Raw genomic sequence first — 72089 nt, forward strand, 5'->3', positions numbered from 1 at the left:
TAATTAATCTGTGTCTTTCCACAAACTACAGCCATTCATAAATCACGCACAGCTGTTTTCTGTTTATGCGGTAACACCATTCTGTTCATTAATTAGCAAGAGTAAACACAGTCAAGTCTCTGCTGTGTCGCCGCAAGGGCCAGTGACACTGAGTGCATCTGCATTTAGAGATGCTGCTCATAGGGTCATCAAGAATTTCTTTCTGTACTACAGAGGGACTCGTAGCTACGATCTTCAGTTTGGATGGACTGAGCAGACGTTTAATACCTTTGTTTTCTCAGCAAAAGAAGAATTAAAGTGGTCATATAGGCCAAGCTAAATCAATGTCAATGAGCATGAGCAGACAGTAACTAAAAGAAACCCCAACCCACGGCGTTCACATCTCCACCCTCAGACAGCTACATCTTTAGGAATTTAAATGAATTCATGTAGTTTATCTAAGAAAAGAAACTACTGGCAAACAATGAACTTAACTAAATGGGCATGATTGGTTAATAAAAACAACAATTTAGTAAAAAAAAATAGAGAGAGAAACCTACCTATGTGTGTAACTTTATCCCCAAAGCTTCAATTTATTGTCTGAGTGTAGTGAGATGGGGAGAATACAGTTCAGTTTCGGTTGTGTGCCTGCACTACGACCAGCATAAACTGACACTGACACTACTGTGAATCTCTGACTCATCCATGGGTTGTTGTTTTTTTTGTTTGTTTCCACGATTGCATGTTTCATTCGACTCAAGGGAACCAGTGGTCAGTTTGACCTCTGTCCCCTTCAGCTTGTTTTCTCCTCAGGTGCACATTTTATTTACCAACTCCGAGGATCTCTTCACCTCCAACCATGTTATTGTTACACAACCCAGAGTTGTATTCAAGACACTAAATGAAATAATGTAACCTCTGGCGTTTCATATATAAAGATTATTGTCCACCGGGATTCTGCACAAAATAATGTTTGGTATCAGTAATGAGAGATTTTATAACGGAGCATTTAATTGGAAACCGGGTCATGGATGTGGTCATCCAATAATACAGTGGTTATGTTAATATATACAAAAGGGAAAGTCTACCAAGGGCAACTGTATTCAAAACAAGCAGCAGGGCTCATTTTCACAGACATATTCTCCCATATGAGTCAGGGATGTCGGTGTAAGACAAGTTCACCGTGTTCAAAAGTGTGCCTTATTACTGGAGCTGCTTTAGTTTCATTCTGTGGAATGAGTCTTTTGCAACACAGAAAATTGAATACTGGATTTCTTATTATTTCTTTGCATAACATACCTGCCAACCAAATAATCACAGACAGAAAAATAGACAGTAATCTAAACTCCAGGTAGTGTATGGATCTATAAAGTGTAGGCAAATAAAATACAAATAAATGTTTTTTGCACAAGAAATCAAACTAAACTTCAACACTAACAGTCACCGGATTTTTGGCAGAAGGAAAGTAATTTTTTCTCTTCCAAACATGGTTAGTTTACAATGAGTAATCCGGTTTCAAATTAGCTCTACTGCCTTTCACCCATTCTCAAATATTTTCAGTTTTCCAAGTTTTTCAACACCATCTGTTACAAAGTTTAAAAACTAGAGATGTGAGAGAACGCTGCCAAAAATTAGCTGTGTGCCATTTAAAGAACATGTCCAAGTCACCATTTACAAGGTCTTAAACTTGGAAAACTTAACTATCATACTAGCGACAACCGCTCGACTTGCTTGCTGTTAGCTTCTCTTCTGCTAATATTGCAGTGTTCCTCTTTGATTTCCCCTGGGGACTGAATTGCAGGGAACCTGACAGAGTTGGTGTGTAATATGTGGCCTACTGTGCACAGGAAGCTTAGATTCTGCCTCCATTTATCCCTTTACTAAAATATGTTGGAGTCATGCTAATGTGTATTATTTAAAGACATTCAATTAAATAACACACACACACACACACACACACACACACATACACACACACACACACACACACATATACACACACAAATGTGCGTATAAAAATGTCTAATCAACCAAAGATTTTGTGACCCCCCTGCAGTACATCTGCGGAGCCCCTAGGGGTCGCTGTCTCCCTGTTGAAGACCTATGTTTTAAACTAATATGACCAACTTGGTGACAGCCTGTTGTAAACATCCAGATGTTACAAAGCGACATTAGCATTCAATTCGAATCCCGTTTGTGTTGAACTGATGAAAATCCACCAACACCACAGAAAAAAATATCCGTCTCTTTAATTGCTGCATAATTGCTCAAATTTTGCTCATCAGCAACTCACTGTCTGCTGCCTGGTGAAGAGAATGGAATATACGGTGGGCTAATCCTGTCAGTTAAATTGAGGATGGACTGAACCAGCGCCAGGCGACACAACAACATCACTTCTGCTCTTCTGGTTCAATGGGAAACAAATGTGTGCAGCAGGTTTTTAACATCTTTCTGTGCACGTTGAGGCTGTTCGAGCAGCATATAAATGCCAGCCACGTGCAAAAGACTGATATCTGTTGTCCACACACCTTTTAGCAACAGACAGCTACAGTGACTGCTTTAAACCACAGAGCTACTTCTCCCTCACAAACATCCTGAATCAGCCTCCACTATTCAGAGAACTGTGACTGTGATGCGCATGCTTCCCCGCTGGAAGAGTGAACGAGAGATAAAATCATCACTTTCTTTTATTTTATAACCAGTCAGCGCTAATGTTAATCCACACCACTCGGACCACATCTCTTGATGGTCGTAAATGGCTGGCACTCATTCAAGACACATTTCTCCCTGTCAACAGCCACATACTCTCATTTGCTCCTTTGTGTCCATGAAGTTTAAAGCCAGGTCCCAGGTACTTGTGTCGTGCTCTTGCTTTGCATCCTGATGCCTATTGTGAATATAAATAGATAAACCTAAATGTTGCCATGGGGACGGAATATAGATATACATATTGTAAGTTGCAAGCACACACATTATGAAGTTACATAATCATTATAATGATTGATTATAGTAGTTTCATGACCTGGTTCAGAGGATAGAAAACATGAACTCTTTTACCTTTGTGATTTATCTTAAGCAGAAGTTGCAGGAAAGAATCGGAAAACAAATTTATTTGTGTGCACCCTGTGCAGTCCGCTGAGAGATACATACATATTAGAGAGGGCACATTCTGTTCCCGCATGCTTTCTGTTCTAAACGTCTCTCCGTCATCTCTCCCACTTTGTTTCCATTACACCGACGAACTCTAAATATAAATGTTCCTTCTTAAGAGGACGACAAACGCCGGGGGGCGGGGTGAGTAATAAAAGAGACGGGAAAGAAAGCATAATGTTCCATTCAAAATCATCCAGCTCTCCCTAACGAAGCTCCGCTGAATGCGTTCAGGCACATACCACGAGCCCGCTATTCTCTGGGAACGATTTTGTCTTTGTCTCCCGATACTTATAGATATTACATAATGCTGACTAATCGGCTGGTGTATTTTATAGAAACATGGCACCAGCCTGACACCTTCCTTAGTTTAAGAATCGGCTGCTTGCCAGATCCTGAGGAGCAAATATCTCAACAGAACGAACGTCCAAAACATTTACACGACCCATTGCATAACAGCTCAACATTAAATAAGTCTCTAATCACGATGCAAGCTCACACCTGAGCAGTGTGCACATGAATGACATTGCTCCGTATGCCCATTATTGACAACAGCGAGTCTATAATTCTGTCCGCGGATGCTACACATGCGGCTCCGCTTTGCGAAACAAATTATGCGTCCAACCACTCCCAGCCACACAAATTAACTATCTTTGGAAGAGCACATGGAGTCTCAGTCATAAGCAAAGGGAAAATATGTTCTTTTTTTGCATTAGTAATCAACTTATGTTGTATTTCAAAGAATTGCTCAAAGCGGGCCTGCTATTACCTGAGTCCACTGAGGTAAACACACGGCAAAATGAGATGTGTTTTATTTTTATAATTCGTCTCTCTTCTAGGCTTAATAGCAAACCAGCATTACAGATACTTAATTGGCCAATGGTGCAGATGCATTTCTCTGGACCAATCATACTTTATACGCCGAGGTATTTAAGGATTAGGAAGGATTTTAGCTGTTTTAAAATACTTGGACTCTGTATGTATATAGCCATTCCTGCGATGTCCTCTCCCTTCATTATCTGCAAGCTGGAACACAAACAACAGTCCACATTTTTCCATAGTTTGAACAGATGTGCATATATACAGTATATGGAGTAAAAATGACTCAATCCAAACAAATAAAATGGAAATATTAAGCTTGTGTATTAGTCACCAGAAAGTTTTAGCTGCTGTTATGGTTCCACAGAGGGTTCTCACCAGCGCACATAATGTTCCACCTAATAAGTGTAATAATATGATACACAATTAAATGGACTAATTAGACCAGCTACCTCAGCAATGTAATATAACACTGCCAGTGCAAATGTGGAAGATTGAAGGATGAACACTGTGGAGAAACTCCATTCAAGCTGCATTTATGAGCTCTCTGAAGTCTCTCGATATGTTGTTTGTTTTTTTTTTAAATAATAAAGTCTCTTATTGACTGTTAGTACATCATAAATGATTCAAGGGGTTACTCAAGGCGCTTTGAGTCTTTGCACACTGCAGTCTTAAGCTCCTAAACGCAAGGACTGCAGCTGTAAATGTCGGCTGAAACATGTCCACCATCCAACCTCCCCATCTTCTCTGTTTAATCTATAAACCCGATCCAACCGTGAGACTGTATCAGCAACCAACCAAGCCATCGTAACAAATATATACTTTAAAGAATAATCTACCATGTATCATTCGTAAATGAGAGTGCAATAAACCATGTTCTCCCTGCGGCCTGAGTGTCGCTCACTGACTGTGTCATCTATCAGAGTGTTTTTGAAAAGCAGCCGGAAAGACCCTGAAGTTATTGATCGGTCTGGGCTCCCTCAGTTAATGGTGCAACGATCCTTGTAATTTCATTCATGATGGATGGGCAATCTTTCGTATCTTTGTCAGTGCATGTATTGAAAGAAATGCTGCCCATGTGACCGCACCCCTGCATACTAATAGAGCAACATTAATTTGGGTATATGGTGCCATCGCCTGCTTGTCGTCTGCTCTCTTATCAGCAGTCTGCTCGCTCTTAAAATGACAAAGTAGACAATAAAGCCACTAAAGAAATGTCAGCAGGCCTTAATGCAGATTCACAGAGAATGATGGTGTTGTTTGACTGGGAGAGAAGATGTGAGAGAATAGTGTGGAGATAAGGATAAAGACAAAACCTTATGTACATAAGAAGAGGAAACGGCTTTCACAAACTCTTCTATTTTTTTTTTTTGTTGTTGTTCTTCCTGTACTGCTGCTGATTTACCAGGCAGTGACGGTGTGAAGAACCCCATTGGTCATGACTGATTAACTGAAAAGCTTTTGGTGAGCTGGAGTCCAAAGGCTGATGAGGAACGGAAACGCTGCTGATTGTGATCGTTTACAGAAATCGTCGCTGACTCTGTTCTTGAAGAAAACTCACAGACAAAAAAGACTGACTGCTTTGGTGTTAAACGATCCACTACAACCTTCTGCCGATTTAATGCCCAACCTTAACCCTTTAAACCCTTAACCCGCATCGCTGGTGATACGTTAAACCATGCAGTATTTAAATTACCGTAACTCACAGTGATTTGCGCTATTGACAGTATTCAAAGTGTGGCTGAACACTGGGAAGTTGTGCTGAAGTCTGGAGTATAACTTACTTCATTTTTACCAACAAATTCCTCCAAACAACTCTCTCTTCCCGGTTCACCCCAGTCTTCCATCGCTCCCCAACCTGCAGCCAACAGCAGCGGAGCGTCATAATTACCGTAATGGCAGCTTTTTTTTCCCAGACAGTGCCACATCCCAGTGTTCAGCCATGCTTTAAATTTTGCGTTATAGTAATTCAAATACCGCAATTTTTTTTATGTGCAGACAGATGTTTAGGTCTTGAAGGGTTAATTATTTGCTACATATTTTACTAGGGAAAATCATTTTTCCTGTTATATTGCTTGTTTATGAAGACAGTTGTTGAGTGTAGTGTAAAATGAAGCAAAGACACTATGTTCAATATGATACTGAACTATTATCACAGTTATCACAGTTCAACTTTAATTCACGCAGACTAGTTTGTTGTCTTGTGAGAATGATTCAAACATAATGGTCCGATCATGTGTGGTGTTATTGTGCATTCAAATTCAAACTGGCTGTAAGTTAATTAATAAATCACAATTAGTCCTCAGTTAGGTTTTTTATTACGACACACATCGGTGTTAACTATAGCAACCAGACATTTAAAAAACAAAGCTTATCTGCTCTTAAAAAGTTATAAAACTGCTCAGTCTCAATTCAGTGCTGGAAAGGTGTGGGATGAGATGGTTTCAGATGCCGTCTGACAATCACACAATAGCTTTTCTTGAGTCGCACTGAACCCTCTTGTTATTTGAGGTACCTTGGACTAATAGATGTAAGTGCTGAGCTCTTACTACATTTAGTTTTAAAGGCAGTGAATCACTTCTGCGCGAGTGCTGACAGAAGCACAATAGACCGTACGAGGTAAAGTAGACAGTTCTGACTCTTACACTCCAAAGTAGCTATTTTAATCCTCGTCGTACGTTGATTACGAAGCTGTTACCACCTCCCATCCATCAAGCTGATGGTTCCTGCGTTCTTCCTGGAACTAGAACAAAATTTCTTGTTCTACTTTGTATGCGTAAATAACAAGCTGCAGAAAGTCATGCAGAAATATGCCCCCCCATGATATTGTCTCAGTGCAAGTGTTGTGCAGACATTATTCTCCTATTCAAATGGGGTTGTGTTTAATCTTTTACAGATAGGATCAGAGTTTGCTGACATTTTCGGAAATGGCGGAGGTAGAAGTTAATTTCCTTTTACAGGTGCTGGCCAGTAAATTAGAATATCATCAAAAAGTTGAATTATTTCAGTAATTCCATTCAAAAGGTGAAATTTGTACATTATATTCATGCAATGCACACAGACCGATGTATTTCCAATGTTTATTTCTTTTAATTTTGATATTTATAAGTGACAACTAATGAAAACTCCAAATTTGGCATCTCAAAAAATTAGAATATTGAAAAGGCCAATGAAAAAAATGTTTTTTTTTAGAAATGTTGGCCAACTGAAAAGAATGAACATGAAAAGCATGCGCATGTATAGCACTCAATACTTAGTCGGGGCTCCTTTTGCCTCAATCACTGCATTAATGCGGCGTGGCATGGACTCGATCAGTCTGTGGCACTGCTCAGGTGTTATGAGAGCCCAGGTTGCTCTGATAGTCGTCTTCAGCTCCTCTGCATTGTTGGGTCTAGCGCATTGCATCTTCCGCTTCACAATACCCCATAGATTTTCTATGGGGTTAAGGTCAGGCGAGTTTGCTGGCCAATCAAGGACAGGGATACCATGGTCCTTGAACCAGGTACTGGTGGTTTTGGCACTGTGTGCAGGTGCCAAGTCCTGTTGAAAAGTGAAATCTGCATCTCCATAAAGTTGGTCAGCAGCAGGAAGCATGAAGTGCTCTAAAACTTCCTGGTAGACAGCTGCATTGACCTTGGACCTCAGGAAACAGAGTGGGCCAACACCGGCAGATGACATGGCACCCAACACCATCACTGACGGTGGAAACTTTACACTGGACCTCATGCAACGTGGATTCTGTGCTTCTCCGCTCTTCCTCCAGACGTTGGGTCCTTGATTTCCAAAGGAAATGCAAAATTTGCTTTCATCAGAAAACATAACTTTGGACCACTCAGCAGCAGTCCAGTCCTTGGCCCAGGCGAGACGCTTCTTACGCTGTTTCTTGTTCAAGAGTGGCTTGACACACGGAATGCGACAGCTGAATCCCATGTCTTTCATGCGTCTCTTCGTGGTGGTTCTTGAAGCGCTGACTCCAGCTGCAGTCCACTCTTTGTGGATCTCCCCCACATTTTTGAATGGGTTTGTCGTCACAATTCTCTGCAGGGTGCGGTTATCCCTAGAGCTTGTACACTTTTTTCTACCACATTTTTTCCGTCCCTTCGCCTGTCTGTTAATGTGCTTGGACACAGAGCTCTGCGAAACAGCCAGCTTCTTTAGCAATCAACTTTTGTGTCTTGCCCTCCTTGTACAAGGTGTCAATGGTTGTCTTTTGGACAACTGTTAAGTCAGAAGTCTTCCCCATGATTGTGGAGCCTTCAGAACAAGACTGAGGAACCTTTTAAAGGCCTTTGCAGGTGTTTTGAGTTAATCAGCTGATTAGTGTGGCACCAGGTGTCTTCTATATTGAGCCTTTTCAGAATATTCTAATTTTCTGAGATACTGAATTTGGTGTTTTCATTAGCTGTCAGTTGTAATAATAAAAATGAAAATGAATAAACACTTGAAATATATCACTATGTGTGGAAGGAAAGTATACAGTATACAAGTTTCACCTTTTGAATGGAATTACTGAAATAATTCAACTTTTTGATGATATTCTAATTTACTGGCAGGCACCTGTATGTAGCCGTACTAGGTTTTCTTGGCATAATAGCATTGTCCTTTTATGAAGCTTTTGCATTTCCCACGTTTAGTTAGCTGGTCGTTAGCTTGTTAAATCGTTAACCTTGGTGGTATCTAGTCGTTTTACGGCTATTCCCATTTGAAGGCATCGCACTACTGGTACAAATGGTAAACACAAGAGGTGAACTATTTTATTTATTTCAGTTGGTATAAAAAACTCATACTGATAACAAATTCTTCTTTTTAGTAATGATAATATCGACGAATAAATAAATGAGTCCAATACCAGGGAGGTAGCTCACAAGGTGGTATCATATTTTTTCTGCGCGTGGGGGAATCAGGACGAAAGATTAAAAAAAGAAAATGTTTGCAGAACTAGATTTGATGTTCAGATGCATTTTAAAATATAGGAGGGAAGTTAATTTCAACTGATTAAGTCAAATGGAAAACTAACATGTGGAGATTCAAGTAGAGCTCCCCCTGGTGGCTGGCTGCAGTATAGGTCATAAGCTCCACCCCCTCAATGTTAGCGGATGGGATCTGGGCCAAACTAAAACACTAAAATACACTTCAAATTATTTTTTTTCAAAGATAGTTTATGTGATTCTACATTAACTATAGTTAATATAGTGCTGATGCATTTCCAGTTTTTGGGATAAGTTCCATTTTAATTAGTTATTTGACGCACTAGAAACTGGATGTGACATAATTGCATACAGTGTCCAATGATTCCTTGTAAGTGTTGGAGGTTAAGCAGAGCATAGCATTAATTAAACAAAAACCCAAGTGAGCCTGACATACATGGCACAACACATGTTTGCTGTGCAAATTACATCACACTCTCACTCAGGATATTCTTCAAGCTCTGCATCTCAGTGTCTGAAACACAGATAAAATGATATAAACATTCCTTCACACTTTGTCTTAAGTTAATCACAGTTTAAATAATACTTATTTACAATTAAGTATAATCTCAGTTGTCTTGGGTCACTGTGGGAATCTTCCCAGCAGACTCAAATGAAGTAGAAGCTTTCTGAGAGACAACAGAAACTGAAAAGATTGATAAAGAGGAAAAATAAAAAAGTCAATCTGTATAAAATATACATTGTAACATGTATTGTAACATAGCAGTTATAAGGCTGGTTCAACTCATTTTCTTTGTATTAGTTTGGCATTACAGCTGTTGACATTTCAGCATATGTAGTGTAAAGATGTTTCCGGTCCTGGAAAACATATTTTAACAAATTAACAGATCCAATTTTTTGGCCTTGACTGACATCATAGACAAATAGAAAGGATATTGACATACATTGCCCTGTTCAGTGGTCTATGTTTCAAATGTGAAAAAAAGTCACATCAGGGTATACGTTAGCTTTAAACAACATGGACACAGTTACTTGTTATTACTTATTTTAGTAAAGTCAGTTATTTGTGCGAGACATGAACTACCTGTAGCCGTTGCGCGTTTCCGCGTCTCTCCACTTCTACTTCTTTTAACCAGTCGACGACCATCTGCGTCTCTCTCCACCCACCGGAGCGTAGCCTTACCACATTCAGCAGGTGTAGTGGATGCTGATTTTTCCTTTGCTTCTTTTTCCTTGAATAAAAAAAAAAGCGAGCATTGTATGAGAACACTGAAATCCAGAACACTTACAAATTGCCGCATTTTAGTTTTTATCACAAATACTTAAGACTCACTCTTAATTCGGCCAGAAACAAGTCTGCGAGGAAAATAGCATCATCCACCTTCCCACTGTCTTGCTGATCAGCCATTTTAGGCAGACACAGACAAATACACAGATAAACAAACAGATGGTGATATTCACAGGAGCTGTTGGACAGAAGAAGATAAAAACATGGTCAGTTCTCTTGCAGCAACACTTACTGGACTTCACAAAGAGAAAATACTGAATTCTTACAAGCATGCTTGCAAAAAAAACTGGATATTGTGGACATCACAGATCTACAGGGTTGCAATGAATTCATCAAAATGAATTAAATATGCCGTTTAGACATAAGCTTGTGGCTGCACATCTAACTTGTAGGAATATGTAATGTAATGTACAGTAATATGTTTAATCCATTTAAAATACGCATTAGTATGTTTAATACGTAAGTTGAATTCAGATGGCTCGTTCACCTCTCGTAACGTAAGTTTTCCCCTTACTTTACTAATTTTAAGTTGAAAAACACCTTTATGTGACATTAGTAGTAAAGTTAATTGCTAAAATAGCTAGCATTTGCTAACCCAATTACGTTAGTCTACTCCTCCAGTTTAATCTCAAGTTAATAACCTTCGGGTGTCAACCGACTCTCATCAAATCCAATTAACACGATAAGACACACAGGAGGCAAAAAACATCTCCAACAAAAGGTACACATAAATGAAAATCAGCAACATATCATCAACTTACCGGTGGGTCGGGATCTGGAAAAAAATGTCTGACTTCTTCCTCTGCCTCTTATCAGTTGTTGGCAATGACTTAAAGACTGCCACCTGCTGGTACAGCACGTTCACGTCGCGTTCATGTCGGCGTGTCCTCCACACGTTTGTGCGAAACAAAAACGTAACACTGACACGCAGTCAGCCACTTCAAAGGTCAGGACTGCACAAACACACACAAGGTTAACCCCTCTTCTTTTACTCTGCTTTATAGATCGAGAAAATCAACACAAAAGAAGAGAGAAAAAAAAAGCCAGCTTCTCATTTTTCAGTGCAGTTGAGGAAAGATCTCACGATAGCCTTCGCGTTCCATGAACGGATATGAAGGCAGAAACCAAGAAGTGTTGATATAAAACACCAGACTCCCAAGGAGGATTAAAAATCTGCTACCGTGGAGAGATACTGTTTGACTACGGCGGAAAGGACTATTACTCAGTGTATGAACACCCAACCATGACTGGAATAGTGTCAACTCTGAAAACAACAAGAGAGAGAAATTTAAACTCTGGCTTCTGTCTCCTCTCCACACAGCTGGCCATGTGTGAAATTGGTGGGAATGGTAGATCAGATCGCTTTCAGAAAATTGCAGATATTGTAAGACACAAGTGGACCGTATACTCTCAGGTAGCTTACAACCCCACTTACAACTCCCTTTTACACCTTTCTCATGTTTTTTTTAGATGTATTCAAACAAATGAAAAGCACTTCTGGTTGGATATACTGGCCATAAGTGGGGCCTCCTACTAACCAATCTGGGTTGGTAACACAGCCTGAATACTATTTATCACTTGTTGTTTGTCTCTTTTTTGAGCTCTCCTCTGCATCACTATTTTCTCTCAAGTGTCTAACAAGCCACTGAGGCTTTCAGGTTCTCTGTAGTGAGTATGTCACCATCACCGCCACGACCGCTGTTTGTGTTAACCATCAACAGACTTTGCTACGGCATCTAAATGACTAAAATCGTCCAATCTGTACAATGATGGAGGGTGAAGAAGCTGAGGCGTGTGTTTGCAATTTCCTGCATTGCTAACTTGTCTATCAACATAACTGGCCAGTAGCAACTTCTTCATCTCGTGTTGAACTTTGGAACGACGAGAAGTTTCATGGACTATCACCTCAATGAAGTTACAAACCACCTCCAGCTGGTTAGCATGCTAACTTCAGTAGATATCTCTGCATATCTCAGCTATCTGTCTGAGTCTATTGATTTCTGAATGTTTTTTTGTTTTTTTTTTGTACAATATCACATTTTGCTCCTTTAAAGCAACTTTTCTGCAGCTGAAACCATATCCGTTGGCATTTCACTGCTCACAAACCAATAACCACTGTGCTCTCACCTGTAATAATCCCCTCCAGTGCCCCTCTCTGCTTTCATTCTTTTCTCGTCCCATTCTCTCATTCCATTTCTTTCTCCCCGTCTTCCAGTGATGTATCACAAAGTTCAGCTTCTCAGTCCCCAGAATGTCAAATAGTATCCAAGCTCTCGTCACAATAAGACACAGAGCCTCCGTTGCAAAATCAGTAGCTAAGTTAAAGTCAGTATATTCAGTCTAGTATTGACTTTTACCAAACATACACTGATCTGGCATAAGATTATGATCATCTGCCTAATTGTGTAGGTCAAATACTGATATTTGAATTTAACATAATACAGATTAAATTATGTCCCATCTAGTACATATACCGGGCTACAATGAGTAGCCCAACTGAATAGTCTGCACAGTTGCATTCAACTATATCAGCAAATGCCGGATGCACTTGCGTACAGATCGAAGGTCTGGGTTAAACATAGCTACCGATTTTGTCTCGAAGGCTCTGAGCGTTTGTGGTGGAACAGGCTTCGATACCATTTGACATTCTGAGGCTTAACTATCTGGGTTTCAGGATCAGGCACTCGGTTCACAAGAAGCAAAGTGGTTATTGGTTTAATGAGAGGAAAAAGTCAACAGCCTGGATATAAAGATTCGTCTACAGAACAAATAACTTGAGTTGGTTTAAAGGACAGAATCAACAAAAGTATCAGATTCACTATCAGCATATTGCATTGCAGAGATATGTCTATGGAAATTAGCATGGTAACAACCTGGTAGCTGCCAATAACCTCATGGAGGGGACAGTGAGTCAGTGAGACAGTTTACAGGCACTTAAGCTGTCCAGTTAAAGTCGGATTAAGGCAATAATTTGCTTTTTTTCACGTGCATACAAAGATACTGAGTGTAACATTTAATATTAATCTACTCCAATAGTTAGTTTCCAACTGTTACTTTTACTCAGTGATTATTACATACAGTATATGTAACATTAGTTTGTTATCCTCTTTGATGATAAACCACAGAATCCACAAGGAAGGTGTGTATTAAAGTTTTTCAATATTCAACAAAACTGTCAAAAAATGTGATATTTGTCCATGAATAAAGTGAGTGAACCCTCGATCTCAGAAGCTAATATTGCCCAAGAAATAACCTGTCCACCTGTCTGACACTAGTGTGTCAAATTTCTGACCTCTACTCCGTTTAAAATCTCATCTCATCCCAATCTCAAAATCTCACAAGATGTTCTTCATGCACTCATTTCACACCCACTTAAATTCCCCAGTTCCTGATTCAACTATGATTCAACTATGAATCATTGTCGACAGACTGCCTTGGACAACTTTCTCGTACTTACCGATCCTGCAATCAAATGTTGTGGTTGTTGGAGGCTTCTCTTAGCATCAGACTGTCTGCTATTGGGTTGAATCCACTGGGACAGATTGTCCTGGACAAAGTTGTGGCAGTTGTTTGGGAATTTTACAGTGAAATTATAGACTAATACAGTAGGAATTCTAGTGGTGTTAAGACACATTTCAACAGCTGAGAGAGTCTTTGCTTCAGAGGTTTAAGTGGAACGGCTTCGACTTGCCACTACCTTATCACGTGATTCTAATTTCATGGATGTGATGTGTGTGATAATTGTGTACTCACTTTTTTATTTATTTATTTTAATCTATTCAACATACAACAATTCGAGACGATTTTTTTATTTTTTACTTGTTATGTGTTTTGAGCCTCTTCCATTCAGTCCTGGACACCAAGTGCTATTCATGCTCCAGCAATTTATTCCTACAATAACGCAGTTAATCAAGGGGAAACACTAGAGAAGGTGCATTGTGTTCCTCTGCCTTTCGGTGCAGGTAATTATTGTGGGATAGTTGTTGAACACTGTTCAAAAAAAAAGAAAAAAAAAACACCCACCTGATATTACAAGAGGCTCCACTTCACCTGTGATTGTCTGGTCTCATTATCACTACAGCAGATAACGGCTACGCTAACACGCATGCTTTTGTTTGTCTGTGTAAACAGAATACTTAAAACAAGATGGTTTGAGTTACCAATGGAAAACATCCAATATAATTAAATATTATATTTAACCTCGGCATAATTCATTTTGCCATGACTGGAATGAGTGTTGCATATTCAGTTTTGTAATGCGGCAAACATAAACTGACTTTCCAAAACTGACTTTTTATGTAACCACCGTTAAAAATAGCTGCATTCAGGTGAGCCAGCGTTGGGTTCTTGCTGTTGGAAGAATTGTCAGTCATCCATGCCCTGTCAATCTTTTCCTCGGGGCATTCCAGCATCCTCTGGGGCTTCAGACAAAGACAACGCACTGATAGATCGCTCCGCATACACTTAGACACAGAGTGCACAGGACTCATAATCTTTCTTTTTGATGATGTACTTTCATAATGTGAGTGTGACGCCGATAAAATGTGAACTGGTGACGGGTTAATGTGCATCGTTAGAGCAGGCGGGCCTCCTCTTGACATGGGCTTAGAGTTGAGGTAAAGAGGCGTCTCTGGAGCTTCATTTGATGTTACTGACGTGTTAATATTCAACAGGCTTTGCAGCTTATCTAAAAGAAATCACAGGGCTCTTCACAGCGGCTCTCTATATACACTGGGTGTACAGGGAGAACTGAAAGTCAGCCTTTTTTTCTTTTTTTTTTGGCTCTTATATAACGTAGCTCCTCTGGAGTTGTGCAAAATATCTAGATTTTCAGACTTGGATCTTTATGAATTAAACGGCAATTAAACATGAACATGTCCAACCCATCTCGGATGTTCAGTATGCTCTGCTGACCTAAATCACACATCACACATTTCCTGTTTGAAAGTGTGCCTTGAGTTGTGCAGAAATAATTACAGCACATCGAACAATGACTCTGGTACCTGTGACACCAAGCATCAAAAGTGTCATAGCTCATAGCACACATTACAAGAACATAATGAACACCAATTAAAATGTAGAGCTGAGGAGATGAAGACAGCGCAGCTAGCCGACTGTCACTTCAAACCGAAATGGTCAACAGGTTGTAAATGGAAAGAGACTGGATGGAAAGGTGAAGCACGCTCAAGTGGTTGAGGTTTACATTAACCAACTGACTGCTGTACTTTCTTCCAGCTCCCCTCCATACCTGTCCTTATTCCTCACTCCTTTCATCACTCCTACGTAGACAATGGGTAGTGATATGTGGGTCTTATTGCTTTGGATTGCGGAGAGCAATTCAAAAGAATAGGGAGTAGATTTGAACAGGGAAGAACTCTACTTCTGCTTCGGCTGACTATGTTCATCAGTTTCAGTGCAGGTCTGTGCATCTATAACGTACTTACACTCGTGTCCCCAGATGTGAGGTTCACTCGGCTTCGCTGCCGTCAGTGTGGTCCTTTCCGTTCCTACGGTGGAGTCTGTTGCCTGGGCTGGAGGCAGCAATACCATAGTCTAGTCTAATATGAGTGCATGTGGAGTGGGCAGCAGTGTGCGTCGTTATTTTTTATTTATTTTTTGCTACTGTGGAACATTCCAGTCCAAATAGGTTCACGCACCACAGATCAGTGTGCGTTGATGAACGAGGGGGCTGTAGCCCTGCAGTATTTGCATGAGATTAGTATAACCTGGGGCCAATGTGCGATTACGAACATACCGTCCTACACTTTTGCGTCATGGGACAAGCAAACCTACCATGTCCAGGCTCTGCTACTTTCTGCTCCCTCCCCTCTACATGTCATAGTTAAATTTTGTGCCTCCACGCTCCTTAATTTGCAACCAAACTGCTGCTTAACTTATAATTACCACCACAGCCTACAGTATAGGAGCAAGAGACAGAAAAAAGGAAGTCACGCAGAAAAAAAATAAATGAATAAAAACATGCCCCAAATCACAGAGATGGTGAGGGAGTTGCACTGATAGAGGACCTCTGAGTTTGGAAAAATTATGGCAGCCTCTTCGCTACGGACATGGACGACTCACACGGGATTACAATCACGGTCGAACTCTGTAATTGCTACAATTTACTAGGATCCCCAGGTGATACTGGTACTGTGTGAAAATGTGAGTTATGAAAAATGAGTTATCAAATAACCCTAGAATAGAACTTAGAGAGCCCGTGTAAGGTTGTGCATTTTAAAAGTGAGTTTGCGTTCGTTAGAACACAGCTTCTCTGACCAGATGTCTGAGCCAAGCCACAGATATCACACAGCGCTGACGCCACCCTGGCAACAGCCTCTTTACATCCCCCCGAGCAATCAAAGGTCACATCTCAAAATTCATAACAAGTTTTTACCCAGTGGCAATAAGCGAGCTAAATACTCAACACTGCGTGACAAAAAACAACACTGCGTCGAGTCGTTGTGTGTGAGTGATAATCATTGTACTGCGTGCAACGACAATCAAGGCATTCTGGTTCTGACTCAGGCAAGAGGCATCATAAATGATACTTGGGGAATAGGTGGTCAAAATAATCAGTGTTGGCGAGAAACTGATAGTTTAATGATTAATTCAATATAATTCAGCACTAAATATTCATTGGTTTGGGCTAAATTTGACTTTAATTTTCCACAATGCTCCAAGGTTAAACCTTCCAGATTTAACCTGATGATGACTCTGACCTACGCTGGCACCCTGCCTTTGTTGTGTTTTGACATCAGTGGTGACTACTGGGTTGTGTCAGTGTAATTTCCTGAGCAACACAATGAGAGGAGGTGGTTTTGGGGCAATTTTCAGGGAAGAATGGAATGATGACGTTGCTAGGAGACCCTGACATCAGCATTTTATCCCAAAAATCATGCAGTAGCCCCCATTCATTCAGACTCACTGTGCGTGTGTGTGTGTGTGTGTGTGTGTGTGAGGCTCTCCTCTCCCCACTGCATCAGTGTGTCCTTGCTCTCGTTCGTGCTATAAAGCCGCCAGCATCTCGTTCAGTTTGCTCTCTGCCGTTTCTGCTGGAGCATAAATTCAGCTCCGCTCTGCCTGGAGGATGAACACTGAACACTGAAGCTTGTTTTTTTTTTTTTTCTTCTTCTTCTTCTTCTTTTGTTTGTATGTAAAGCATTTTGTCAGGCAGTTGTGTCAAGGTTATAGAATAAGCACTGCCTCTGGTGCTTATCTGCATCTTCTTCAAATCAAGCACTCTACGCGAACACCTGGACGACACTATGGAGAAGCACCGCGGTGGGACTCAATGAAGGAAAAGCAAGTACGGAGAAGAGGACTGTTTACCTGTGGGTATTTGGTCCTTATAGAAGACATCTGTCTGCTTCTCAGCATACACTCTGCTCCGTGTCAGCAAATCACCCGGGCTCTCTCTGGGCTTGCCTATCTCGCAAATCAAAAGCGCTGCCTTCTTTAGAGCTCGGAGGGGGCAGTTTTTCATTCAGTCTGCTCAAAAGAAAAGAAACAACCACTGCTCTCTTGTTCACCTCTGCTTTCTTTCACTCCTCCATTTCTTTTCTTAAGCAGCTTTCCTTCTGAAATCTTTCTCCTCACTCTTCCTTCCCCACATTTTCCCCTCTTCCACTTTCAACTACCCATCTTTCGCTCCTCTGCCCTAAGCCGAACACTGCGCGCACACACTACTGCACACTCTCTCCTCTAACTGCCATCTCTTCCCCCTCACCCGTTACCACCGCCGTCGAAAAAATGCACTCCTCCGAGGAGCCGTGGAACTCCAGCGAGCACGTCTGGGTCAACGGATCCGAAGCCAACTTCTCTCTGGGACGGAGACGCGTGGACGAGGAGAAGGAGGAGGAAGAAGGAGGTCAGCATCCCTTCCTCACAGACGCCTGGCTGGTCCCGCTCTTCTTCTCGCTCATCATGCTGGTCGGACTCGTGGGCAACTCTCTGGTCATTTACGTCATCTCCAAACACAGGCAGATGAGGACGGCGACCAACTTCTACATAGGTGAGCGAAATAAACCGCCGCCAGCAAGTTACGAGCGGAAAAGCTGATTAAAATACAGGACGTGTGCGGAATAGTGAGGTGGGAATGTGTTATTATTATTTGATGTCTCTTTTATCTTTGCCGTTATACTCAATTGCATACCAGTAGAAAGCTCATCGCAATTCCACTCCTCTTCCATTAGTACACAGCTACAGGCACGGATGCCTCTGTTGATCACAGGTTTCACTTTTGCCATTATTGAGAGCGACAGATGCTCAGGTGTGTCCAGAACTGCTGATGAGTGCAAACTACGTCTACCTTAAGTGAAGAAAATCTCATTAAACATTCATGATAATACCTGCGTAGGGTGCAGGTGGGATCCTCGCTGCATGCAATTTGGGATCACTTGCTCAAGGCTTAAAACTTGCTCGTTTGTGCTTATTGGAAAATCCTTTTTGCAGATCATGCTGGGCGGATTCGTGATATTAAAGCAGCTGCTTAAGAAAAAGGAAAGGAAAGTTTAATCTCTCCAGTGCTTCACGCTGTTCTCAGAGTTTCTCTTCCGCAGTGCTTCGTTTTAGCTTTTTTTGCTTTTTACCGATGCGTCAATCGATCCACCTCAGCCAGGTGATGCTTATATGAAAACACGTCTGTAGATTTTATCTGGAAGATTGCATTCACTTTCTGTGTGTCAAAGGAGGCCGCGCAGGATCAGTCGTGCTCATTTCTCCTCCGGTATTCACGGCACACACGCTCGAAGCCTGGGTGATTGATTTTTGCTGTTAAAGCAGAGCCGACAAGTCAGGTGTCACTCAAGGGGAACTGCGAATCGTTCGATTAACTGAGGTTGAGTCCACCCCCGCCTCAACAACAACAGCAACAAAATCCACAATTTTAAAAAAGCAGAACACGTGGGTTCATACGTACAAATTGGCTTATCGTGCGTCGAGCCGCGCAGCTGTGTGACTCGAAATATTCGTGTTTGCACGTGCACTGTGGATGTGACGAGAATCTGATCTTGGATAGCACATCCCAGGGCCACAGCAGTGCTTGATATTCAGCAACATTTGATTAGATCCTGCACCATCTGCCTATCCTCTCAACGTAATGGCCCAGCGACTATAGCATGATTAGATCAGCTGGTAAAATAAATAGGAAACAGCGCGTGGCAAATTTGACTGGCGATTAAACGTAAGTAAGGCGAAGGACCATCAAGTTCACTGCTGCAGCCATGGCTCAGTGTGAATTTAAACATTTTTAATGTAGTTATAATCATCTGTATCTGTGTGTGTGTGTAGGTGTAGGTTCTGCTGGCAAACAACCAGCAGTCTGGGTGTTTGATTTTCCTTCTCCACAGCTCATCGTCGTCGCCAAGTAAACACGTTTTCATTCTGAAGCAGTAGTGCTTGAGTGCTACTCAGTCAGCACCTGACATCAGACTTGTGTTTCACGCCTGTTGGTCACAGTTCCCAAATGGAGAAAAATGAGATCCTCAAGTTGAAATTTAATGACACTTACATACACCTATGGCTGAACATGGATCATCTCTCTGTAATGAGCTCGCTGTCACACGTTTGGCATTTTGAATTTACTAAATGCTGTGATAGAAAACTCCTCCGTAGCCCCGTAGACAGTCAGGATTTAGGATTGGTTTAGCATCTAATTCAGGAATAATTACTCATATTGTGGTGCAGAACTGATCCCATTACTGATGGTTTAACCAATCACATTACAGGTGGTTTAATCAGATTATCGCACCTTTGTCCTCTTTGCATCCGTGCGCTAATGAGCACAACCTTAATCGGGTTGCCCATAACAACCAGTCAACCGCAGCCCCTAAGTAGTTTGGATGCGGTCCGGGACTGCAGCTAATCGTTTTCATTTGCAAATAATATATCAGTTACTTTCCAGATGCATTGTTCTGTGCAAGTTGAATAAAAATGCCCATTTGACTTTATCCAATACCCACTTTTTTGTAAACTATAAATATTAAGATAAAATACAAATTGTATCACATGTTTCTATAATTATACACATCACACCAGCTTAGATACAGACACCACACTGCACTGCAGGCTGCACGGTGCACATATCCTTCACTGAATGCTGTTTTCCCTCCCTGCGCAGCAAACCTGGCAGCCACCGACATCATCTTCTTGGTGTGCTGCGTCCCATTCACCGCCACCCTCTATCCTCTCCCTGGATGGATCTTTGGCAACTTCATGTGCAAATTTGTTGCCTTCCTGCAGCAGGTAAGCCCATGAATCACTCTAATCCATCTCAGTCGGCATCATCGTATGCCTCGGCTCAGAGAAATGTGCTTCCACGCTGAAGTGCTGTGTCGCTGTGCATCTACAGATTTTACTAATCACATGCCCTCCCACAAGAGCAGCAGCACCAACTCGTCTGGATGTGGAAAACGTCTTTACAATCCCCCGAAATGGTGTGTTCTCACAAAAGTACAATTCGGATGTTGACTCTTTTATATCCAGTTTCTTAAAGAGACTTTTGTGTGAGAAGGTTCAACTCAGCGGCTTAAAGGTAACACCTGTGGAGATGTGTCAAACACAGCTGGCAGCTGGTTCACCAAGAGGATGACTCCAAGTAATAAAGAAAAAAGGATAAAGTATAAAGAGAAAAATAACTGTTGACTGAGAATAATACTGTACACTGCAACAAGATGCATAAAGACACTTACAGTCAGTGCTGTTACATGTAATTTATATGTAGTGTGGCACCATATGACCCAGGAGTTAACACCCTCAAGAATAAAAGGCTCATTAGACAGCAGAGGTTTCTGACCTTGTCACATCGAGATCCTTTAAAGCAACATAATGTTTATTGTTGTGAAGTAATTACAGTAAGAATTAGCTTTTTAGATGCAAAGCGCGGAGCTTGTTCAGAGAGTCATTGTCTCCCTGTGGAGGTCGTAAGTGTTCGACAGCACGGTGGCCAAGAGAGCTCAATGCACCGCAGCCTGAGAAAGCACACGCTAATAACCAATCCACCAGCAAATTAAAAAATCACTGTCATCCATCTGGCAACAGGAGCAATGCCTGTGAACACAGAAACGCCTGGGAGTGGTATTCAGCAGAAACACAAGTTGGTTTCCTGTTTATTATTTTTATTTTAACAGTAATTTTTGCTTGATGGCTGCCAATTTAAATTAAAGTGACCATTTTTTCTCTAATGTGTAATCCACAAATTCTTCATAATGTCATAGACAGCTTCAAACCAATGTTATCTAAATAATGTTCAAACCCTCCACCTTTTTAGTGATTTTTTTAGTTATTTTTTTACATCTAGATAATAGAAGTAGTTTATCTTTTTTATCCCTTACGAACTTCTGGGTGTGAAAGTTACTATTAATGTAATAGACAACTAGAGTAACAATAGCACAACTTTGCAAAATGAGTTGTGCTTTTTGTCAAACTGGCAGCTAATAAGGAAAATGCTTATTAAAAAATAATTCACCAGTAGCAAAGGTCAACAACTCCAAAAGTCATAAAGCTTTGAAACAAAACAACTTTATTTATCTCTGAGGGGCAATTAGGAGGGCCAAGAGCGCTACATGAAATTAAAGAGCAAGAGAAGAAATACACAACGGTGAGTGAGTGGGTGGGCAAAAGCAGCATATTGTGTGTAATATGTGTATTGTTTTGAACAACAAGTGTGTCTCGTCCCAGTGTCTCGTTCGAGTTTTTGTAGCGCGTTACTGTTTTCGGTTGTGTTGCGAGGATCTGCAGTTCACCTGTTGTCTAACGGACTATTCAATCTCCTTATAGCTCTAGATTGCTCTCTACCAACACCTGAGGGACATATCTGGAATTTTAAAACCTCAATGCTCCACCGCAACTGCAACTAATTTCCAGATATGTCTGCCTATTGTTTGGTGCTGGGCTGATAAAAGATAAAAGACATTAAAGCAGGACAACAGCAACAGATGAAACCAAATTTAAAGAGGAACAAAACGTAGCTATTATCTACAGTGCTAGCCGCTCCGCGGTTATGAGTCTAACTTCCGCAGGCAATTTGCAAAGTGTTTATTTCAGTGACCTGCACTCTGACAGGCCGATACTGCCTCTGTTGTGCCCGTGTCAAGAAAGCAAGCAGAGAGGGGCTTCTCCCTGCAGAATCTAATTACAGGAAAGATATGAAGGTCTGCTGGAGGAGGAGGAGGAGGAGGAGGAGGAAGAGGAGGAGGAGAACATCACATGGTTTATGCGCAACGCAAGCTGTAAAGAGACACTGGAGATGTTAAGATATGCAGCACAGCCGAGGACACTGCAACAGTGAAAAATAAAACTGGGCTACATCTGATATGAAGTCAGTGTAAGGATTAAAAAAAGGGCATTGTTTAATTTTGAGGACTTGCTCAGTAGTTACGATGCGATTTGTAACGGTTTACTAAATAAAAACGGCTGATTTAAGGTCCTTGTTATATTTTTATCAAGCTGTTCACTATATTAACATTGGTAAATCATGTATGTTTGTGTTGTGTTTGCTTTAGGCTATATATTTGTCCAATATATATGTGTATATAATATATACACTGCCCATTTTTTTAAAAAAAAAAATTTCCCTAGGGCAAAAAAAAATATGTAAAATATCTTGGGCTATGGGCGTTAGGTTCGTTCACCACACTCTGGTGTTGCTTAAAGGCTGAAGGATCAACATCTGAATGCTCCACACAAATTAGCATACCACACTGTTGTACAACGAGTCTGCTTAAGGGCTACAAGTAGCACCTAGAAACCAAACCGACACTCATCTGATCCCATTATCCACTGGTAATCTCCCTGGTCCGAACAGGAAATTGGAAATGCGGTGACCCCAAAAGTTGAATGTCCATGCACGCAATCCCGGTTCAACCTCTTTCTGTGGGCTTTTGTATGCGCAAAACACCACATAACACAATTCACCACCTTGTGTGTGTGTGTGTTTTTTTTTTTTTTCTTTTTGTACTGAAAAATGGGCATTTCAGGTGTGTCGTCACTCCCAGCTCTGACTTCCACAGCGAATGAACCGCTCCCTATTGTAGCACAAAATGAGGATGAATCCTGAGGCCACTCAATAAGACTGTAGGGATGCTCCAGATCTGCAAATAAAACTGCATTAAATGTGTAGTGTGTGACAACCAGCAGGCAGGATGTCAGCCACGCTATCTTGCTGCTCACTGTAATTACACACACCAAGACTGTCATTAAGGGTCTAAAAGGAGTGGTGGGTTAGCACTACTGCTGTTTAATTAATGAGCAATTTGTCAATGTAGAAAAAAATCTAGAGCAGAACTTGCCCTGGAAGTAAAGTAAGACGTATTTTTCCTTCACAAAAACTGAGCATGTCAAAAACGTGCGCTGAATATAATTAATTTTCCATTTCCCTTCGAGATTAGTTTACCTCGTGGTGTAACTCATTGGCCATGAAGGGACCAAGAGGGAGATAATCTGTCAGGCTCATAAAAAACATTTCAGAGTGCAGAGTGACTCAATGTGCACGGACATTTGGGCATGAAAGCGTTTAGATGTCAGTCAGAGATGTGAGCTAAGAACACAGGGAGAGAGCCTAAAAGCGGATTTAATTAAAAACAGAAACGTGACTTTGTTTACGCGTACGAACGCGACGTGGACTCATCAAAAAGACGACTCGGAGCAGTGAAAGCGTCTTCTCCAGACAAAGCACGTGTCTGTCAAAAAGGCCTGTTTTTCTCTCTGTTCTCAACCATTTTCTCTGTCCTTTGTCATGCGAAGCTTGCATGTACTTGAGAGAGCGGTTATTAGGTTTTTAATGATTATAATGAGATACGAAGACTGACCACTTTTCTCCTTTCTGTTCCATAGTAAAAGGGATTTTAGCCTGAGTAGTGTCTCAAAATTTCTATGAAAACAACAACCACCGTATTATGAGATTATTAGATTCTGTGAAAGGTCTAATCAATACTTATTTATGTCCTGCATCAGAAACATGACATCACCTTCTTCAGTTGTTGAATGGAAACATCATGCCGCTCCATTTTCATGCTACATTCACTGTCGCTGTTGAAGTGCTGCTAAAGCTCTCGTCATCCATCGAGAAATATTATGTTACACACGAGGTAATGCCACATTAGCCGCCACCCTCCACTGACTTGCAGTCTTACTGTTAGGAAGTCAAACTAATACTCAGATTTACTGCGCCATCGCACAGCAACAGCAGTTGGTTGTCACATTCAAGCATCATATATATTCGATTTTTTCGATGAAAAAGCATCAACTGCAACATGCAACCTCTGCATGATTTTTTGTTTTTTACCCTAGAACGTATTTAAAAAAAAAATAAAAAAACTTGTTTCATGCTATAATTACCCTGGCTGGGAAGCTCAGTCTCTGCGCAAAAATAATTGCATGAAATGGATTGAGCCTCGGTGGAAATTAGACTGGCATACTAGCACGTTAGCATGATTAGATTCTCATGCTTGAGAGATGTAGGGATGTAGCTGCACAGGCACCATGTCGGTAAAACTGGGATCACCTGTTTGTCTTTTCCCGTGTTTCTAATGCAGGCTGTGATTGTTACGAGTCAAATAAAGGCTACGTGAAGGGAATTAAAGACTCTTTGAGTCTTTTAAATGACACACATCTGACATGCCGGGCATACTCAGGAGCATGTTCTGATGAGCAATGACACTCCTTGATGGCAGCCGGATGCACACAAAAACTCCAAAAATATGAAAAACAGCACAAGGTGTTGACCTTGCCTCCAGATTCACTAGATCCCAAACTGATAAAGTATCTGTGGGATGCACTGGAACAAGCCTGAGATGGACATTAACAATAGTCTGTTGCGAGACACCACAGGACACCTTCAGAAGGACCATGTCCATTCTCTGATGAGTCACGACTCTTTTGGAGGCACAAATATCAGCAAGGTGGTCATAATGTTATGCTTCTTCTTCTCCTTTTATTCTCGTCTTTTCCCTTCAGGGGTCGCCACAGTGAATCATCTGCTTCCATCTCGCCCTATCCTATCTCTGTGTTACATATCTGCTTACGTCACCCTGAAACAATTGGTTTGAGAGGCGTACAAGAGTGTTACCAAGACAACCAGAGCCGGGAACGTCCTGAAACGATTAACTACAAACCCAATTAGTGGGTTAACATGCGGATGTGGCTAAAATCATCTCCACTGTTGACGCTTACTTGTAATTTCCACTTAAATGAATGTGTGCGTAGCCCACTGACACCTTCCATCACAACATGACCAGAGGAACGTAAACCCGATGGGTGAGTGACAGAAAACGGAGACAACAAGTGAAGCAGAAGCTGCTTTTAATCGATTCCAGGTAAAAGGTCACAGGCTTCTATTTAAATTGCACTGAGTGGGATGAAGGTGTGAAACATGTGACAACATATACTGTATTACCTGGAGTGAAGAGCAAAACGAACACTTTTTATTTCTTCTCCTCGCCCTTCGACCTTCCATCAAATTAATACATGACAGTGAACGCTGACTTTTACAGCTTCTCCTCGGCTCAGAGCGTCAGTACAGATGGTGCTTCTGCTTTCTTTGTGCTTCTGTAGTACGGCTAGCATGTGTGACCCTCGTTTCCATATTCTAATGGACTTAATTGGAATATGTGACAATTTCTGAGAAATGAAGAGGCAAGACGCTCCTCACTAACCTATGTCAGTATTTACGAAGAGATGCAAACACATTAAGCAGGTAGAAAAATCCCATAAAAAAAAAAACAGGCAACCTGGTCTCTCAATATTTAATGTTACTGTCTGAATAAATCAGCTATATGATATAATTTTCAGTAAGTGTAACAGATCAAAAGAAAGTCTTACAAACGGCCACTATTTATTATTCTCTCTGTTTATTTATTCTGTTTGATTTTTTTTTCAAGTTTAATGAGAATCGCACTTCAGGCTGATTTAAATGAGAGCTCCAGGCAATACATCTTAAACTGTCGACCTCTCTTGATGACTATGTTTCTGTCCGATTTGATAACAGTTAACAATCAGTACAATGAATTGATCAACACACGTTAGCAGGGATCAGCTTATGGCTGCTGGATGCCAGATACTTGGAGAACAGTTAAAATGTCCTTTACCAACAAAAGTGACCAGTCACTTTCTCTGTCCAGTCTTTACTGGATGCAGAATCTGTACAGCATGAGAGGAAAGAGAGAATAACTGATTACCTTAAAGGTACGATGCAGAGTTTTTCTCCTCTCTTTCTTTTCTGGCAAAGAAAACAATTACAGTATATGCCAACAGTCTACAGTCCCATTTATATTTGTCCCTGTGAACAACAAGTTATTTTTTTCCTTGAAGCATCACAAACTTTTGTGGTATGCTTCCTGTTCCACGTCCTTATTCCTGACCAGAAAAGAGGCGGTCAATTCATAGAACCTCGGTTACATTAGTGACTCCACAACAGTGTCTGTTGCTTTAGTCTACAACGCTTTAATCTGTACGGTTGCTCCATTCTTCATGTACTGGATCTAACAGAGGCTTCATGTATGAAAACACCAGTAGGCACTTTAATCCTTCCCAGAAGCTATTTTCTCTTGATTCTTTATACTCAATTAATCCACAGATCCGCTCATGAAACTTCCCACAGGCCAGTGTGATATCGGTCGTATTCAGATTTTCTGACTGACCACAACTAAATATTCAATATCATGATGGACAAAAACAGTTGAAGCACAACTTGGAAAAACTAAAATCAGCCCATAATTTAGTTTACTAAATGTTTGGTATATCCACTCATAACCTCAGAGGACAACAGATTCAAAGACATTACCATCACCATACTAGTGGAACTGCAACATCGTACTAGGGCTGGGCAGTATACCGGTTCATACAGAATACTGCTGTTTTTTTCTGTTATGATGTCAATTTATCAAATACTGGTGTATTTGATTTTTGAATGCTGCAAATGGTACGCGTGGTACGACTACGTTATCTGCGTGGCGTGATGAAGATGGAGAGGTCCGAAAAATAAAGTAGCAGAACACGAGAAGACTTGTGTCAAAAAAAAGGTGCAGTGGTGGTTGTTTTTTTTTTTGTTTGTTTGTTTTTTAGGGTGACCAGACGTCCCTGATTTCTGGGGACAGTCCCCGTTTTTGATCACCTGTCTCCCAAGTCAAGCTGTCGCTGAAAATATAACGAATTTTAGCCTATTGTGAATGGAAAAAAAAATTAAAAATTTTGGGTGATGTTTGGGTTTTGCATATTTCAACCTGATCATCAGAGGACTGTATTCATGAAGCAGCACATGTTAGTCTCTCATTTACGGATAAAAGTGTGCTTTAAAGTGTGAATTACTTAACAGAATTCATCACTTTTACATTCCAAGCCTTTGACTACGGAAAAAAAATATTAAGAAAAGAGATTATCTTGTTACAGAATACACTGATACAAATGTATTCTCTCTGTAATGTCCAACCCTTTCTCTTTCAAATAGATACTATATCAACAAATGCAGATAATAAGGCGGTGTGATCTTAGTGCACCAGGCGTCTTATCAATGATAGTGATGGTGGTTTCCATTTCCTTGGCATCCTCAACACTGAACTCATCACGACCCCTTTCTGTCTCTCTCTCTCATCGCGTCCTTTGAAAGCATGATGTGGTGCTCCAAACCTCTGGAGGGTAATGGGTCGCGGCAGATAGGAGGTGGAGAAAGAAAGAGGCAGATGCATAGACTGAAGAGGGGCAAAATTAGATCTTATTTGTGAAAGAGGCACACGGAGGAACTTCTGACCTCTCATTTTCTACCCTGGCTGGTGACCACATGACTGGTTTGTGATGTACAGTATTTTAAGTGGGCATAATAGGTTCAAGAAGAGGAAGAGATGTGTCGTGCTGCTCAGGCCACGTGTAGATGTGTAAGAAAAACATCAGAAGAGACTTTCTACTGTAGGACAGGATGATTATGTGGGTGAAATTATTTGTATTTTATCAGAGGAAGCATGGGAGGGACTGACTCAATATTATTAGGGTCAAGGCAACGTCCCAAAGGCTTGTGTTCGAGTTAAAAAATTTTGCTGTGCAGCTCAAACTCTCCGTGTGTACACAAACATTTCTACTGCAACACTAATTCTGCTTTAATTAGCCTTCTCCTCACGAGCTGGAAATCAAGCATTCAACCCTATTAACAATGAAATTGGATTATTTGTTCAAATGCAAATGAGTATTTTTTATCGCAAACGCAGCCTCCCCTCCGTTTCCCGTCTTCCTCTACGTTTCCCCTCTCGCTCATTGTCGTCATCCCACATTGCTCCACGGTTCAAAGGCTCATTAGCAAAACTTCTGGGAGTGTGGAGAAGAGAGAAGAGAGAGAGTCTGGAATAAAGGAAACGCAACCAGTTTGAACTTATTTATAAGGGGCAATTATCTAAAACTAGTTTTTGTGATGAGTTTATTTGAAATATTCCCCAAAAAACAGCTTTCAGAGGTTTTTTTTTTTTAATCTCATAAAAACAAAGCGTTAGTAGCTTTGACTTTGTAACATGCTAAATAATCAGACATTTTCAAAGGGAGTGGATCTGTGACACTAGTGTTTGATTGAGGGCTCTATTTCCGTGCTGCTGCATTGTGTGAAAATACAATTAGCACCAGTGAACGTTCCTGTATTACATTCATGTCTTTGTCTTTACCACTTGGTATCTGATGTGATGTGAGAATTGATATTTGTTTGTGAGTGGATGCCCCTTGTAATTTTCTTTTACTCAACTGTCTACATGTCAGCGGTAGCTAGCAGCTAAACTTATGCTGAAAAGCTCAAACTGGACTTATGATCAAACACTAGCGAGTCGACAGCTATGCTAACACTGCCAAACATCTAACAAGTGCAGACACAGCCAGTTTACTAATCCAATCGCAAGATAACCAGCTTGGCACCTAGGCACCTTATCAACGATCAACAAGGTTTATCTACTGTGGGTTTTATGACCTGAAATTCCCTCTGCCTCTGTTATTCTGTCCATAATGGAAAACTACAGAACGAGCTTTTTCTTCAAAACCAAATCAGACAGAGCCAGAACAGGAGTTTAGGACAAAAAAGAGGAGCAATTCAAAGCTTTTCAAAGCTGTTATGTTACAGATAAAATGGTGCATACTCTAATGCTGATTCAAGTCAGTGTTCTCATTGCCCCAGATAACACTACTTATTAATAAAGGTCGACACATGTCAAATATTACCTATATTTGACACTTTTTGTTCATCACTGTCCTATAGTAACAATATACACTGATCAGCGACCTGGACCAGACCAAACCAGACACCCCCACCTCACAGCAATGACACTCGCTGATGGCAACAGATAATTCCCAGCAGGATTCAGCCTGACACAGACACGCAACGGTTTAGAAACAACTCAACAAAAAACATGAAGAACAGCACATCACTACATCTAGATATATTCCCTTTACAAAACTGTATTAGTGCTACACAATGCAACAGTGAGAGTGAAACTGTCTGAAAACAGACAATGCAAGGACCTTGAATCAATCCTAACTATCATCTCAGGCCCAGCCGTCACGTTTTCAAAACGTTTTACTACTTCGTGTCACTTTGACACTTACTGTATCTGTGAACGACACATGACATGTGGCAAGAGTTCAATAAGAAGAGAGCCCTGCCCCAGTTTCTACTTCTGAGGAAATTCTTCGCTGGTCCCTTCTCTGATGTTGTCGGCCGTCATTTCAGTGACAAATCAAAGCAACTGTCCTTCACCCCACTCAACTCCCATTTTCATCAGTCTTGTCACTGAACAGCTCATTAAGCTTCTTCAACATCACACCTGTGCAGAGCAAGGCGACCGGCGCTATTCATCAAGTAACGATGTATACTTTCAGGTATATCATCTTGTAACTTTAAATCCTGTGAATATTTGAAATATCTAGTTTGGTTGCCTTTTATCCATTTTTCTTTTTTTTGTTATGGTTATTTTTTTTTTGCTATGTTGGAGATCTTTTTCCTCCCAGGTCTTCTTTTGTTGTTGGTGGGGAGTGCATCTTTTTTTTCGCGGGGGTGATGTTCAAAGGCACAGATGGTGCAGACCCAGAACGGGGCCGCCTAAAGCTACCAGCCCCAGTTGGCAAGTTGACTCAGTATGAGCTTTATTTTTTTTGTTTGTCTACTTTTTGTTTCACGGGTTCACACTTTTATTTGGTGAACCATTTGGAACTTGACGTTCTCTTCATAAACCCTGATGGCTTGTATGCCTTTAAGTGCTATGTGACGCAACCATGCAAGACTTGTTGTGGGAGATATGCAGGTGTGAAGCCAATCTGCTGTAAATATCTGAGTGCGAAAACTCCCAAAACATGTTTTAATGTCTTTTTTTTAGGTGACAGTGCAAGCGACCTGCATAACCCTGACTGCTATGAGTGGGGACCGCTGTTACGTGACGGTCTACCCTCTGAAATCTCTTCGCCACCGTACCCCGAAAGTAGCCATGATCGTCAGCGTCTGCATCTGGATTGGTAACTTGTGTCATTCTCAAGCTTTTTTAAGTTAATTCGCACCAAATAATTTAAACCAAAATTCATACAATAGGTAAAGATTTGGGATTTGCACGGCGTGAGCTAACACAATCATCCTCCTGCCCAGGCTCCTTCATCCTGTCCACGCCGATTTTAATGTACCAGCGCATAGAGGAGGGCTACTGGTATGGGCCAAGGCAATACTGCATGGAGAGGTTTCCCTCTAAGACGCATGAGAGGGCGTTCATCCTCTACCAGTTCATTGCTGCCTACCTGCTGCCCGTGCTCACTATTACTTTCTGCTACACTCTGATGGTGAAGAGGGTCGGCCAGCCCACCGTGGAACCCGTAGACAACAATTACCAGGTATAGACACAATCGGCTGTATTCGCTTGATTTAATACCGAAAGTTAAAAATATCATCTTTTCTTTTTTCTTCTATTTCATGGCTGCACGATTTCTGTCTTTGAAAATGTGATTTGACGTCCCTTCCTTTAAAAGAGCCGGCAATTAGTTGTTTAAAGAACGGTGGAGCCTGAACTGACAATTCTACAGAGACATGTTACCAGAGTCTGCAGTACTGTTTAAAGCTACTTAGCTAATGGCTGAAAAGACAGGAGAAGACAATGCACAGTTTAGATCTGAAATAACTGTGTATAGAGTGAATGGAAAAACAAATTGATTTGAAAATACATCATCTCAGCCATCTTGCCAGATGGTTTGTTACTCAGTCAATTGGTCTTTGGAAACTGGTAAAGGAGAGCACAAAAAATGGGGTGCAGATGACTGAGTGAACCATCTGTCTATCGCTGTCTGCCACGGCTTCTACCAATCAGATACAGACACAGGAAACTAAACTTAATAAGCCACAGTTATAGACAGTTCCATCCAATTTAAAGTAATTTTTGCCCAAAATAACCAACAATCAGAGGAACCTGAATGATACGACATCTGAACAGAAAAAAGCAAACAGCATTTTTTTCGACTGAAACTCAAACTATTTTCATCCACGATTCTTGTGACACGAGAGTATTTGTTTCCATCTCTCATTTTAGTTTCATGTATATATAGTGTTTGGTGTTTGTGCTTCTCGTAGCCCTTTGTACAGTCTCGAGATTATTCTGCGCCCAGGATCTGCCCCACAGGCACTCACAAATTTTATGAGTTTTGAGTTTTGAAAGCCAGCAAACAACCTTTGTTTGGCAAGTCGCTCATGAATGGCATTCTAAGGAGTCGTCACAGCTCAAAAATAATGCCTCACAGGAAGCTGACTGCTCCGAAGTAGAAGGGCAGAAACACAAAGCTCAATAGCAGCTAACACAACAGTGTTCAGTGTCTGTGTTATCAATGCAAACGCTTTTCTTAAAACAGCTCCTCTCACTTCCTCCTCCTCAGGTCAACCTCTTGTCCGAGAGAACAATCAGCATAAGGAGCAAAGTCTCCAAGATGGTGGTCGTGATCGTCCTCCTCTTCGCCGTCTGCTGGGGTCCCATCCAGATCTTCGTCCTTTTCCAGTCTTTCTATCCCAACTACCAGCCCAACTACGCCACGTACAAGATCAAGACGTGGGCCAACTGCATGTCCTACGCCAACTCCTCCGTCAACCCCATCGTTTATGGCTTCATGGGAGCCAGCTTTCAAAAGTCCTTCAGGAAAACCTTCCCCTTCCTGTTCAAGCACAAAGTCAGAGACAGCAGCATGGCTTCAAGGACTGCCAACGCTGAGATCAAGTTTGTTGCCGCGGAGGAAGGCAACAATAATAACGCCGTGAACTGATTCTCACCATTGACGTTAAGGAGGAATGAGGCTGTTCGTATAATTCGTACAATAATGATGAATGCCTGTCTAAGCTTATTGAGTAGATGTCTGAATAGAGCAAATGGCTGGTTTCAAAGGGACAGAATATGTTTGGCTGGACTTTTTTATTTATGTTAATGAATTCAACTGATTAACAAACTGATGTGGGGGGGAACAGACACATAATACAGATGAGTACAAACAGTGTTTGGCACAATATGTTACCTGTTCCACTGCCAAAGCCAGCCACTGTTGGGGCATAACGTCATCACTGAGCTGTCAAACACCACGGACCAATGACAGAAGACAGAAGTCATGCATCTGATGACGGAGGAGGAAAATCTGGCCTGAAAGCTGCAGGCTGCAGGAGTCCTGAAATGTTTTGCATTTGGACTGATGACGATAATATGGATAACACATGAGGATACCAGCAGTTTTCAGAAACGCCCGAACAATGAACGTACAGTGTGAATGAATTCAAAGCTCAAAATGTGCTTTTTTTTTATGTGGTCGACATTTGTTTCTTCGCTGTGGGAAAAGACCATAATTCAACTAGGGACATTTTCTGTGTTTGTCATTCAGATTCATTTTAAAGGAATAGTTTGACATTTTGGAAAGTTACTTTCTTTCTATGGAGCAAAGCTTGGTTTATATTTGCACAACAAATCTGCACCTATGTTGCAGCCCGGAGGAGGACCTTTGCAATTGTGATAATACACACAGTCACTGTAATTACACCACCTGAACGCTAGGCGGTGGTGTGATTCCTGTACCAGCAGAGCCATATATTAGACAGAGTCTGGCCAACTAGGGAATGGACCGTCTGAGCTATTGATGATTGGTTCTGAGCGGGTCATGTCTTTCCTGAGCACCATGTTGGATACATCTAACCAATATTAACCCATAGAGAAGTTGCAATAACGGAGAACGAAAGTGGATTAAAGGTTAATGTTAATGTGTACCTTGATCTTAAAAACACCCAACACCTCTTTACAAATGAAGTTTGAAGCTAACCAAGCCTCATGCTAACCTTATGCTAGCCCTATGCTAGCTAGTTATCTGGGCTTAGAAAAATAGCAGCTACCATCATATATACTGTGAAACCCACATGTGCATGTAATTTATGTCCATGTAGACAGACATTGCCTCGGTTAGCCTGCTAATGTCATAATGATAATACTAAATAACAGTAAGACTAGTTTAATTTTCTCTATTTCTGAGTATTCATAATTTTTCTGAGTAATTTCAAGCTTTTAACGTTGATGGATGAACACGGAGTCTGAAGGGAAGGTAAACACAGCTCCATGACTGATGAGGCGATTGGGCTACAAATCATTTTACAGGCTCATTTAAGATATTTAAAGTAAGTAGACGCTTGGATATTTCAGTGACGACCTTTTACATATTGACAGACGCTGGCAGTATCATTTATAAGCCTGTTAATGGTGAAAATAAGACATTTATTCCAACATAGTACATCCACCCGTGGGGTTTCACTGTAGAATCTTCCCTCTGATGTATCTAACATGATTTGGCCTGACTCTCTCTAATATCTGTGTACCAGCATGTTGAGTTTCATTGTGTAATTTAAGCAGTGCTGTACAGCCACTGAACCAACTTGAAAGGGTGTATTTTGGGGAGAAACATAGACAGCGGTTGTAGTCTACCTCACTGCGATGCATGCCAACATTTCCTGGGTCACGCACATCTGGCTATGGTGGAGAGCACAGTTACGCAAACAAAACGGTCTCAAGTCTGAACGCTGAAGATAGGACATCGAATAGGAGATATGGGCAGGTTTGCTCCCTGTAAAGTTAAAAATGACAATTCTTATGCTCAATAGTTATCCCATATCTTGTTGTTAAATGATGCCTCATGAGATTCACTGGACCGTCGTCATTACACCAGATTTATAAAGGCTATTTACAGTTTCTTCGCAGTCTTTAATCACAAAACCATCCGGAGAAAATTCAAGATAGAAGCAAATTTATTGTATGTATTGTGAGGATGTGTCAAGGTAATATTTACCTCCAGTAATATATTGGATTACTGAATAGTGTGAAACAGGATGTTTTTGTTTTTTGCCAAAAAAAAAAAAATGTTAAGCATCTGTCAACCCATGAGCTCATGGTGACACATTGCACAGTGAGTTGAAAGTTGAACAAAAAGGCAGCACCCAGCTGAATGCAAGATTGATGCCAAATGTGATGAGTGTCAACTGGCCAAAGCCGAGGTTAAGACCAGTGAAGCATCAATAGTGTTTACCTTTCTCTTGTGTCCCATGTACAAACATTCACAGCTTTTCACATGCACTCTCAACCAGTACGACCAGGTGTTGTTTACTCAAATCAGTTGTCACATCTTCTCCGAGAAACAGTCTTGTGCGAGCCTGTCGGGCGGACTACGTTTCCAAATGGTGGCGGTGACCCGTGTGGCCTGTGCTCTGCGGCGAGAGAGCCTTTTTTAATGTGGAACATGTTCAGGGAGCAGCTGTCTGGCAACAGAAATGCAATCTATCATTGTTAATAAGTCTACAAAGCATCTGTCAGCTCTCTGCTGTCTGGATGCAGCGCCTTTCAGCCCCCCCATCCCACACAGCAACATTCAAAATCAGCACTCCCAATTACAATCTATAGAGAGGCTGCTGATCCAATTTTCATTTCAAGTGTAGATGTTGTAGGACTTTCTGTTACCAGGGCTACATTTAAACGACAACAAAGTGTCTTGAAAGGAAAACCTAAGTGCTTCTGGCTGCCATAATTAGTCATAAAAAAAGAAAAGGGACAAAGATTAGGACAAATCAATGGTTACATTAAGCATCTTAATGTAATGGACCAAGTCCATTAGTAGATACTTATTATGCGTAGACTTGAATACAGTTGGACGTACGTTCTATACATTTAGCTGAAAAAAGCACTTGACTTTCCCATTTATTAAAATAATTTGAGCTGCTCCATTTTCAGCAGGAATCATCTTAATGCTGTAAAAAGACGACCAACAGACACTCATGTGTCATCAGCAAAATTCAGAGTCATGAATAAATGACGTGAAGTGCATTGTAAAGCCATTTATTATAACAGAGTTCTCCTTAAAAAAAAAAAAACATCTTAAGATAATTAAACGCTAATGGATGCTTATTGCTTTTTAATATATGCTAATTGTGGATTTTTTTCATCTTCTCTGAAGCAATGTGCGTTACTGTGCAAACGTTTAAAGCACTAATGGGGTTCACATAAAAAAAAAATAAATAAAAAAATGAAAAGTGAAAATGGCAAACGGCTCGACTGCCGTGGTGATAACATTATAATTTCTCAGGGTTATGTACCATCGCATCTGCTAGCGAGTTCATGTCACATGTTTTCAACAGAGATTTTTGGAAGAATCACTTTAAATGTAAATGATCATCTGATTGGTGCCAACCGTGCTTTATGCTTCAAACACTGTAGAAAAATGTACGGTAGCCATGTAGAGTCTGCACAATTTCATCTCAGCTGGGTTAATGCTTGACCTTTGCACTGGAGTCATCCTGGGCCAATGTTTTTCTTCATTGCTGCTCATTAAACCAAACCAAACCAAACAATGGTCTCGTCTCCTTAGTGGTTGGTTTCTTACTGAGTAAATTATTACCAAGTAAATAAAATATGTTTTTCTGCTGTAGAGATGGGAGGCCAATCATATTAATAGTGTGCTGGCTCACTGATCTGCTGACTGTGGTCATGGCACTATTAAAGGAGAACTTTAAGGGTAAAATATTATACTAATAGTGTAAGAGAAGCGATTTTGTTTAAGAAGAAGGCAACACTAAAATACACGAAAGACATAAAGCAAAAAAGCTGGAAATTTCCCTGTCAGTTCAGCTGCATTTGACCTTCGGGTGTCGCGTGCAGTTGGACTATAAAGGAAAGGTTTATCTACAAAGGTCAGGGATCGACGCGAAAATCACAGAAAGACAAATGTGTGCGTGTGTGTATTTTGTTTTTTTGTTAAGCGTGGCATAAGAACAAAAAGAACAAGCTCCAGAAATGCAACAATAACGGTGAGTCACCTTTCCCGAAACAGCAGATCTGCCCACGCTGTGCGCTCTTGTGATGATCTTGAGTAGGAATAATGGATCTAAAACAGTAGCACCGACAAACACTAGAGCAGCACAGGCAGCTTTTAGATCATCCAGTGACAGTTGGGGTTAAATAAAAGCCGGAGGAAACGGCGAGCAGTCAGAGCGTGGGCGGCCTGATTCGCTGGAAAGGTCTGAACCAGTAACACAGAGGTCACAGGATAATCACATCTTGAATAGTCTCCTTTGTGACACATCTATTATGTCCTTACCCTGTGTAAACGTCTATGTTTAATAATGACTTATGCACATCTGAGGTCATTTTTTTTTTTTTTTAGCTCAAGGTTCAACATTGTTAAACCCTTTACACTGCATACACCAATCAGGCATAACATTATGACCATCTTCCTGATATTGTGCAGGTCTCCCTTGTGACTCCAAAACAGTCTTGTGGTGTCTGGCAAGGAGTGTCATTGCTATGGGGTGGGGGGGGGTTTCTGGTCTGGTCTGGTCTAGGTCTGGGTGGGTGGTACATGTCTAAGTAACATCCTCATGAATGCCAGGTCCAAAAGTTTCCCAGCAGAACATATTACTGTTACAAGATGGTCAATGATATTTACTTCACCTGTCTGGTCTTAATGTTATGGCTGATTGGTGTACACTTTCCATTATAGGACTTTGATGAATTAAACCCTATATTTGACCCCGACTGGTTTGTTTGTTGTTGTTACCAGGATGTAACCATGCATTTACGTAAGGTACCGTTCAGACCTGATTACCTGAGGAATCTGATCACATGCACAACACAAATTAAACAACTGACTATTAATTCCGTCATTTAAAATCGTCAGGGCGCAGATTAATGACTACATTAATAATTGGCTCCAAAATTTGTGTCATCTGCCCAACTCTTGTGACACATATGTTTTGAAACGCACACAACAAAGCGTGCTGTCTGTGGTGGATACAGTGGTAATGATCCATTAAGACAGCACCTGTTAGAGTTTTCTAGTATTCTCAAACTGCGTTGGTGTTTGCTTAACATACAGAGCGTGAAATTATGATCGCACCTCGAGACGAACTTAAAAAGTCAGTTGTGAACAAAGTGTTTTTTGGCTGGTTCCTTGTGATTGAATCACCGAGGAGGCTTTCAAGTGACCTGACCATGAACAATCCCCTTAATAAGGCGGTATTAGAACTGTCAGGAAAGACAAGATTGACGTCACTGTTGAACCTTCCCCTGCTTAGATGAAGACTTAAGCTTCCACAACGCCTTTGGTAACCTGCGGTAATTGGTCTAAAAGTTTGTACGTTTTCTGTAACCGCTTGCCCTCTAGAGCAGAGGTAACCGATGCGGTGCCCGCAGGGGCAGGTGCAGTGTAGGTACCAGATCTGCTTGGCTGAGTATCCGGCACTTGTACATGACGCCAACTTATAGCTTCGGCCTGTATGTTCGGCTTCATCCGCTCGGAGTGCGAAGTCGGTTCGTGGTTAGACAACACGAGTTTAATTTATTTTTCGCAATATGTTTGGAAGACACCCGGACCCTCGATAAAGTTTTTGATTTAGAATTCTTAATTTTCCATAAAACATAAAAATTTGATGACAGCATAAAAGCACAAAAAAATAGAGTAATAAAATGTCAAAATAATTCAAGTTCAATCCATTCATTTGTACAGTAGGTGCACAAACATTCAAGAAGTTTTATCCTGAAAAACACTAAATAAAAATATGGCTTTTATCAATGTACCCAAAGAATTAAAGGACAAAACAAAAGTTGCTCTGCTTCGATAGCAACCGCTATCTGCTAACTGCTAACCGCTTCTTCCTGTTGTCCAACCAATTATAAAACATCGAGATCTCCTACATCATGACGTAGGCGTTTCAAAACTCATTCGTAATGACCAAAAATGCAAAAAATATCTTTTTTTCTGAAAGTGTCACGGCTGTAATTTTTTGTTAGAAAATGCTACAGACTTTGGAAGACGGTACAAATGTGATATGATTATTGAAATATGTGAAAGAAGTTACGTTTTCAGTTTGTGTTATTCCAGACGTTTTTATCAAACAGGAAGCCTTCCATGTTAGTCTCATATCCTCAGAGAGGTTGGTGACCCCTGGAGCCTATCCGGCTGTCAAATGGCTCTAAAAGTCCTCATAAAAATTAAAAAAAGAGTATGTAAACTATATCAGTATTATCTTTATTACCAGTGACAGTGTCCACGTCGACATCCAAGCTGTAATTACAAACTACAAACTTTTATGAGTTTAAAAAATCCACTAAAACTGTATCCAACTTGCTGCGAAAGCAATCGTTCATCATTATCTCTCTGCCCACCTCTTTCTGTTGTTGTGACAGACCAACTGTTTCCTTAATGTTTCTATGCGCTTCACTTCAGCAGTGACATCTCACCTGGAGCGGCAGCAGCGTTTCTCTCTCAGTTAGTTTAGCAGCTGCTGTTCAGACGAGCAGAGGCACATAGACGCTGTTGTTGTTTTTTTTAGAAAAAAAAAAAAAAGCGTGGGCACAGCTTTTACCAGTGTTAACCTGTCAATTAGGAAGCCCCTTCCAGATGAGGCGCACACCTTTCCATCTGCCTCTCAATGAAAACACAAACTGCTCCACATGACAAATAATTTCGACTGGATGAACGCATGGCTCCCATGGGAAATTCATCTTCAGATTGGAAAATGTAACTACAGCTATCATGGAAAATGGTTGAAAAAGCCGTGAGAAATGTGTGGGCTTCGATTCACCATCTGGTGTAAAGACACTAAACTGGATAGTATACGAAGATTAAAAAATAAATAAAAGAAGTCAGTTATTACGGATAAGGAGTTAGACTAGACTTAGTTAGACTGATGAAATATATGTTAGTCATTATTCACAGAGGGAGACACAATCACTAGCTGCGTTTCTAGCTGCGTAATAATGAAAGTGATATTTCTGAAATTTCAATTGTGCTTTGTACGTGTTTCCACTCACTTCGACCAAGATGGACTTGTGGTTCGTTCCATTTGTACTCAGAAGTCAGAAATTTCCAAGTTTCAAGTTGGAATTTTAAACGGGAACGTCCCCCTGACGTCGGATTTTCTACTCAGAAAGTCGTAGAAACCTCACTACCCCCGAGCTGAGTTACCAAGATGGCCGCCCCCGTGTGTAAACAGTAATTAGAAGCATTTATTAGCACATCTGATTAGTTGCTATTGCATTAAATCGGTCGTACAGACAGTATTTTTCTACATTCACATTAAACAATTTAAACTTTTGAATATTTTTATAGTTTCTGCCTCATGTAAATTTCATCACTGTAAATAATTCTAGTAAAAAATCACATGAGCTGGTTCAAGTTATCTGTTCGATTCATCTTTAATTATTGAATGCACCTGTAATTATTGAACACAAGTTATATTCAGAAAAGGCGAGTGCTTTCATGGCCGCAGCCATCTAGTTTTCCGACTTCTCCTACTGGAATGCCGATAACTCGGGTGTGACGTCATTCCCAGAGCTGCGTTTACGTTACGTTTTTACTGCCATATTTAGGTTTTCTGCATTTCTGGGGTAATGGAAACCTCAGCGAATGTATGTTGAACACAGACCTCCAGGTTTAATCTCTTCAAGGGAAGTATTGGCACAGGAAGAAATTAAAGATAACAACAGAAAGAAAGGGGGAAATAAATCTACCAAAAATGTGTGTATATGTATAGTGACCTGCATCGCTTTTTTAATTGCACATACTCTTTAAAACATAGGTCTTCAACAGGGGGTCCGTGACCCCTAGAGGGTCCGCGAAGGTACTGCAGGGGGTCGCTTTGGTTGATTAGACAATTTTATACATTTTTATATATTTGTTTTTTCTGTTCAGTCCTCATGTATGTATGTACATATGTTTATGTTAGGTAAACATGGTCATCCTAAAAAAAAAAAAAAAAAAAGAATATTTAAACCGGTGTATTATTTGAATAACTTAATATTAAATGGAAAATGGTAATCATCATGTATATTTATAGATAGCATTAGTTTAATATATAACACATATAGTAGGTAGGGGGTCCTTCTAAATCTCTCCATCAGTTTGGGGGTCGTTGGCGTGGTCACGACATTTGTTGATTTTCTGGAAATACATTTAAAATTTTTGAGATTTAGAAGGAAAGTCGAGACAAGATGATACAGTTGCAAGATTTTACAGGAACACTGGCACCCCCCTAGTAATCAGTGTTGCATTGAACAGTCGAAATCGAAAGAAATAACTCAAATTAATGAGCTGTTAAACATCGGTTGAGTCAAAACCTTTATCGCAGTGTTTGTCCGGAGAGGCGCATGTGATACAGGGGTCACTGACTCCAGACTGAATCCTGCCAGTACGGGTTGCGCTCATTTAAAAGCTCGTGATTAAATACAATACGGCGGGGGAGTCCTCTCACTGCAGGAGCTCCTCACCTCTGCAGCTCATAACGTGGGAAATGCTGCAGCTGGAGGAGAGAAGACAACAACAAGGTAACACAACGACTCAGTGGCATGATCTTCTGAGAGCTGACAGGTTGTCATTCCTGAAGAGGGCGACAGAGAGCCAAATAGACGCTCGGGGGGAAAAGGTGGGGGGGGGGCACTTTTGGTAGCAAAGCAGCAAATCACTGTGAGAAAAACTGAGGAAAAATGATGTCTGGCGGAGGACTAATGATGTGGTAGTTTTTCTTGGCACTGGTGCACACTTGCTGTGGAAGAACGCAGTTGTGTGTGTGTGTGTGTGTGTGTGTGCGTGCGCGTTTTCAAGTGTGTTTGTGAAGACAGAGAAAATAGTCTTTGCTCGAACTGCAACAGAAACACGAGTACGACTGTTGACACCACTGCTTCTGCTCTGGCCCCAAAAACCACATCAGATGATTTCGAGGGGCCCAAGAGACCGAGTCTGTGTGATGTGTAATGGAGCAACTGGACCCAACGGAGGGGAGGGCGGTGGGAGAGAAGGGAGAAGGGAGGGAAGGGGGGCCACTCAGCTCAGAAGATTGCATGAAACGGCTGATTCAAACTTGGGTGTTACATGCAAAATGTTTTCCTTGCGGAGATGGGAATTGGCCTGTGGTCTCCGTCATGGACGGCCCGGTGATGAATGTGAAATAACAAAAATAAAAAAACGAGGCGGAATAATTCTGGGTGGCCTGCAAATGGGGAATAAAAAAAAAAATACAACAAATGCGTCAAATTACGTTCAAAATATGTTAGAAAAAAATGGGGACCACTGAAATCCAGACCTGCTCTGTTTTTTTTTGTTTTGTTTTGGTTTTGTTTTGTTTTTTTCATCTCCACGTCTCCTTTTCCTGCTCGCAAGATGAAAAATGACGACAGAGGCTTAACACAGCAAACTGTCAGCTGAGGGTTGGAGGGGAAAATAATTGTCAGCGGTGGAAAAGGCAGAGACGGTCACACACAAAGAGGCCTTGTTACCGAGCGAGCAGAGCTGCCTCACTTCGCAACACAAGCAGGAAACCACACCAACGCCACCACCACCACCACCACCTCCACCACCTTGCCCCTGGGACTAGATGTATGTGTGCGTGAGACTGAGTCCAGAAAAGGGGGCGTAGGGGGTGGTGGTGGGGGGGGTAGTAGAAGAAGGAGGGAAATGGGAAAAAGAAGGAGGCCTGGGACATTTAATGAAACACAATATCCTGCCTCTGGTCTAAAAATAAATGTAGCAGTGAGCACATAAACACAACGTAGTCTGGGTTTTCATGTGAGTGTATGACGTATAGACTCTAGTGGTTCATAACAGAGTTGTGAGAGAGCTGCGTTCATTTCCCCAGGTTCCCCAGGTTTATTTGAGCTGAAAATGAATATTGTATGCCCCCCCACCCCCACTGTAACCATCCACTGTTGCCTCCACGACCCCACAGACACACGAATAACACGCAACAGGGTGACATAACATCGAGCGGGGCGCACCGAGCGCAGAGGTAACGTCAATTTGATTGCGGGCCATCGACTCCATATAGGCAATTAAATGGTAGACTGGGTCCAAGTAATTAAAAAGTGAACTGAAACTTTACGGCTGCATATTTTCCGTAATGTTGTTCTAGCGGCCAGTGCGACATCCGATGATTACTAATTGCTCACGGGAACTCAGTCCCCGTTAAGTGTTTTCACACCACTCAAATAAAACTTGAATAAACATATTTCTGGCATCGCGGCCGCTGCCAAATACAATAAATGCAAATAAAATAATGTTCATGGCACCGGCACAGGAAGCTGCAAAGTGACCCAGTACAAACAAAGAGTGAGAAATTAATTCAATGCTTTTTTTAAAGATTTTTTTTTTTTATGTGTCTATTTAGTCATTTCGATTATGACTATTAAATATAAATCAGTGTATAAATTATGCAATATTATTATATTTTTATAATAACTGATTAATCTTGATTTTTTTATCACTATTTAAAAAGTGTATATATATATGGTTATGAAATGTGAAATTCTGCATAATACGTATATTTATTTTAGGTACATTAAATATAATTAGATGCTATTACTTCAGTGGGACAGTGAATGCAGCATTTACACTTATGATGCAGTATTTTGACCATATTATATTATATAATATGTAATTATGTGTGTTTTGAGAAATAAATCTTCAGGCCAGTGCTGAACGTGTTTAAATGAACGCTATCTGTGAGGCTTTCTTAACGCACTGTTGCCCATATAGTGTGAATATTACACAATATCGATACTGATCAGCACATTTCTGAGATGCTATATACTTTATCTATCAAGAATTAATCACATTGTCACAATCATTTCATGAGAAGAGGTAGAAATAAATATTTTATTCCAACTTTATGGTCAAAAATGTATATTTATTTATTTATTTTTCCAATTCTCCTTTATAAGCATTGTGGGTCTATCTGTGCTTCCATCTGTAGGCGTCTTTTGATTGTAGTGTTTTAAAGCCTCTATTGCAGCTACTATTTTTTTCTCTGTACTAGCTACAGAACATGCACCGAAGGCGTCGCTGTTGTGCCGGCCAATGTTTGTGCACTGACTTTGGATTGTATCAGACTGGACGATAACAAAGCAGCAGCTTCCAAAGACTTTATTATTTTTATTTTTTTTATTTTCCTCATCTCCACTGGGCAGCAGCTCATCTTAAACCAATCCCTAAATGTGTACATAAAGTTCTGTGCATTTTCTTAGCTGGCTAAACTATTAGTTTAGTTATGATTTACTGCGTCAAGTGGTACCTTTATTTCATTTTTATTTTTTTTTAAGTTTATGGAACCATCTGCAAGATGAGGTGGCAGGAGAAACATTGAATGTGAATACCAGTCAAGAGTGTACATGCTAACACCTTTTATCTTTTCAAAATCTTTTAGCGTAAACCTCTGACAATATTAGCTTCTTTGTGCGCCAACCTCAGCGCGTCGTACATTATCAAGATGATATTTGTCTATCAGCAGGTAAAACTAGTTTGTGCGTTGAAAGACGTTTTAATAAAGCGATGCATAAATCTGTTTGTGGTTCTTTCCCACAAATTTCAGTTTTAATGACATTTTTTTTTTCTTTTTTTTTTTTATTGTCTAAAAATTAAAAAGTAAAAGGTGTTTTTTTTTTTGGCATTGTATTAAACGTGGGCCAAAGCTGGAGCCGTCGCTTGCGCTGACCTGCACGCTGCCCGCCGGCCGTGAACTTAGCACGCTTCTGGTACTAATACTAATACTGAAAGCGGGTACGTCACGTTGGAGGAAGATTCCCATGGTCGGGAGTCACGTTCGCTTCATACCTTCCAAGCTTTAAAGATATGTCTGTACGCATACATGCAGACCAGGAACAAGGCCGGAGGCATAATTCATACTGATGTGACAAAAGAGAAAATAACACACTCGGTTACAACATATTAACCCCTGGCTCACATCCAAGCAATACCTTCTGGGCACCCTTAAATTAGGCAGATAACCTCACTTGTAGCTGCTATCAAACGGCACTGAGAAAACAGCCAGCATGCATGCATATAGTGTGTATATATATACATATATATATATATATATATATATATATACATATACATATATATATATATATATGTGTATGCACTGTGTGTTGATGTGTAGGCGTTGCCAAGCCACCTGGAGCAGGGCAGGTATTATTAGTGATGGTGCCAAGACACACTTAAAATGCAGCCACTCTGTCTAGTGCAGACACGCCTGTCTCAGCACAGATCAGACGAGTGTGCGTGTCTGCACGTGTGTGTGTGTGTGTGAGCGCGCGCGCGCGTGTGTGTGTATGATTGCCCATAATAAAAGTACTACACACCGCCCGTGTTCACCCAGCATTGTGCACTCTGCGTTTTATCTTTTATTACAAATACACACGCAGTGACCAATGCCCTCTTGGGGTATTTTTTTTTTTAACAACATAAGCAGATGAGTCATGTTTACAGCAACCATTGATTACCAGTGGAATTTACCACTGAGCCGTCTGGAGATCCGCTGTTGTCTACGAGGCTAAGGTGATTTGACTTGAAGCGACACATTTATTGGTTCGGGTGACATAACTTTCCGGGACTGCGTCACGTGCACACCCCGCCACCTTAAAACACAACGTACAAAAACGCGGTGAATGCATTCCTGTGTAATAATCTACATCAACATTGGCACCATTTCCAATTTCCAACATTTTTTTTTTTTTTTTTTAAGTTGCAGGAATGTCCAAAATGTTTTATCGGGGTGGTCTCGCTGATTTTGTCTCATGTGTTCAGCCGTCATGAACTTGATACGCTGTTTTATTTTTCACCAAACAATGCACCCAACGGGTTGTTCTGGGCCGCGCCGAGGTGTCGGCTTTCAGGTAATGCTGACACTAACAAGACAAATGTGAAGATGTTGCGTTTTTTTTTTTTTTTGGTGCATGTGAAGAGGCTTCAGGGAGTGTCGGTGTTTTACACCGCTGACCTGATTAAATTTACTTTTTAATAGTTAATTATTAGATATTTAAAGGGGATTTTGAATACGTTCAGAGGCGGACATTAAAATTACATTCTCGCTCCAATAATTACTGCATCATTACAGATCATTATGAACGATTATAGGTAATTCACTGAATAAATCATTCCTATGAAAAGAAAATGTAACTCAAATTCTTACGTTTTTATTACAATGGATGATTTTGACCCCCTAAACTTCTGAAAAACGTTGGGCTTTTACTAACATTTATGTTGCAGCATTCAAACCATTAATATACGAGTAAAGGAAATATTTAGACTCACAATCATATGCGCTGCACACGGTATTATGTGTGTTCATCAATATGTCACACAAGGCATAATATTCATAAGGGGCTTGTGCTTTTGGAGCCAAAATCAACAATCGACTCAAAAAAAAAGAAAGAAAAAAAAATGCTCGGGAATTTGCTCCAAATATAAAAAAAAATGACAACATACACAGTCTGTCATACACAACCAACAACGGTCCCAAATCCCATTTTAATTAGGTGGAACCGATCTTTTTATGATTTGCTTAAAAGCTGCACACGGCTCCTTTCCCTCCAACTCACCTGCAGAATTGTGATGAAGTCTTCTCAGCCACCGCGTCGGCGTGAGCCCCCGGACGGTTCAGGCGTTTTCACCGCAGCAGTCAGTTGCAGCCCAGTTGCTATCAAACCGTGTGACGAGGCCTGAACTTTATATAGTGACACGGCGCTAATTTAATCTGTACCCTGCAGCGCCGACCCAGCACGGCTTCCACTTCCCCGCCTGGTGCAGCGCAGCGGCATAGAGTATTGATTATGTGCTCAGTGAAGGCATTTTCTGACAGATGGTTATTCTGTGTAGTTGCCAGAGTTTCAAGAGAGAAGCAATCATGGCGGCATTTTTTTTATTTTTATTTTTTTTTTATTATTATTTTACAAAGCCGCGCACTTGTAGCATTTCCAAAAGAAAGGGTGAGTGATGTGGTGAAAATGTAATGTGCACCAGTTTGGGTAATTGTTGGCATACCTTGTCACGCCCCTCTGCGCCTCCACCGGCCTTTGCAGTGGCTGCGTGCTTAATCACCTTAAGCGGCCACACCTGAGAAGATGCGAATAAAGGGCGGTGCTGAGCGACCACTTTTCAGCTGCAGAGGCTCACCATACCTCACCACTTTTTAATTAAATGAAGATTTGATTTACTGATCTATCTGCCAGGTGAGGTGGCAGGAGAAACATTAAATGTAAATCAATAATGAATGTGCTAATATCTTTTTAAAATCTTTTAGCATAAACCTCCGACAGTATTAGCTCCTTTGTGCGCTAACCTCAGCGTGCCGTACATTATCGAGATAATCTTTGTCTGTCAGCGGGTAAAACTAGTTTGTGTGGCGAGAGATATTTTAATTAATAAATCTGTTTGTGGTTAATACCCACACTTTGTTTAAATTTCAGTTTTAATGACAATATAATTTCTTTTATCGTTATCTAAAAAATCAAAAGTAAAAAGGTGTGGCAGCCGCGTTTGTTGGTGCGTTCGCTTCCAAACTTTCGAGATGTGTTTGCCGTTATTATTGTATGTGTTTTGCAGCATTCAAGCTGTGGTTTTTAGCTCAAAGAAATTAAGACACTTTTTGTAAATGTTTGTGACGTTTAAAAATTCGATTGCACATAACTGGAGAGTGGGCCCAAACATGGCCGCTAACGTAAAAAAATTATAGCAGTAAAAATAAGTCATAGCAACAAGTTAATGTAATCCTGTCTGAGTAATTATCACATGCAAACTCTGCACATCTTTAAAATGAAGCTCTTCTTTTCCTTTCGTTGTGCAAGGCGAGAAAGATTACTGAGTCTCTAAACAAACAAATCCATGCGCAAGAACAATTAAGAGCGCTTGTAGCGAGTCGAATTTGGTCGTGCTGACCCTTGAAACAACCCCTCCCGTGTTCCAACCTGTAGAAAATGACTAACGTGGAGAAAATGACGGCAGCCGCCAAACCACTTAACGCGCATTCACATGAATGGAGCAGGATCGGTGTGATACTACAAGAGCAGAGCGCGCACGTAAGCGTACGGTTTTCCCGCAAAAAAAAAAAAAAAAAAAAAACAGCTCAGTGCAGCTCTGCCTTTCTTCTGCAGCTCGCGAGCAGTTACCGAGGCGTCACTTCACAGCCAGTGCCCTCACTTGACTCGTCCCGCTTGGAGACTCTCCACTTGAAAGAAATGAAATCCATTAAACAATATCTGCATCTGTAGATGTTTGCAGTTACACGAAGAGTTCATTGTGAGTCGTGAGTCAACAAAACATGCCGTCAAATAAAAAGAAATACTTTGAAGAACGGGCACAAATCACTTTAATTGACTAAAGCTGTCACGGGAGGAGAGGGGACAGGCGCCTATACGTGAAAGGGACGTTTACACGACAAACAAGCGCCCCGCATTCGGGCCATTTCAAGCGACCGCTCTGGGAAGTACGAGTGTCGCAGTGTTAACAGCCAGCCAGCTTATAAACACTCGACCTTTTATTGTTCTGAAGAGCCCGCTAAATCACAAACAAAAGGGCAGTGTAAGGATCTTGTACGAAGCAGTGGCGGATTTTGAACTCGGGTTGCACATGAGGAATCAGAACCAACTGAAGCGAACTGGATGGGACGACGGGAAGTTCCAGTAACTTCAGGCCCTCGCCAAGCCGCGGATAATCAAAGCGGCAATCAAGTGGTGATTTGCAGCGGCCTTCGCATCTCGCAGATGGAACGGCGAAGAAAGAAAATAACACGTCACTTTGTAATTTCAAATGAAACCAGTTAATGAAAGCTCATGCTTTTCAAATCTGGTGACAAAACTCCCGAGCATTTACAGTAAAATCCCCATTTCATTAGCCAGCGCCGAGCGTGTTCGCTCACAACCATGTTATTCCGTTTAAGCTGCTGCAGCTACCATTATTTCAGGTGCCAGGGAGGCATAAGAGGCACCATCACAAATCCCTATTAAAAGTGCTTTAATCATCTCGGTTGCCAGAGAACATTAAATGACTGCACAATCTCGTGCAGCTAGCCGCCACATGCAGCCCAAATGTGGAGGGTTAAAGAAGGGATGGTTTAATGTGCGCAGCGGCTGGAGGGAAGGCGATGTGTTCGCCCTCGCCCTGTTCTGTTGTCCAATCTATCTGCCTTGATTTATGTTCGGCTAATCCCTTTTCTATTTGCTTTTCGTCCGTCCCTCCCGACGCCACCTATTGTTTTTCCTCCGGTTATTTCACTCATGTTCTCTTTTCATGAGACGCGAATAGATTGTGTGCATTGAACTTCCTTAAAGGAAAACATGGGAGCTTTTCTCTGGAGCTCCACGTCAGTGTTCAGTATCAGTAAAGAATCGGCCGTGCAGTTGTTTGAATCTCGCAGGAACGTACAGATTGCTGCGGTTGTGTGACTGCTTACTGCTGTATGTTTGACAGTCCGGTCGTTCCCAATCATGACAAATGGACGTATGAAATACAGACACACCAGCTCTGGACTCGAAAAAACAACATGGCGTGAGCACGAGCAGCCATGACTCAGCCGGCGCTGAAATAACACGGACAGAAAAAAAAAAAAAAAAAGGCCTGGAGGGAATCGCTGCAAGTAGCTTAAACTGTGCTCTCAGTCCTCAGATCTGCTGCATACTTAGGAACAATGGTGTCTCAGTCGATTCACTTTGAAGCCTGGAAACTTTGAACACAAATATGTCCTGATTTATGCTTTTTTTTTTTTTTTTTTTTTAACAAACAAAATAAGACACAATAGCTGCGAAAGTAAAGATTTCTTGTCAAAAACTGAGAAGAATTCAAATTTCAATTAGACTTTAATTGATTGCACAAAACAGCCTGCATCCCATAAAGTTGTTTTCTCTCAGTCTGTCTACAATTTATCCCCGCTGCATCTTTCCTCCTCCTCCTCCTCCTGCTCCTCTCTCGGTCTCCTCCTTCCTTCAGCCCATTAGAGACAAAGGGAAGGCATCAGCCCATCGATCACGCTAACCTCCCGCGTGACCCCTTGCCAAACGACGCCCCCCCCCACCCCCACCCCCAGAAAACCAGGTCTGCTCCACGCTGTTCTTTGTTTGCTCTCTTCCTGCGTTTCTCAGAGCAGCATTGTGGTACTCTCAACAAGTGGCTCATTTAGTCGCTGCAGCAGCAGCGGCAGCCGATCGACGTGTTGAAACACACATCCTGCTCCAAACGGAGGTTCGGTTCACAGACAAATACTAATAGCGCGAATTCCGGATGCGAAACAGTCGTATCTGTGGTACCCCCCCCCAAAAAACATAGGTGCAGCTTCAGGCTCGGAGACGGATCAGTTCCAGCTCGGCTTTGAACGGGGGAACCTTCGATCCAGGGGTTCGATTTATTCGGAGCAGATGAGAACTCTTCCATCCACGCTCTTGTAGCACTGAAAATATGGGATAACGTTTGGGTCAGCGTTTACATTTCGCTTCATGAGAAGCGGAGCCGCGACGAAGAGGCAGCACTGTAGACACTACTGATGGGAGCAGGTGAACTAAAGAGGTGGAAAAAGGAGAGGAGAAGGGAAAGAAAGACAAAATAGAGAAAGAGGAGGTGAGTGGAGGTAGATGGAACGGAGGAAAAGTGCTAATTTCCCTCAAAAGCGAATCGACACGATTCAGTGGAATTTAAGGAGAATGATTCAACGAAAATAAAGCTGCCCGTCCCTTTTTGAAGCTGAGACAGTAAAGCTTATTCACTGCAAATTTAAGGAAGTGATGCATGCGCTATTGGCGCTTTCCTTTTCGGCGAATGGCGACAGCAGCCTATTAGGCCACCTTTTAGCTTCGCGTGAACTACCGCGACCTCTCGGCTCATGAAATAGTTTGCAGATGTCTGTCGTAAAGCGACAGCAAAGACGGGCGTAAATCATCATTTTTCCTGCTCAAAATCGCACAAACAAATTTTATTTTATGCTCTGGTGAGAGTCTTTCGAAACGTCCCGGGTTCAGTTTAGGTAAAGCCGAGGAAGAAAATATCCGTTGGAAAGAGAGATTTCCCCACGGATGGGAGGTTGTGACTCATTCACCTTGAAGACCAACATAGCTGGTGTCTGAGTCACCGGGGTCACACCCCTACACTCCTACCAGTCACTCAACCGGTTCTCTATCTGTGTCTGTCTCACACAAACGCACACCCACACACAGGCAAACAAATAATTCTTGCACCAGCACATGCAGACAGCCCGAAAAGCATTTTAAAAATGTTCCAACGTCTGATATTTGACTGACACGACCACCCGTGCAAAAGAAATGCGAATAAAGGGGATAAATCCGTGCACCGAACCGAATGTAAAGCCTTGCACTTTGTATGTATGCGTGCGCATTTGCTTCCTCTATGTGTTAAGAGGTTATGCAGTTACACTTTTACATATTTCCAATTGTATTTCTTGCTAAGTGAAGATGGTTCACTCCCACTGAAAATCAGGAAGAAGTTTTCAGGAAAAAAAAAAGAAAAAAAAGTGACTTTTAGAGATTCTCGCAGGCTCATTTTGTTGCGTCTGAACTGCATTTGGACAGAGCCAGCAGACAGCATCCAGTGTGCAACTTAAATGAGGCTAAACAGCTGCTGGATGAAGCTCCATGGACAGATTAGCTCAAAGCATAAACCCGTTAAAATATCAAGTATTTATTTTGGATTATTCCCTCACACGAACCCTCACATGAACTTTGTGCTGGATTAATGAAGCTGTAGAAATATGTCTAAAAAGCCTTTTTGAAGATTATACATCCGCCCCCTGTAGGCTTGAAAGACTCAGAAGTTGGCTACACTGAAATAAAACAGTTGCAGTCCTACCACAATAAACTGCCGCAGATTCATATAATTTACAACTGACTACAGTTATTAAAGTAAAGGCTTTGAGGCAGACAGCAGCGTCTGTGGCAAACCTCTCCTGGAAATTATACTCATATATTTTAATCACTGGCTGGATTATATTGAGAGGAACTTTTTTTTTTCTTGTGTTACATTTATTAGCAGCAGCAGCAGGCTCACAGAGAGGTGGATGGGCAGGGAAGGAGGCGGGTGTGCACAAAGCAAAGGACTAAGATGTTAGAGACACAAAGACGCATATGACATTAAATAACATGTTGGGTCTGAAACCAGTTTGACACCACAACCTTTTCCTAACTTAACCAATTAATGTCGTTGTAGAAGCATCACACTAAAATTTGAATAATACTTTCTCTACAAGTTAAAACTGCAAGTTATTTTTAATTTATAGTATCGACATACTTGCCAAAAACATCTGCTACTTATGTATTTTCTGTAGAAAACATACCTCAGTCAAACAAGTGCTGTCAAACGATTAAAATTAATTTCGATTAATCACAATTAATTATCATTGATTTTTAATCTATATTAATTGCATTTAATTTTGCATGAGCAACCATCCTCCAGAAAGAAGGGAATACATATGCACTTAACGTGTTGATTAACCCTTCAGAACTAAAGGGATCCGTTAAAACTCGCGTTTTTTGAATTAGCATAACTCAAAGTGGTTTGCACTAGTGACAAAATTCAAAAGTGTGGCTGAACACAGGGAGGTTGTGCTTTTGTCTGGAAGACCTTTGTGACATATCAAAAGTATAACTAACTTCGTTCTTACCAACAAATTCCCCCAAACAACTCTCTCTTCCTGGGTCTCTCCGGTCTTATTGCCCTGCAGCAGACAGCAGCGGTGCGTCACCATTACCGTAATGGCAAGTTTTAAAGGGTCACACCTTAAACAGTTTCAATAAACCCACTTGAAACAATTTAACATCTTTTTGTCTCTCTCTTTTTCTTTTTTTTTTTTTAAACAAACATTTATCCACCCTATGTCAGCGGCTCCTAAGACAAACTAACTTGTTGACATTGTCTGAGAGGAGATGCGTTAGCCCGAAGTGCTAGCAGAGTCCCTGACCATTAATGTGGTATTTTAAGTTGAAAATGCTTTGGCAAAAAGAAAACTTCTTCCTGCAGAGTCAGTCGACTGTTGCGTTTTGTTTTTTATGTATTCAAATTTCCCGTGGAGAGGGCCAACAAGCTGTTTGGTGTTTTCCATCTTTATCGGTCAGTTCCGCTGCCTGTCACTACCAGATCAACTGCATATTTGCACATGCACAATGGTAACTCTACTTGGACAAGAGTCCTTCTGTGCTGCAGGTGAACTAATTGCATTAAAAAGAAATTTAATTAATCACTATGATGGATTAATCTGCATTAACGCGTTAATTTTGACAGCCCTTAATTCAAACATAATTGTTTGGATTGGATTGCCTGAAGCATTCCTGCAGCACAGTCCTGCTCTACGCTGTTCATTCTTATGTCAATATGTGAGCAATTACAATCGTCATAGCAGAGACTTTGGAAGTACAACAGCATAACAAGACAGCGGCGCACATGGCGACCGAATATCCTACGCGTACAAAGTGGAGTTCTTTTGGAAATGTTTATTCATTTTTCTGCTGTCAAATGACAACCATTGCTTTCCGCTTTAAATGAGTCTTTGAAGTAGAAGAAATACAAATGTCGTACAGATGCGTTTCAAGCCGACATCAGTTGAATGGAGCGCGCTCAAAAGGCTCATCTTAGACAGATTTTCACTTTAACAAGTGAATCCCTCAACATATGATACAACCAGAACTTTGAGGGAAACGAATAATGGACTCCTTTCAAACTAAACACACCTGCTAAAGTGTGATAAGAGTACACGGCCGGAATCACAAGCAGCGGTTTAACGTGCCTGATTGAACACAGATCATGGCGCCACTATCGTCCCAGCGTTATCACAGCTTTCACGGGATATTTGCATTTGCATCATACACTTTGTGCAGCACTTATTTCCATGAATTAATATTTGAATGCGAACCCTCTCGACATCGTTCCAGATCAATATGAGCAGATTCTACCGGATTCTGCAGCTTTTCACTGCCGGAGCTGCCGTCGGAGATCCATTATAAACCGGGAGAGTCTTCAAAGTCGTGGCACGCAGACTTTTTACTGAAGGCCAATGGTGACGTTACGGACGGGAAAGAATATTAAGACGGAGAAAATCTAAAGATCTTGCAACCGAAAACAACAGACTCATCTCACAAAACATTTCTTTTCCTCTTATTAAATTAATTTCACATAAAATGTCATTTAAATCATCATTTCAAGCAGCTCTTATCGACTTGTATTTTTATCTCTCTAAAATGTTCCCATTTTTTAATTCTCATGTATACACCTGTCAGTTGCATGTTTGGGAGAGACTGATCAATAAAGTTTTGAGAAGATAAACGCTTCAATCACAAAATAATTTCACAAGAAGAGGTATAAAAATATATATTTTATGTTAACTTTATGGGCATATCTTATTCAGACTTTATGGGCAACAGTGTGTATCATTATCATCATATCAATTTAATGTGAATTAACAACTGAAGAATTATGATACATAAAAAAGCGTTTGGCTGCTGTAAAACTATTTATGTATTGTTTTTATTGGATTCGTTTTGTGTAATTAGTGATATATAATCTTGGTAGAGGTTGGGTCTTTAAATTCATTTAATGCTTTTTCTATGAGGCAACTATGGATTTAGTTCTCGCCTGGCACATTGGACATTTTTTATTTACATATTCATCTATTTTTCATTCGCAGACGTACATTAAAGTACATGTACACTGTAATTATTGTGTGTCTCCCTGAGTCAAGCAAATTTAAATGCTTTAAATAGAAAACTGACATAGATAATAAAAACAATACAACTAAATACTAAAAAATACTTAACTTGGAAAGTGCACTTACAGGCACAAAATAATATATACAGACAATTTATATATAATATAGAGAAAAAAATAGACAATATTTTATAAATATTGTGGAAATGAATGCATAGTGAATCTGGTGAAGGGAGGGAAATACGTACATAAATAAACGCAGGAAGACAAAAAGAATAAAGAAAGAACATTCCTTATTTGTGCATTGTATGAAAGTGGTATTTATTATGGTATTAGTGTCATAACCATGACAAATAATATGACTAAGGTCAACAAACTTTTGTGGTCTTCTAGATCACTTGGCCAGCTCCAATTTTAAACTTATAAAATCGAATAGCTATCGCAGTTTATTAATGTTATTTTTATCTTGCTTCATTGAACTGACAGACACTTTGATGTTCAGTTGTCAGATTGTTAAAATTATTTAAAGATGTGTATTCTCCGTCTGAAAACGCTGCACAGGCACACGCTGAAACTAAAGCACAAATAGATCCCGCGTCTGGTTCTGTGTCTTGCAGCAGTAATCTCTTAGCCACTGAATTCAGCGCACTTTATTCAATTTAATCCTTTATTTGACTGTCTTCCGAGCTTTTTTCCTCCACGAGACATTATTTCTGTTCCAGTAAAAACAATATCAAATTCAGCGGATTATTATGATGTTGCTTTAATTTATTCCATCATATTACATCGTCTGGGGTTTTGCATTCTAAACATTTTTTTTATTATTTAAATCAGCATTAAGGATTGAATTTACAAATTACCAAGTTGATGGTAACACTGCCTGCACATTTGGTGCCGAACGTTTATTACTACCAGTCGCCCGGCAGTCACTGCAATAAAGACTTAGAATCTCGTCTTAAAAACGCGCCTTGGACCGATTATTTTCCCGCCGTGCTACGAGGCAGACCTGTACGCCGTGAGGAGTGACTCAACAAACAAAGGTTTCCCTCCAAATATCTACACAAAAAAAAAAAACATACACACCCACATTGAGGCACATGCAGCAGAATGAGGGTACTGGCTTTGAAAGAATGCCACTGAAGCAGACTTTCCACATGGTCGGTTGGCTCTTCCAGTAACCGAATGGCACACTTCCCTCTTTTCCATAGAAGGAGAGAAAGTGAACGAGGACGTAAAGGGTGTGGACAATTTAAATAGGCATTTCCTATATGGCACAGGGGCAGGCAAAAAACTGTTTACTCCCCCTTTTTTGACTCCATTTCACCGGCAGCCGCGGCAAAGAAAACTCTACACATCATGGAACGTAACTTTTCAATGTCTTTTGAAGTTATATCATTCTGTAGCCTCACGATATTGTCCTACATGCATTCAAGTCCCAAACCTTCAAAATAAAACATTATAACTTACAACCAAATGTAGGTTCCTGCACAATTACATGGGATGTAAAGCTCTTAGCACCTCTTTGTGACTGAGCCTTGACTTCTTCAGCTATATGTGTTGCTCCCATTATCCATTTTTCATAGGTAGCATTAAACTGTACAGTGCCTGTGGGTGGCTGCCTGTTCAGGTGCAGGATGAAATGTGGATGTTTACTTTCCTATGACTGAAGGACGAGGGGTAAGCTCTCCGTGTCCATCAGCTGCTTGTGTGTAAGCGAGAATAAAAAAACCTACGTCACTGCTTTCTGCCAGTGGCTCAGTGGAGACTTTTTGGTCTGCTCCAGAAAAGAAAGCAGAAGACCACCCCATTTAAATAAGAAGCCTGACATTAATTGGCTCGGGCCTACGGGCTGTGACACACCAACTGGTCGTGTGCTTTCTGGTGTCAGGCTGTCTGCGGCGTTGCCAACCAGCTGATGGTTTCCAGCCCCAAAGCTGTTCAAAGACAGAGACACACACACACAAAACTGTCCAAAATATTAGATCAATATTTTGTTTAGTGCTTTGTTTAGTACCGCTATAGCTCACACTAGTGAAATCACCCGGCAACAAACAGCAGCAGCTAACCGCCGCATCGACTCCCATCTGGATGCTACGAAGCCGTTTCTCCTCATGGAGTACACTGATAGCCGGGTAGATGGGATCGCTTCTCTACTTCAGAAAGCGGCGCAAGCAGTGCACAGGGCAAAAGCCCGCGAAATGAATTCCTAAACTACCCGTCAGACGACTTAATCTGAACACACAACAGCACGATCATCTAGGATTAATAAACTGTAGTCCGACTGTAGCCCTCCCTTGCTCCCAAGCCCTCGCAACTAATTCAGGGTCTCCGCAGGTTTCAACAAGTCAAATTTAAGACTTTTTAAGACTTTTTTAAGACCATAATGAATACAATTTAAGACCCGTTTCACGTCCATACTGGCAAAAAAAGGAGTCCTGGAATTACTTGCAAAATATGTGTGTTTATTCACAGTTCTTTCACGTCGGTTGCAAAATGCTTAACCCAACTTAAAAAACAAAAGAAGCCTCTCTACTGTGAAGTCATATTTGTTCAGAACTCAGCGTTAACTGATTAGCCGCTCCTCAGTCGCAGCGCTGCTAGCAACCACAGCTTTAAATGTCTAACGAGCGTCACTGTACGGCAACAGCTTATAATGTGAAGGATAATATTCAGCTCACAGTCTGAGCAGTTAGCCTGTTAGCTCGTTAGCAACTTACTCGTTACTTAGCGTTGTATTAGCACAACTTGGCCAAAGAACACTCAAGCGATGCTGTGGGTCAACTTTTCTCTGCTGCTATGCTATGCTAGCATACTAGCTAGCTGGTAATGCTCGATAAAAATTTAAAAGCGAGACTGAAGTCTATACATTTTTTTTAAATAAAAGTAATGTCAATACATTTTTAAGACCTTTCAAAATTGTATTTTAGGCATTTTATGAGACTTTAAGAGAATTTTACACATTTTAAGACTTTTTAAAACCCCGCGGATACCCTGTAATTGTAGCTCTGCTGGTTTCCCAGAAGAATTACTTTATTTCACAAAGAACTTATGGACCAGCTGGACATTAGTTGTAGTGAATGAGACATTTTTTTGGCTAACAGCCAGCATGAGGTGACGTCACTATGCCTGTTGTTCTCATTTATCATTTGGTGTGTCCGTAACTTTTGCCAGTGTGTCTGTATAAAGATATGAAAAATTCACCTACCAGCTCCTCCAGATGTATTAAATTAACAAAAACTCAGCCAATTTTTTAGCAGCTTTAAATCTTTTTTTTTTTAGTTATTAATACCCTAAAAATGTGTGTTTTTTTAAAAAACTTGGGAGATAATGTAGTTTATGGCTGAAAACCCTGGCCAATCACATCCATGCTGTTGTCCATTCAAAGTCTGATGAGAGCAAGAATCAAACCCTTTCTCTCGTTCCCTCTGCCACACGAACTATAATATATATAATTAGATTATCTGCTACAGTTCAAAACGCTAGGCTGATGGCAAATAGTGAAAAAATATATGAAACATTTATCATAATGTATACAAGTGGGTTGCATAAGGCATCATTTAAAGCAGCACCTGTGAGAGGACGGGAAAATTGTAGCCTGGAGGTGAAGATGTGCACATTCACACCTGAGAGATTTGCATTGTAACCAGTATGTACAAATAATAGTAGTCGCATTTGACATTATGGAGTAATGTTGGAAAAGAGGGCATGAAAATGGGGAAAAAAGCAATTATGGACTGATTAATGGTCGCCTTTTGGCAATTTTCTTTCGCTTTCTGAAGAAAAAAAACAACAAAAACAAAGGTAGTCTGTGCAACATAGCAATTTCAGCAGTAACAATATACGCCCCTGTCAGTACCAATGTTCCCACATCAAGCCTATGTAGACGACAGGGCTGCAATCTGCGGCTCAGGTCTGCCGCATCTCTCCCCTGTTGCCGTGTAATGAGGCCTGACTCAAGCAGACATTAGCTGCGATCTGGCTTACGTTAACCCCCAGCAGCTCCACCGGCTTCAGAGCAAGATTAAATATTTTACCGTGGGACTGTAAGGTGGGTGGTTGTTTGATTCGCGTCAGATTGTCAGGTGTGTACACGAACACTACATTCAATTACACACGAATAAATGGGCATCCCAAGGAGGGAAAACGTATTAAGAGTTTAATGAGTTAAAGTCTGTCCAAGTTGATTAAAGTCACAGAGGGCAGCAGATACGAAGATTAATCTGTGACTGCTAATAGTCTGATGTCACCTTGGGTGAAGTTGGAGATTGCATTGGAATGAGAAGCATAAATTAGTTTAATGCTTAAAAGCAGCAGCAGCCTTGTCATAAGGTGGTGTTTAAATCCGCTCTCAACTCATTTAGCTCAAGATGTGAAGCATGGGGCCTGTAAATGTGGCTGCCAGAGAACAACAGAGGACCTCCCACTCAGACTGTACCTGAACCAGGATGATAAATACTGAATATACATGCACATGTGCTATATATATATATATATAGGTGTGCATGTGGGTGTGTGGATTGTTCTAGTAAATAATAAAAAAAGACGGCGCAAGCTGCCACTTTAAATTCATTTTTCACACAGCCAGATTGGTTGCAGATGTTGTTGGCTCACCGCTGCCCGATGCCGAAAGGTTCCTTCAGGAATAATAAAATCTGTTGTTGGGTTTACCTTATTATTTATACAAGATTTCCCCGAAGAGAATGAGCGCTACCGAAAACGCCCCTCGTATTTCTTATCATTCAACTTCGTCGGATGACCACATGGAACGGCTCAAAATCTAATTTACGATAACAACCAGCGGTCTGGGTAATAATTTTCACATTTGCCGTCGTTTCCTCTTCCAGGTGTTTTCCTATAACTGGAGTGATGGCCTACTGTAAGTGTTGCTGCCAGTTGCTCCAACTGAACAATCAGGTTTAATGGTTTTGGAATCACATCTAATGTAACTCACTAAGATAGACAGAGTAACGGTTTGTGATAGTTTTGCATTGACGCGCGCTGAATAGTATTCTAGTATGCACGCCTGCCTAAACACGATCTGGCATAACATTAGGACCCCACCCGCCTAGCCTAACAGTTGTGACCTATCAGAGAGTGGACATGGTCCTTCTGAGGGCGTCCTGTGGATCAGGCTTGTTCCAAGACATCCCACAGATACTTAATCAGTGTGGGATCTAGTGAATTCAATGAGCCTGTGTCCTGCTGGAGATGGCTGCTGCCATCAAGGAGTGTCATTGCCACGGGGTTGGGGGTGCCTGGTCTGATCTTGGTGGGTGGTGCATGTCTAAGTAACATCCACATGAATGCCACGTCCAAAGGCTTCCCAACAGAACGTTGTATTGTCACAAGATGTTCGATGTTATTTACTTCTTCTCTTCGGTGTATAGTTTAACAGACTCTCTTAAATCTACCGGGAATAATGAGTAATTGCTGAAACATGGCAGCGTTGCTACAATTACACTGCAATGAGAAACACAAGTGTTGGATTTTCAGCGAGGCATCAACAACAGTCGGGGTGCTTTATTTGGAGACGACGCTTAAGGCCATACTGTAAGACCACTGGATGTAAACAAATGTGAAATTCAAGCCTTGTCAAGTGACTTTAAAGGGTTAGGGTCAGCCAGTCGTTCGCACAAGTGCTAAATAAACACAAGCGTTTTACTTTTTGTGACGCGTACATTCACATCAAGTGCAAATGCCAATGCAATTAACAGGGGGAAGGGATTTCCTAGGGCAGATTTAGACTTCTAGGACTATATTATGGCAAAGCACCGGTGCCAGGCGCAAAGACACCACGCAGCACCTAAAGCTAACAGCTGTGCCTGGACAGATTTATCCGACTCTGGGGAATACGATGACTGACTAAATTTGACATAGCGTAGCGTAGGTGGCGTATCCCTTTAACCCAGTATGAATTCGGCCAATGTGCTCTTGTGTGTGTCTTTCACTACACCAGAGTTCTGGAGGAGTAACAAGCAATGTGTTTAGTGTCAATCAGCAACAATGGTTTGCCAGAGCTGTAAGCTACAGTAAGCTACAGAGTAGGTTACTGCGATGAGGAGTACGGTTCAGCCTATCATTTATAAACATGAGTTTAGGATGCTGAGGCTCTATGAATTCATCGTGTTTGGCAGTCAGGAAAAAATAAATGACCAATAGAAACGACTGATAGAGTTGATTGACTGATGTTAACACAGAGTTCCCTGAATGTTTGAATAAGGGAAACACTCCCCACAGCTTTGGTATTTCCCACCAAATTCATCATGTTGATATTGCGCACGTAGTCAGCCAAGACCGAGTCTTTCTTTCAAATGAAGCTCTTCTTAGCACTCAAATAAAACACTACATTCAATTTGTCTCCTCAAGGCTGAATCCCACATCTTAACCTCTTTTTAAGGGTGGATGCACATGGCCAATGGATTCAGCCTCACATGGGCCATTCCCCTCACATTCATCCTGGTTTTTCACTTTCGCCTTCACCACCTTTTTATAAAAAAAAAAAAGTGGCCGGACGGCAACTTTTGGCACATAATTAAGTCAAGAAATTTTGTAGCGGTTTTGTATCCAGGCTTTTCCTTAACCCCCAGGTTTAGCTCCGTTTCTGTCGAGAGCATTCATCCATCTGCGCTCGATCTTGATCCCCCGTCCAAACCGCAGCGATGACTCACGGGTAAATGAGCTGAAAGAGGCGAGGCGGGTAAGGGCAGGGGGGGACAGAGAGCGGACAGAGTAAGTCGCAGAGAACGGTTTGCGGCGAGGAATCAGAGAGACTGAGCTCCAATGAGACTGCCTGCGGGAGCTGGAGGCCTATCAGGCGGTGTAGTTGCCTGGAATAACAAACAGAGGCTGTCAGGATGACGAGCGTGGCTGGTGGTCCCTACCGTAAAGCCTTTTATAGTAGCTCCTTCTCCACAGCGGAGGGAAAGAAGATGAATTTCATTGTAACGCTGGAAAGGTCTCGGGAAGCCATCCAGAGTGCGTCCGCAGCGCATAGTAAAACGCTGCTGGATGAATTCTGGAGAAGTATGAAACACTGCCTACATTCACACAGGCGGCTTGTTTGCTTTAAAGATTCTTCCCAGCGCATCGACATTCATCAGAATTTCATTATTATTTACTCATAAATATTTAGGTGGATCATCCTCCTGCCATGAACTTGCCATTAACTCCGTGTTCTGGGTAGATTTACATTAGGTACTGACTCCAGACCCCATGTGTTTCCAAATATGACACTCTACATAGGTGAGTATTCTTTACAGGATGTAATTTGAGCCTAATGCATTTGTTGTTGTGCAAGCGCATCAAAGGGGTATTCATCCGCAGCTAAAAAATTCATTGAGGGCATGATAACTCTGATGATTTTGCAGCGGGAACAAAAAGTAAGAGATCCACAGATGAGGGATTTTACTTAAGTTTCAAATTTGGATCAGACAACAAAACACTTCTTTTTTTTTTTTTTTCTCCCCCGTTTAACATTTCCTGTGTTACAACCTGAAACTTATGGCACATGCTTTTTTCATCCCTTTTATTGGTCGGAAAAAAACTAAAACAAATTAAAAAAAAAGGAAAAAAAAAAAAAGGCAGTTTACGAGTATCACGGTGAAATCATTTAAAGGGTTTAAGAAGAACAAAGTAGTTGAGATGTTTTTGACTACCAGTGTTCCAGCACATGGTTGTAGTTGAACACCGGCTCTCTGCCAGACGCACCGCCATCCAGAGCAGAGTCCTCTTCACTGGTTAGAGTCCATGTTTAGAGATAAATAAATAGATAAAAGAACACTTCTGATTCTGAGATAAACATCCATTGAGTAGGAGAGACGTAACCACCCTCATGCCATATTGATTCTACTGCTGCTGCCTCACATTTCTGCGATTAAAATGTTTTTTTCTGTTCTTTTTTTTTTTTTTTTTACAGCACAACACGGGCAAGAGTGTGTTTGCTGCGGCGACGACACAAATAGCGACTGAAATGGCCTCAAAGGGTTCCGCAATGAAAACCCAACTCGTGCAGAATGCATTCGCTTTCTTTCCCAGGATGCACTACTTCACGTTGCATGCACACAGCATGGGAAAAACCTGCAGCAAACAAGACATTTTTTTCCGCCTTTTTTCCCGTAATCCAAGTAAAATATCACAGTAAACCACAAATCATTTGAGCCCTTTTATTTTCTTCTCCTCTGCCCATGGTTCCCTTCTGAGGTTACGGTCCCTGTCGGGGAACATGCCGTACAGTTCAGCTGGTTAAACACCGCATTGAAAAGGGCGCGCCCAGATCTTTCATTAACGTGAGTAATGACAGTAAATATGAGGTGATAATAGGGGAGTTTAGACAAACATGAGTCACGGCGTGTAGGGGTCACAGATTTAACAATGTAACAGATGTCGGTGCTGAGCCAGACGTCGGCCGTTTTTCGCGTCCGTGTTTCTTTTTGAAGGCAAATTCGGTGGTAAAAACAATGGTGGTAGTTACTGTATCACACAGTTAATTGTTAGCATCGTGTATCTTCACCATGTGATACCAAGTCCACGAATCCAGTTTTTCATTGCTGCGTGTTTCTGTGCATTATCACCGATGAACCTACTATGTAAAAGCACCAGTTTTATTTGGTGTAATGTCTTAAAAGGAGTTTCTCTTCACACCGTTGCATTAGCGTTGCCTCGGTGGTTTCTTAGTGTTGTTACTGACGCTTCATTAATAAAACTGAATTGAACTGAACTGAACAGGCCCCATACATGAGCTTTCCTGTCCAACCTAACAACTAAAGCAACTGCATATTTTGGGTTAACTTGTTAATTAGAAATGCCAATTATTAGATTACCACAAATAAAACAAGTCTAAGTACACAAGCAAACCCCAAGAAGAGCTCTACATGTGCACAGATCATATCTCCGAATGGTCTTTATAGTCGTCAAAGAAAGGCGCCAACGACCCATTGCCCTTAAACCGCTCCACCACCGGCACCTTCCCGAAAAACAGTTCGAACGGGAGCGAAGCGGCTTTTTGCGTTTTGCTGACACGGCCCTTTGCGTCAACATTATAACGACGGCGAGGTGAAGGTGCCGTTCACGAGCGCGCTGCCGTTGTTGTGACTTGTTTCTAATCCGTAACAGAGTCCTACTGATGTTACACATTTCAGTGAGCTCACTCATGATCCACAGTTCATGTTTCTCCCTCTGAGCCCTTCCTCTGCCTTTGAAATGAAAGCAGCATGTAGTGGGGTCGGCTGAGGTAGAGCTGAGAGTCCTTTGCTCTACACCGGAGGATGTGCTACTCACGCATCTTGCTCTGTGTGTGTGTGTGTGTGTGTGTGTTTGTGTCTGTGTGTGAGCTCCTCACCATCTGGCCACCATCCGCCCGTCTGAGCCGAGGTCCTGCTGACGGTCACGACCAGCTGGCTGAATGGACAACTGTACATCTGAACCAGAGCAGACCAGAAGCAGATGGAGGCTGGTTACTGCTGCGTCTGACCCTTGAAAGTGAATTTAAGGGAATTCAGTTCTTTACTTTACGAATAATTACACGGGCAGGGAGGACGGCGAGGAAAGAGTGGCGCAATTAAGGATATTACTGTTATTGTACATCCAATCCTATGCGTGCATTAACCGCACATTAGTCCAGATTTTATGTGAGGGCGTAGCAATTGTAAGCAAAAGTCAAAGGGAATTTATTACCGAGAATACTAATGTACTTGAAAGACTATATTTAAAAATGACTAAACACTATACACAGAGATTCACCGAATCACAAAAACGATGCCAGACAATGTTTACTTTAAGAGCACTGGAGTGGAAAATGACTTGTTTTTCATTATTTTTGTTATTCTGGGAAAAGACAAAAATGCAACTTCCTGCCTCTTACTCCATCTGTGGCGGATCGGTTTCCACTGGAAACCCGAAATTTTTAAAAAACAAGTCATAAAGTCATTTTGAGGAAAAAAAAAAATATATAACTTTTTTTTTTTTTCTGAAGCACATCTGATAGTGATATTTTTCAACAATGGAGGTCTGTGGTTCAAGGGACCAAGTTATATCCTGAATTCGCCAACACAGACAGTGTTGGAAAACTTAATTTCACTGTTGCTTCTGGTCGGTTTTTGTTGCGTTTGCCGACGATTTTAAACCTGAGAACAATAACAACCGCCAGCGTTAACTCATAGATATTATATTTTGAAACTTCTATGTTAGTATTTTCTTTTTTCTAAGAGAGTGAAGTATTTTCCAGGCTGTGTTCTTTTGTCAGGCAGCCAGAGCATGATTAAAAAAAAAAAAGGTGACAGTGTCGTTTTACTTTTGCAGCCATCAGGTCTGGAAGTGGAGGCCAACTGTATTTCCTCCATTTCCAGACCTGGATGAGATAAGAGGCTATACCAGACGCGAGAGCAGTAAAAACGAGAGGGCTTAAACATCCTGCCAGCGCCTGAGCCTTTTAGAGCCTCTCTGTGGTATCTGCAGGGTAGCTGGCGCAGAACCTCCCTGTCTGCCTGTCGTTTATTATCCGCCGCCGCAGTTTTCGAGTATCGCGATTGCATACGCGAACGCAATGTGGCAACGCGGTGAGTCAGCGGATCATTGTTACGGCGACCTTCCTCAGAAATGTCCCCCCCCGCGCGCCAGAGAGTAGACGAGAGCAGAAAAGCAGAGACGAGAACAAAGCGTGGCCTCTGGCCCCGGTGCTGTTCCCACACTTCCACTGCTAATCACGGAGAGCACCAGGACAAAACAAGGCTTGGATGTCTGCGCTGGCACGCGCATCAGAACGCCATTTGGGAAGGAATTAGCCTGTAGTACAAAAAAAAAAAAAAAAGAAGAAGAAGAAGAGCAAACACGGAAAATATTAAAAATTCAAAGTGCAAATCAAAATGACATGTTGCTCATACACGGCATATCATCCTTTAACATATTCCTCCTTTTGGGGGAATTAGACCCAGTCTCGTCTTATTTGAGTCGCACCGTGCCTGTTTTCTGACGTGTCCCTTTAATTTCTTCTGACTGCAGCGTGTTTATTTCTCTCTAAGATCTTGTGCAATCAGAGTCGATCGAGAGACGGCGAGAGACAGTGCGCTCATCCCAGCTGCGGAGCAGAAACAAAATCCGCAGCCCCGACCTGATTCCGCTTCTTTTGAAATCATGCAGCGTTGATTGAAAAGCAGTGTAATTGTTAAAGAGGAAACCTCCAGAGGACGGCGCAGTGAATCCAATACGTTGAATCCAGTTAACATCTGGCGTCGCTGAACGAGCGCCTAGCCGTGTTAAAACATTGCTTTTTTAATGGTTGTGTTACAGCCTGTGATACAGTAATTCAGCAAAACGGTTGTGACATTTTCAGTGATCATGTATTGTGTCCTTAGAGGCGAGCTGGGATGCCCCGGAGGTCTGAGGGCTGTGACTCATGCTTAAAGCCTTTGGGTCTGTGACATGGAGAAAGGAAATAAGAGCCAGATGCCAACAGATATCCACAAGCACATGGCTCACGCGACTCACTCTGTCCTGTGTGTGTGTGTCTGTGTGTGTGTGTGTGTGTGTGTGTGTGTGTGTGTGTGTGTGTGTGTGTGTGTGTGTGTGTGTGTGTGTGTGTGTGTGTGTGTATGTGTGTATTCCCAGCAGTCGTACACAAAGGATTCAGGTGCGACTCAAGCGATTTTCCAGTGGCTACTTTACGTCAAACTCCTGACAACATGTTTACAGTTCTGAGAAACCCGTCGCAACGAGAACCAAAACAAGGCCCGACAAAAACACACACACACACACACACACACACAAACACACACACACACACACACACATTCATAGGCACAGAGTACAGTAAGAGGGTATCCTGGGTTTAAATCGTTTACTCTGTAACCTATAATTCTTGTCCCTGGTCTTTAAAATGTTTTTTTTTTTTTTCTCCAAAATTTTGGCTGGGGTGGAATAACATTTTAGCAAAAACAGATTTTGCCATCCATGTTTTGGATTAGAAGAGCACTGGCACTGACTTTAGTTTCCATCAGAAATGTCTGAATACACTGTTGTGTGCTGCCAGGAAATCATCTAAAAAAATAATAATAACAAGAGACCCACCAAACGGAGGAGCTTCAGCCATCTGCTTCTAAAGCCGACTCACGAAAAAAAAGTCAAGGACTCATCTTTTTTTCAGTGCAGGTTTTTTTAAGGGTTTCGATAAAGTCTCTACATTTAAAACTGAGAAACGGGAGCAGCTGTCACGTGTCTTCAACTTAACGTATTTATATTCATCACAAGGACGAAGACGCATTTGTCTTGCGGGTGTTTGTCGCTCGATAACTTGTTGAGATGTTTTTCACCGCTTGAAAGGTGAGATATTTTACAGGATAAGTAAAAACACGTTGGGTCTTTGTAGAGTGAATGCACTGAGGAAACTGAATATCTGCTCACGGAAATCAGTCCAATAGCTGTCGGGAGATTTCCATCCGAAGCACAAGGACTAACACCGGTGACACAGGAAGAACTGCTTGTTCCGTCATTGTCTGGGAATCCTCTAATCTGCAAGACAACAATTTGCCAACCGCGCAGTGATCGTGGCAAGAATCTGGACAGTGCGTTCGGAAAAGGAAGTCCATTAAAATTTATGCACTGATTAAAATACGGCGCTCCATCTACTTACATCCATCTACAAAGTAAGGCAACTTTTTGCATCATTTTATCCCGTATATAATCTTGAGTAGTCTTTGTTGGTACAACATTAATTCTGTAAGTAAAGTCAAGTAAAGTTTTTCAACTCACTTTTGTGTCTGACCAATTTACAAGGTTTCTCTCTTAAGAAAAAGCAGTTTATGGCATCTGTTTGTCACAAAATTCAATGACTTTGTTCACACATAGCTTCAGAACAAATAACATAAATTTGGAAAAATGACTTAGTCATTAGAAATGAATGGGTAAGGCTACAGCTAGTAATAATCTAATATAGAGTTCAAACTTAAACACTCTCCCACACTCCAAAAGTTCTGGTATATAAAGGTTTTTGTGGGGTCACTTCATTGTGTGGCAGCACGATGACTAAGCATGTACGTTCATAATACATACATTATCGCCTAATGTTGTGTTACGATGTTTAATGTGTTCATGTTTTAATTGTGGTTTGTGGTCAGGATTTGGGCCTTTGTCTGACTAAATAAGCCATAACACAAAAAACACACACACAAAAAAAAGAATTGTGACCTTGGTAAGCATTGAGATAAAGTACTCTGTGATAAATAGTACAATATGTGTCATCTGAGAACTTAAATAATAGCTAAAACAAAAACAGTTGTATGAGCTAAAGTAAACTGGGCTTATAAGGGCATACATGACAAACAGTAGTTCAAAACTTCTATGGTAAAAACATCTAACACAACATGAAGTGATAATGTGTGTATTATTGTGGATTTATGATCAAATATAATGTCTCCAGTTACATTTGACCGGGAACTTTATGAGCGTTAGCCGAAACGAACACAATAAGAGGGTTAAGTAGATGGAGCACCGTATTTTCATAGATTCATGGCCGTCTTGCAGCTAAAACCCCTGGCTAATGGTGTTAGCTAACGGTTATAGGGTGTAGGCTCCATACGCTAACGTTACGTATGGGAAGAAACACATCGCTGCTTCCTTTAAATTACAGTCATTTGCAAACGTAGTTTAAAACAACTTGCTAACATTAGCTTTACATAAAAAGCCTTTTGAAGTGACTTGCTAATTGTTAACTCCAGATTACAAGACAAGTGTTATTTTACTTATTCTTTCAAAAATATAAACCCTTAAAGACGGCAGTAATTAACCAACTGTATCACCAACATTTACTCAGTTCTCACCTTAAAGTTGGTTGGTGGGATTTACTCAGAATTCGTTACATCGGGCCTCAGTTGGCCTACTTGTATTTTGAACAAATGTAGGCAATTCAAAACATAATATATTCATGCCAAGAGACTTGCCTTTTACTGTTATTATCACAGGTTTAATTACGTTAAAATAACGTATTCTTAGACTGACTTTGTTCAGTGTGGGAAGTGAGGCATGAAGCATTGTACAGCTGAACAAGATGAGATTTTGAACCCTTTTCACTCACATCTTCAGCACATCTTCATATAATATGACCTGTTGTCTCCTAACATCCATCTAAATCTTTGCTTTATTTCTTCTATATTATTTGTTCATTAAGTGCTACATAACCTTTCTCCTCTGCACCACCATTTATATCATTTATACTACCGTCTCATAGGAGATGAGGCATTTTATTCACACAGAGGTAAATAATTTAATTTGCCTTTTTGGGAATAAGCCAAACTCAACACCTAAGATATTGTTGGCTACGTAGCCAGCCAATTGCAAAAGCCACTGCTTTGCACATTTGTTCTCCCATGTGTCGGTATTGCACAAACTGACTGAGCTTGTAGAGAGAGAGAAAGAGAAATAAAGAAGAGAAAGAAAGAAGGAAGAAAGATGCTCTGGAGAAATCTCTTTACAACGAGTCGTCTCCAGCGAGCACTTCGTTATGGACGGATCCAGCGAGGCCGACTCCCAAATGCTGTAGCCATGAATGACGCTTTATTTGAAATCAAAGTGTATTCTGTGCATCTGGAGGATATGGACAAGTCCAAAGTATGCATGTGACTTCAGAGTGCTTCATCATTTGTTATTAATCAAAACAGAGGAGTAATGAATCATGGTACTTGCAGAGGCAATTACCAAAATCCATCTCTCCGTAGCTGACACGTTATCACACAATGCCACGGGTGGAGGAAGTAATTTGAAAATGTTGGAAAAGGCTGCAAGGCTGGGTCCTCGAGGGCTACAATCGAACCACGTCTTAACTAACACAAGACGATAGAGACGTCTAACGCTGTTAGACGGTGGTTCTCAAACAGAGGATGGCAAGTGCAAAACCAGTAAAAGTGCCATAATTCAAACCTCATGTGCTCTAGTTGGGTTTAAAAGCGTGTATCTTTAGGATAAGTCACCTGGACATCTGCAACCTGATACCCATCCATCAACATGTAACAAGAGTTACAATGAGGGTATTGTAAATAAAAAGCCATGGGTAAATGGCTCCAATTTGTGAGTCTACGACCCGTAGCGTTGCTGCTGCTTGTTCATGTTAAGCATTTCATTTTGACATGAACCCTGATGTGACTCACAGTGTTTACATTTTCCACCACATTCTTGCCTGTATTGGGGCACATGGTGAAAGGGTATCAGCCTCAGTAGGTGTGGCTCAGGTCAATTAGAGCAGAGACACAGCAGAGAGTCATCGCCATATTGTTTAAACTTGTCCGATTGAGTCACTTGGCTTCCCTCCATTCACTTTGGCATGACATTGTCTCCAGTTAAATGTATTTGGGTTACAATGGATCCATACATTACAGACACAAATTCAAAGATATACAAAACAAAAAAACAAACAAACAAAAAAAATGTTGCGCTAAACATTTTCATGCACAGAGCTAAACTGGTGCAGCTTTCTCATCATGCTGTTTCAATTTATTTAGGCCTCATACGTTAAGCACAGCCAGTCGCAGCCTGAAGGTGCAACGCTGAGAAGGCACTGAATGTTCTTATATTAATTATAATGCATGGCAAGATGCTTACAACATTGCACACGAGAAAACAGAATGTCCCCCGATTACACAATATATATCCTTACATTCAAGTACCCATATTAAATGTCACGTGATATCTAAGTTATCTACTTCAGTGTTTCCCTGAAGACCTTGTGAGTCTTAATAAAAGCCCCTAAATATGATACTACCCCACCTGTTGAAAACTATACATATCATAAAATGTCTACACATATAGTAAGTCATGTGTTTTATATCAGTCCGTCTTTGCATTACCTTAACAACGCTGATATTGGTTTTAGCGACAAATACCAGAAGCCTGTGCAGATTCATGAATGAATGTTGAACATAAGCTGTTGAGATGTGGCATTATATGTGCAATTATTGTAACATTAAATAAAGTATCAGCAAATAAATCTAATTTATAGTACAAAGTGGAGTTTAAATCTAAATTTGCTATCTAGTGCTTATAAAGTTAAGCTAATTCTCGTTACATCTGGGGTCATTTCCTTCTTGTTTTGACCAACTCTCTTTAAATAACTGTAAATATCTATGGACTAAAAAAATCAAGTGCACAAACACTGGGTGTTAACAATTTAGAACCCAAGTTCATTAAAACTTTTAATCAGATTAATCATAGGGTTGCTGTGGATTAACTTCGATTAATCGCAATTAAATATCATTCATTTGTCGCGTTTCATTTTGCATTAGCAAACAGATTCAAGAAAGTGGGAATATACATGTACATAATGTGTTGATTAACTCTTCCGAACTGAATAGATCATCTGCGACACAGTAAAGCTCACTGTTTTTGAATTAGCGTAACTCACAGTGGTGTACGCTATTGAAAAAATTCAAAGTGTGGCTGAACACTGGGAAGTTGTGCGCTTCTCTGCAAGACCTTGGTGACATCTCAAGGGTATAATTAGGCTTCATTTTTACCAACAAATTCCCTCAAACAACAATAATGGCAGCTTTTTTTTTTCTTTTTTTTTCAAGAAATCAAAATTAAGAGTTCAGCCACACCTTGAATTTTGTCCTTTGGTGAGTTGCAGTAATTCAAATACTGCAAGCTTTTTTTATCCATTGGTGTAGGTTTAAGTGTAAAAGGGTTAAAAAGTGGCAGTAATGCCAGTTTTTATTAGTGAACAATGCAAATAGCTTTACATCACATGTGTTAGTGTCGTTTTCTCCATCAATTTAAATTCAGAAGAGACCAGGTAAGCGACCGGTGTGTGGAGGGTCTGGTAGGAGGCGAGTTTGGGGGAGACAAGCACAGCATTGGTTCAAACTTTGAATGTATTTGGTTATGAGACCCTGGTGGACGACATTAGACCCTGGCAGGCCTCCATTGTAATAACCTTGCTAAATTGCTTCTTTCCACCAATAGTTGTACACCTCAACACATCTCCTTTTACAGATGTAAAAATTACTGTGATGCGAGTTAGCGATGACAGAAAATTTATGTCGAAAATTGCTAATTTGTTTTTAGTTTCGTCAAACAACAAAAAAAATATCCAGCACTTTTTAAGCTCACACCTGCACTGATGCCACAACTGTTGCACAGTCCATTATTGGAGTGACTGCTTTCTCACTGATCATTAAACTCCTACTCCAACTACTATTTGCTGTGGAGACAGAGAGGCTACAGAAAATATGCCCATTCTTGTTTTTATGGTCTGTTGGTAATTATGATTATCTTCAGACTACTTACATTCTCTCACTCCTCTTTTTTTTTTCTTTTCTAAATATATTGAGTTCAGGGTACAGAGATAATTTGCTTCTCTAAAACTCTGACCAGTGAGAGTTTCTGTCTCCACTCGGTGCTTGTACACACTGTGTAGGTCTAAGCGAACACACTGTTTAAGTGTTTCCATACTGCCAGACTGCCTTTAAGTCGAACATTTTACATTTGACCTCTCAGCCTTGCCAATTCATGTGCTGTTAAATACTGGGAAAGCTTAATGTGCCCTGGCACCAGAACACAGATAAACTAAAATAGCCTCATTCTTCTTCTTCTTTTTTTTTTTTTTTTTGGAGTGTGCTGCCAGAATATCAGCGTCCTTATACACTTCAATGTGCAGGCCTGCTCTAGATGATTTATTGACTTCTCTGAGAGTCCAGCTGCGTTGTTTATGGACTCCTTTGAGGATTTCTCATACACATATTGTTTCAGTATTCATAACGGGCGTGGAGGTACCAACACCCTGTTGGGTCATAAAACCCAGACAAAAAGCAAGCTTGCCAATTAGTCTGAGTGATGCAAATGGACGCAAAGGGTAAAGCTAATGCAGCAGATGTACATTTGGAAATGTCTTACATTGTTGAAGCGGTTGCTGTTACGGTGAACATTTCATTTAAGTAATGTCTGCTGCATGAAAATGAAGAGGCTGCACACTGACTTGATCTCCCTGCTGG

At 41.1% G+C, this 72089-nt stretch overlaps 1 protein-coding gene across 1 annotated transcript; it reads left to right on the plus strand.

The window, feature by feature from the left end:
- Positions 1-17222: 17222 nt before the first annotated feature.
- kiss1ra (KISS1 receptor a) lies at positions 17223-36863 on the plus strand. Its single transcript, XM_047588496.1, has 5 exons — positions 17223-18175; positions 20282-20406; positions 30495-30630; positions 30758-30996; positions 32026-36863. Exons 1-5 carry the CDS (start codon positions 17914-17916, stop codon positions 32404-32406), a joined length of 1143 nt encoding a protein of 380 aa, XP_047444452.1. The 5' UTR covers positions 17223-17913; the 3' UTR covers positions 32407-36863.
- Positions 36864-72089: the final 35226 nt, after the last annotated feature.

Source organism: Mugil cephalus, chromosome 7 (assembly GCF_022458985.1).
Source record: "Mugil cephalus isolate CIBA_MC_2020 chromosome 7, CIBA_Mcephalus_1.1, whole genome shotgun sequence".
NCBI lineage: Eukaryota > Metazoa > Chordata > Actinopteri > Mugiliformes > Mugilidae > Mugil > Mugil cephalus.

Excerpts from the sequence above, each read along its gene's own strand:
- kiss1ra (XM_047588496.1), top strand. The coding sequence starts at position 17,914 with ATGCACTCCTCCGAGGAGCCGTGGAACTCCAGCGAGCACGTCTGGGTC. Across the intron at positions 30,631-30,757 it reads CAGCGTCTGCATCTGGATTG|GCTCCTTCATCCTGTCCACG; the intron begins GTAACTTGTGTC and ends CCTCCTGCCCAG. Across the intron at positions 30,997-32,025 it reads CCGTAGACAACAATTACCAG|GTCAACCTCTTGTCCGAGAG; the intron begins GTATAGACACAA and ends CCTCCTCCTCAG.